Raw genomic sequence first — 70,675 nt, 5'->3', positions numbered from 1 at the left:
AAATCAACATTTCATCAATTCTTTTTTACTCAGTCTTGCTTCAACGGTCTCTTTCAAACACAAGAGGTTGTCATCAACACTGTGGTGGTTTTATCTCCTGATATCCGTCCCACACGCAAGTCCTCGACAGTTGTGTGGTAAAATCTGAATGCCACCAATGAGTGTTCATAATAGCAGAAAACACTTATATCATCTTGAAAACGTCTAGGTTACGAAGGTAACCCTCATTCCCTGAAGGAGGGAACGGAGATGTTACATTGGGAATTTGCCTAGAATCCAATCATCTCTGAGCCTTATTAAAAAGGCCAAATGAAAATTGGCGAGTGGACGTGCGCGCCGGCCACGCCCCCATACATACGGGTATATAAGATGGCAGCGCGCACCACTCAGTCAGGTTTTCGCTGAAGAGCCGATCAAGCCGGCGTCAGCGCGACGCCAGGGGCGTGGCAGGGGAATGTAACGTCTCCGTTCCCTCCTTCAGGGAACGTGGGTTACCTTCGTAACCTAGACGTTCCCCTTAAGTCGAATCAGTTTCTACGTTACAATGGGAACTAACCCATGGAACAGGCCACGACCCTGACGCCGCGTTACACACAAGCCTACGTGCCGACAAGTATACGTGCCAGCAGGCAGGCGTGTAACGCAACCTTCCCAACGTCCTGGGGGCCAATTGTGGGGGACCCCACAGGAATGCCAGCAGCGCTGAAGCATGGTTTGGGGGGCGGAGCACATGAAACTTGTCATGCGGAAATAGAAAAATTCAATATATCCATAATCTCTTAGGGATATACGAGGGAAACAGAGGCCTTCTGGCTGACCTAGGGAAAAAATACAGCCACAACCTGCGGGGCGAAAGAGACCCGGCAAGAGCACAGTCAGAACTACTCCGCATCTAACCCTGACTGCGGGGCATGGAGGACCCAGGGTTCACCAAGAGGCTACATCCTGGGAAAATAGCGCACGGATCCCGCTCACCTGAAGTCCTCTCTATGTTAGGACATGGGAGGAATGGCCTCTACGCGAAGGTTATAAAACCCCGCGAAGGCATTTGGTGTCGCCCAGCCCGCAGCTCTACAAACATTGCTAGTGAGGCGCCATGAGCAAACGCATAGGATGAGGCAACACTCCGTTGTGGAGTGGGCAGGAACACCTAAGGGGCATGGCTGTCCCTGATATAAGTATGACAGGGAGATGGCATCTACCACCCAGTGAGCCAACCTCAGTTTGGAGACAGCATTCCCTTTCTGCTGATCCTCCGAAGCAATAAGGAGCTACTCGGTGCGTCTGAAGTGTTGAGTGCGGTCTACATGTATACGTAGAACACGGACTAGACACAACATCGCAAAGGCTGGGTCTGCCTCCTCCAGGGGCAGAGCTTGCAGGTTCACCACCTGATCGCGGAAAGGCGTCGTGGGAACCTAGGGCACATAGTCGGACCGGGGTCTCAGGATTCACGTGAGAGTCGCCGGGCCCGATTTCTAGACACATGTTGCTGACAGAGAATCTTGTAGATCCTCTACCCTCTTAACGGAGGCCAGGGCAGTCAGGAGCGCTGTCTCAAGAGACAGGAATTTAAGCTCGACTGAGGCCAGTGGCTCAAACGGGGCGTCCCGCAGGCCCTGAAAGGCGACGGAAAGGTCCAAAGAGGGTATGTGGTGCTCACCTAGGGATGCTCCATCTACTGCATCGTGATATGCTGCGATAGCGGCAACATACACTTTGAGAGTCGAAAGGGACAGCCTGCGCTCCAACTTCTCCTGCAGGAAGGAAAGCACTACTGCAATCGTGCATCTCTGTGGATCCTCTCTGCGAGAGGAGCACCAGTCAGCAATAGACCCCATCTCAGTGCGTGAGCCTGCCTGGTAGAGGGGGCTCAGGACTGAGTGATAGTTTCTATCACGGCCTGTGGAAGGCCGGAGAGGTCTATGGTGTCGATCCGTGCCCTTGCAGGGAGGGACTGCCGCGAGGGAACGGTTACTAAGACCTAAGTCCGGGTGGGCCAATCTCGTAGCGCACCATAAGACTTACTCCTCGTCCTCCCTGACTTGCACAGTGTCTGTGCAAGGAGACTCGCTGGGGAACGGCGTACTTTGGCCCCGGAGGTCAGCTGTATGCCAGTGTAACTCTGAAAAAGAGGCAGCTGGCAATGGGAGGAATCAGGAAGGGCGAGCGGATGTGGCTGACACGGCATCCCAACCCGTTGTAGGCCACGGGCTGACTTGTCGGGAATACTGCGGGAAAACGCCAGTCCGGAGTGAGCCGAGATGCTATGCCCATCATGGGACTCGATCGTGCTGAAGCAGTCTCACATGAAACAAGCTTAGCGGCAGAGCGGCTAAAGCTGTCATGTGCCCCAGGAGCCTCTGTGTTTTGAGAGGGACCGCTGTGTTGTGCCTGATTAAACTCTGATTAGGCACTACAGCACTGACTGCGCGCTCTTAGTAGTAAAGCGGGCCGTCTTGTGGACCGAGTCGGGGCTCCCGACCGAGGAGAGAGATCCTCCGTACCTTAACAAAGTTTACTCTTCCCTCGGTTGACCTGAAGGACCAGATGGCAGGGGTGTCGAAGCACCGGGTCCCCGGATTCGCACAACGGAACTTGCAAGTGGGCTGCAAGGCACCAGTCGCTGAGACGGTTGGGAACGCGAATCCCTGTCTTCCGATAGAGGGGACAGGGGAGCTCCCGTGGCCTAAAGAAGCAGGGGAGAAAGGACTGGCCAAATGGATGCACCTCGCACTGAAGTGCTTGACCCCCGAGACAGACCGCCGAAGGGGAGTGTGCCAGGGGAAATCGAGACGCAACAGTGGGTGCCCTTCAGGCAGATGGCTGCAACCCAGCCCTGGAGACGGAAACATACGTGTATGTACTTCGTCGTGAGCGTGTGTGCCGACAGCCTGAGAAGGGACCGGGACAGAGGTCCATCCAGGATGGGTGTTAACCCACCACTCTTCTGGGCACGTAGAAGTAGGGTCTGTAAGGCCCTGACCTCATCCCAGCTGGAGGGACAGGCTGGATCGCGTCCTTCGCCACTAGGAACGCGACCTCTGCAGGCAGGACAGAGGCACGCATGCCCGAAAAATGTAAAGGGTACCTCTGAACCTGGGCGGGCGCCTGGTGGGCTGAAACGCCAAACCGGGCCGTACCGTCCGTATCAATCACCGTAGCGGCATCAAGGGAACGTTGACCGACGTGACCATGGTGGGGCAGTCTAGGGGAAGACAGGGAAGGAGACTGAACCCAGAAGGATATACGTTGTGGAAAAAAGTCTAACTGCACTAAGCAGTGCTTACCTCTTCCCTGGTTCCCCGCTGGCGACAGAGGGCTCCAAGTCTGGTTCCGAGGAGTGTAAGTGCTGCTCAGGAAGGAAACTCGGGGCCGAGGCCCCAGAGGTGTTTTTAGAAAACTAGCTTTTCTTTCTGTGAAAATGTGGGTACCATCGACCGATGGGCCGACGGCAGCATTAAAGTACACAGTGGCTCCCGGCCCTCCACCGGGAGCGGGAACGTGATGTCATCGTCCCCTGAAGAGCAGTCTCTATCACCTCTTGGTTGCCCGCGTCAGGGACGTTTCGCAGTTTTCTTGTGGGTGTTTCGGACCGGTCCCTGTGCCGCGGGCGGCGCCGCTCCCCCACGGCTGGCTCTGCGTTTGCGGACCCTCTCTGCCAACCTGGCTTCGTAGGTCTCCGCAGGGTTCAGAGCCATTGATGTTGCGGCCGCAGGGGGGTGCCCTCGGCGACGTACAGGTGGAGGCGGAGTGACCGGCGGCGGGATGGGAACTTCGCGGCGGGGAAAATGTGTCTGATCGCCTCCATCTGCTTCTGTACTGCCGAGAACTGCTGGGCGAAGTCCTCGACAGTGTCGTCGAATAGGCCACTCTGGGAGATGGGAGCGTCAAGAAAGCGTACTTTGTCGACTTCTGCCATCTGAGCCAGAGTAAGCCATAGGTGTCGCTCCTGGACCACAGCCGTGGACATCACCTGACCAAGGGCCTGCGCTGTGACCTTCGTCGCCCGAAGGGTGCCGCGGGAGCCCTCCCCAGGAACCAATCATCCAGCCGGGAAGGATCGGCCGAAGGCGATGGAGTAACCTCCAGACCGATCCCCCTGGCGGAGGAGGAGCATAGCCGAGAGCTCGGAGTCCACCTCCGAAGGGGCAGCCACCACGGAGGGGCGCTGCGTCGCCGGGATAGCGTCCTCGCTCCCCAACTCTCCCTCTGATGCTGCAACAGACATCTCCTCCTCCTGTGGAGCGCCAAAGGAGACGCCCAGCCCGGGTACCAGGGAGGCGTACTGCTCCGGCCACTCGACGGGGCTATGCTGATGGGCAGAAGACCGCGGGGCTTTTGGGCCGGCGGTACGTTCTGCACCGTGACATGTAAGTCCCCCTCGTGCCTCGCCACGGCGGCCGAAAAACTTATAAGGCTCAGAGATGATTGCATTCTAGGCGAATTCCCAATGTAACGTCAAAGTGATTCGACTGAAGGGGAACCAGTTTGACCTGTTGTGATGAAATGCTCTGAGGGTTGTTTTTCTCGTCTGCTCTCACTCATGTCCTCAGTTGTTTTGATGGACACTGGTATGTGGTGAAGTGGGAAGCATCGAGTGGATCTGAGACAGTCAGAGATCTGGCAAATAAAAACATAAAGTGGTTGTCAAATAACTTCCTCCAGCACAATAATAACAAAACTGAAATAATTAATTAATAGCAGTTTATTGTAGGATTCAGTTTAAGATTTTGTCATTTGTTTTTAAAGGGTTCAGTGATAAAGCCCTATCTTCCATTATAGATCTCATCCTTGCTGTAAATCTACACTTAAACACCTCTCTGTTCTCTGGCATTTTACAGGATTTTTTTTATATTGTTGTATATTATTTATGCTTGTGTCGTAATTTACCTTGTTCAGCATACACTATATTGCTTATATACTTAATGAACTTGTTTGACTACTTTAGTAATTTCCATGAGTACAAATCTCAATGTTTAAGCACATAATGATATTCTAGAGGATTGAGTGTTTCTAATCTTATAGCAACAGTTTGGACATGACCCTCTTCTATTTTAACATGACAATGCCTCTGTGTATAAGGTTCAAAAAGAAAGGATTGATCCAGTCAGTGTGGAAGAACTTGACTGTTCTGCAGAAAGTAAAGTCCTAATCTCTTCTGAACACCTCTGGTGTGACTTTAAATGCAGACCTTGAGCCAAAAAGTTGCTTTATAAAATGCTTTATAAATAAAATGTTCTAGCAGTCGGCATGTAACTCATACTACACAAATTGAGCCAGTCTTTTTTTTTTTTTGTCACGAAACGTTGCAGAATGAATCACAAACTACTAAACAATAGAAATAAAAATACTTTGTTTACCTGATGAATCCTAACCGACACATATTTAAGATTAAATAATGAAGTTATGATTTTTATTTACACAATCACCTTTTAACACGGAAAGCATCGCTGTTCAATCAACAATGACGCACACATATAAATATCTTACATACACATGTTCAAAGCATATAGTCACAAACTTGTAAAACCACTTCTAAGTTTATCAGTGTTTCCTGAGAACAACCTTTCCTTTTAACTGATGAATCAGATTTCAGAGTTCAGATGACTGTCATTCTGGTTCTGCTAGAAGTGAAAGAGATTTCAGATCTGTTGTTCAACACGACAGTTCAGACGAAGCAGAAAGATCTACACATTTAATTTGAGGTGAGTGTTGGTTTTTCATTCATTGTTTGAGTGTCATCTTATGATGTGTCATTGATCAGTTTCTGCTTCTTTAATGCTGTGCTGAAGCTATTTTGATGGTTTTATTGAAGGCTGTTCATGTAGTGATCAAACAGATGATCAAGTGTGTCTCTGTCAGGCAATCACAGAACGCTGCTCATTCTTATATTGTTTGATTCTCAAACAGTTTCTTTTATCGTGAACTTTTCACTCTTCGAGAAAGAAACTTTCAATCAACAGCTTCATGTGTTTGCAGACAGTTTTGTTGAAATACTGTGTCTTTATCAAGCAGCGCCGGCGCTCCGCACACGCAGACCACGCACTGCGCGTAGGGCACCAAGTGCCTGGGGGGGGCACCAAAAAATCTGGGTCGTGAAAAATCATCACGACAGGCTACTAGTATAAATAACAAATAAAATATGTCTAAAGCATGTTGATATACAAAATCAATATAAAGGTAATATAGGCCTAGACCAAATTAGCGGAGAAAAGGTGATCTCCTGTGCGGCCCTCTCTCCAGTCTCCCTCTGGTGCCCCCCTTCCCCACCAGTGATGCGCGGGTTGATCCAAAATGAGCGGGTGCCTGTGGTTACGAGTCATCCAAATACATTTATAATGATATTCGGGTCGCGGTCGGTCGGGTCGTTTGAAATAAAGATGCCACTTTGTAATTCATATTGGACTGGACACAATTTTCTTTGAAATACACAGACCTACACTTTATTGAATAAATGCTGAGGCGGAACAAAATGCCCGATTTCCAACACGTTGAACTGAGCAATACCATTGTACCATTTTATAGGCTACTTTTAAACGCATACAGCTCAGTAATGTCAGTTTTATATATTTTCTGAGAGGGGTGGGATTTTTGTTAGGAAAGTCGGGTTAGAGACGCAGACGCACAATTCGATTAGACTGGATAAACACATGCTGCATCTTAATTCTTAAGAAAATGATATTCCTAATAAATGTCCCAAATATTTTGATTATGTCCAATGCTTCTCTTCCATTTTGGAATTATTAGACACATTTCACTGTCTTTTCAAATGCCTAGGTCTGTTTAATTTCCTAATTATAAAATTTCTAGCACTATTTTTAAACGTTTATTCAAGCAATAATATATAAATTATCTCAAATATATGCTTGTTTAAAACCAGGGATTAAAAACGAATTCAAAGGGTATTTTTCTTTACATTTCCAGAGAGCGAAACGAACGAAATTAAACATTACTTAATAAATTAAAAGCACTATAAATTATTTTAATACAACTATTAATATATATATAAAATAATATTATTTTGTCATATTCGTGATTCCTGAATTTAAATATGAAAACTTCGTTTTGAAGGGCATTCGTTATGTTTGTATAAGAAAATTCGTTAACCTAGCCTATTAAGTGGATTTAATATTCTTGATAATTTTTAGAAAAAGTTAAAAGTTAAGAAAAAGGAATTAGCTTGTAGTCTATACATATATATTTAGGGCTATAGGCTAATCTTTTTCTTAACTTTTATTACACTCTAGATCGAAATAAAATAATTCTTGATCATATTTAACATCGGAGAATCACTGACAGAGTACTTTGAAAATGAAACAATTTAAATCTGTATAAAGCAAAGACAAAATAAATCACAACAAGAACAATCTGTATTTTTCTTGTAATCAAGAACATTTATTTTGACAAAATTAGCTTATTAATGCCGAATGATGTTTGACAGTGAACGCATCTCCACCGCATATAATCGCTGGTGTCAGTCGCAAATATTAAACATGCGGGTCAGGAAGCGGGTGGGGTATAATGGTCCGAGTTGCGGCGGGTTAGTTGAAAACGTCGGTCGGGTTCGGGTTGTTTATACACCCACCCGCACATCACTGTTTGGTGCCAATGTAAAATTATTTATTTGCAGCAGTTATTTTGGAAGTAAAGAGAACCTAACTAAGAAATTCGGAATTGGTGGGGGGGGCTCCACCAAGCATTTGTGCTTAGGGCACCCAAATGGCTAGCGCCGGCCCTGTTATCAAGTGTGCCGCACGAGTCCGAGAAAAAGGAAAGTGAAGTCAAATGTTTTCGACTGCCCCCTGGTGGCACATTTGTTAATTGCTCTTGAATCGCTCTCATTGTATTTTGATGGTTATCTGTGGAATGAATGAACTCTATCATATCCAGCAAAAACGTTTGCCAGGAATCTAGCTAAAGCTATAAATCTGTAATTATTTAGACCATCTGCCTCACCAGCATATCCTTGAAAACTGAAACCAACGAAACAGACACCACTAAATCTGGTAACAAACCATGAATCATAACGCTAGTAAAACAAACAGCTAAAACGTCTGCTAGCCTCCTACTACCATATTTAAGATGGTCTTGAGTATCAATATATCTGCCTTTTCCAATGAACATGACAACGCACAGTAATCTCAGACAACTGATGTTTTAATCAAATGCGCTAACTAGTTTGGAAGAACCAAAGTAGCTAGAGATCAGTTATAAGGAACAGAAGATCTTGCTGTCAAACTGTCAAATCAAAGGGTAGGAAGAACAGATCCATGTATTGCACACTGTTGTTTTTAGTGCAGGTGTACTAACGCAACGCCATTGCCATACAAACCATTGTAGATATTCAGTGAAATAAAAAGGCTCACAGGACACAAATCTGAAAAGAACAATAATCGGATTTGGACTGACAGCCTGAACAATGCCAATATCTGTTGAGGACTCATCAGCCCCATGAAAATCAACATTTCATCAATTCTTTTTTACTCAGTCTTGCTTCAACGGTCTCTTTCAAACACAAGAGGTTGTCATCAACACTGTGGTGGTTTTATCTCCTGAAATCCGTCCCACACGCAAGTCCACGACAGTTGTGTGGTAAAATCTGAATGCCACCAATGAGTGTTCATAATAGCAGAAAACACTCATATCATCTTGAAAACCAGTTTGGATTGGACTGGATTGACTTTATTTACCCCACACTGGGGAAATTCCTTTGAAACAGCAGCAATTTAACAGGATCCATAGGATCAGCAAAAAACAATATGTAACAATATAGACATTATAAAACTCTTTATAAAACTATATTGCACATAATCTGAAATATTGCACAACAGCAAAAACAAGCAATATTCACAGCATGTGTATGTCTCTGCAGTGAAATATTGTAAGTCTTATAGCTGTGGGGAGAAAAGATCACACCAGCTCACAAAGTCAGAGATGACCCCCCTGTATTCCTGCTCATTCTCCCCAGACACACAGCCAATAATGCAGTGAGAACTTCTGCATGTGACAGTGGTAGGAGTTGTACATAAATCAGATACGTACAGGGTGAACAGAAATGTGGAGAGTATCATCCCATGAGGCGCCTCCATGCTGCAGACTTGTTTGACCTGTTGTGATGAAATGCTCTGATTGAAAGGGTTGTTTTTCTCTTCTGCTCTCACTCATGTCCTCAGTTGTTTTGATGGACACTGGTATGTGGTGAAGTGGGAAGCATCGAGTGGATCTGAGACAGTCAGAGATCTGGCAAATAAAAACATAAAAGTAACATAATAATAAAATAATAACAACACTGAAATAATTAATTAATAGCCGTTTATTCTAGAATTCAGTTTAGTCAAGTCAAGTCACCTTTATTTATATAGCGCTTTTAACAATACAGATTGTGTCAAAGCAACTGCACAGTATTTAAACAGCACCATAGCGTGTTAGTTACGCATTATTGTAAATAATCAATTTTCAGTTAAAGGCAGTTCATCAATGAATTCAGTGATTATCATCGTCCAGTTCAGTTCAAATAGTATACGATATCGCTGGAAAGTGTCCCCAACTAAGCAAGCCAGAGTTAAAGTTATTGTCATTTGTTTTTAAAGGGTTCAGTGATAAAGCCCTATCTTCCATTATAGATCTCATACTTGCTGTAAATCTACACTTAAACACCTCCCTGTTCTCTGGCGTTTTACAGGATTTATTTTATATTGTTGTATATTATTTATGCTTGTGTCTTGATTTACCTTGTTCAGCATATTGCTTATATACTTAATGAACTTGTTGGACTACTTTAGTAATTTCCATGAGTACAAATCTCAATGTTTAAGCACATAATGATATTCTAGAGGATTGAGTGTTTCTAATCTTATAGCAACAGTTTGGACATGACCCTCTTCTATTTGAACATGACAATGCCTCTGTGTATAAGGTTCAAAAAGAAAGGATTGATTCAGTCAGTGTGGAAGAACTTGACTGTTCTGCAGAAAGTAAAGTCCTAATCTCTTCTGAACACCTCTGGTGTGACTTTAAATGCAGACCTTGAGCCAAAAAGTTGCTTTATAAAATGCTTTATAAATAAAATTTTCTAGCAGTCAGCATGTCACTCATACTACACAAATTGAGCCAGTCTTTTTTTTTTATTTATTTATTTTTTTTATTTATATTATGTCATGAAACATTGCAGAATGAATCACAAACTACTAAACAATAGAACCTGAATGAATCCTAACCGACACATAGTAAAGATTAAATAATGAAGTTATGAGTTTTATTTATCTCACACAATCACCTTTTAACACGGAAATCATCGCTGTTCAATCAACAGTGACACACACATATAAATATCTTACACACTGTACATGTTCAAAGCATATAGGCACAAACTTGTAAAACTAGTTCTAAGTTCATCAGTGTTTCCTGAGAACAACCTTTCCTTTTAACTGATGAATCAGAGTTCAGATGACTGTCATTCTGGTTCTGCTATAAGTAAAAGAGATTTCAGATCTGTTGTTCAACACGACAGTTCAGACGAAGCAGAAAGATCTACACATTTAATTTGAGGTGAGTGTTGGTTTTTCATTCATTGTTTGAGTGTCATCTTATGATGTGTCATTGATCAGTTTCTGCTTCTTTAATGCTGTGCTGAAGCTATTTTGATGGTTTTATTGAAGGCTGTTCATGTAGTGATCAAACAGATGATCAAGTGTGTCTCTGTCAGTCAATCACAGAACGCTGCTCATTCTTATATTGGTTGATTCTCAAACAGTTTCTTTTATCGTGAACATTTCACGCTTCGAGAAAGAAACTTTCAATCAACAGCTTCATGTGTTTGCAGACAGTTTTGATGAAATACTGTGTCTTTATCAAGTGTGCTGCAAGAGTCCCGAGAAAAAGAAAAGTAAAGCCAAATGTTTTCGGTCGCCCCCTGGTGGCCAGCTGCAGTATAAGTCATAAACCCAGCCCTCTCCATGTAATCTAATCTTGGACATGAGCCAAGATAAATAATCCATTTTTTTTTCTTTTTTTTTCTTTCTTTTTTTTACCTTTATTTAACCAGGTAAACTGTTTGAGAACCACTTCTCATTTACAAACATGACCTGGCCAAGAGGCTACAGGAATCAATAGGGACATACTGTACAACTATACATAGTCAAACACATGACACACATAGAACAAGCAATTGAATTAAAAAAGGTAAACAACAAAGAAAAAAGAAAAAGAATAAAGTGCTTAAATATGTTCATAATTGTCAGCAGGAACAAGAGTCAACTATGTAATTTTGGAGGTTTTGCTTAAAGGAGGCGATTGGGATCAAAGATGTAAGTTTCAGGGTATTTTGTAGTATGTTCCAGTCGTGTACTGCTGCAAAGCGGAAGGCATTACGTCCAAAGATAGTAGAAGTAGGGGGGGGTACTAAATTTAATCAAATTACTTGATCTTGTGTGATAGGCGTTATGAGCAGCATGAAAAAGGGATGACAAATAGAGAGGTGTCTTGCCCAGGATTGTCTTGTACATGAAGAGAAACCAGTGATGGAGCCGCCGGGTATGAAGGGAGGGCCAGCCCACCAGTTTATACAGGTCACAGTGATGAGTGTGAAAGGGTGCATTAGTGGCAAAACGGATGGCTGAATGATAGAGTGTGTCAAGTTTTTTTAGGGCTGTGTTTGGTGCCGTTCTATAGATAATATCGCCATAGTCCAAAATTGGCAGTACTGTCATCTTAACGAGAGTGCATTTGGTAGCATAAGTAAAAGAAGCTTTACTGCGGAAAAGAAAGGCTAGTCTAGCTTTAACTTTTGTCTGAAGGTTATTGATGTGTGTAATAAATGACAGGGATGAATCCAACCAGATACCTAGATATTTATATATTTTTTGACATACTCCAGAGCCATACCGTTCATGCAGGTGATTGAAGTGGAGTCACGGTGACTGGATTTCGGCTAAAAGGATACATTTTGTCTTACTGGTGTTAATACGGAGGTGGAGATTGTCAAAGAACTGCTCTATAGAGGTGAAGCTGAGTTTAAGACTGGAAGCCGCAGAAATGGGAGAGGAACCAACTGAGTACAAAATGGTATCATCTGCATAAAGATGAATCCTGGAGGTGCCAGCAGCTCTGGCTATATCATTGATGTAGATAGAAAAAAGGGTTGGGCCCAGGATGGAGCCTTGAGGCACACCTTTAGAGATATTAAGTGGGTCTGACATAATGTTTTCAACCTTCAATTGCTGGGCACGGTTGGTGAGATAATTGGCAAACCAAGCACAGCTAGAGGAGGACAGACCAATACTGGAAAGCTTATGTAAGAGGATCCTATGATCGACAGAGTCAAAGGCCTTGGCGAGGTCTATAAAGGTGGCAATACAGACCTGTTTGTTGTCTAATGCTGTAATTACCTCATCAAGGACCTTTGTGGTGGCTGTTATGCACCCATGTCCTGTCCGAAAACCAGATTGCATGTCAAATAATATATGATTTTTATCCAGGAAATCATTTAACTGTTTTTGGACATGCTTCTCCAGAACTTTGGCAAGGCATGGTAGAATAGAAATTACACTTATTTTTTTTTCCCCCCAAAGATGAGTTTCATCGTGTGATCGTTAATTTTTTAATTCAGATCTGTGAAATATGAGAATGAAACAGCTGCTTTCTGTAAACTCCAGAGTTTCATTTGACTCTTGGTCTCAAAAAAAGAAACGCATAAATAAAAAGATGACGACATACATAAATGTAGAAACACATACATAAATAAATACTAAAATAAATAAGTACATAACAGCAGCCACAACTACCAGATCAACAAAACACTCCCAGAAGGTTCACAACAAGGATAGAATATGCCTGGGATATGTTGTTCTACAACAGTTAAAAAAAAAAAAAAACTACAATTGTATTAAATCTGAACAGTGCTTGAAGTGGGCCAGTATGCATATAGTCTTTAACCTACCGGTTTCCTTCACGCAGGTGCTTTTTTCAGCACTACAAGAGTAGAGGAATGATAATTAATTAGTGAGTACTAATGCGAATCAATACATTACAACGAGAACACATCATTTGAAACCGGTCAACTCCTTAGTCCAAATGTTCAAAACATTGCTAATGCAGAGAATAGTGACTTACAGTACATACATGCCGGTAAATTATTAGTTTCAATCAGTTTTAGATTATGCAGTGTTTAGTGAATTAAGAAAATTAAATCAATTAAAATATTGTACTAAAATTAAAATTAAAATATTGTACTACATAGCGTTTGTCATTGCCATGTCTGCAGTAAACATGTAAAAACGTTCTCAAAAATAATCATATTTGTTTTGTTAAAACTATTTATGTGCAATTACCCTATATATATAATAATAACAATTTATAAAATAACTTGTCATACAAAAATGGCACACAGGTTACACACATACCATCTTCTTGAGTAAATTGTACCAATGTGAATTGTGACTGGTTGCACAAGTGCTGTAATAATTTAATGCTCGGAATTTTGCTGTAATAAGAGGTGGATATACTGTGAAATTACATAAAATCTGAAAGCATATCAACAGAAAATCTGAAACATCAGGAAAGCATTTTTTTAAGTTTAAACTAAAATATTATTGCAGCCATATAGCCTATGAATAAATAAAAATTCATATTTTAAATAAAGAAAATGTCAAGCCTGGAGAGCTAGTGTCCTGCAGACTTCAGTTCAACACCTGTCTGTAATGATCAAGAAACACAAACACCTTGGCTCAGGGATGGGCGACTTCGGTCCTGGAGGGCCATTGTCCTGAAGTGTTAGCTCCAGCCCTAATCAAACACACCTGCCTCCAGCTTTCTAGTGATGTTGAAGACATCGATTGGCTTTTTCAGGTGTGTTTGATTAGGGTTGGAGCTAAACTCTGCCAACAGCTCTCCAGGAGCAGGGTTGGTGACCCCTGTTATATACACATAAATACATACACACATATTTCCATAATGTGAATGTGATGAAGATCTGATGTTGCAGAACTTCTGAAAGATCTTTTTTATTATATTTGGATGAGTACAGGTCTGTTCTGGCCTCTCTGAGCTTTGCTTTATAATATCGCTGGTCCTCGGTCATTGTACACTTGTTCAGTCGTTCCAACTCTTTGATCTGCTTTTCTTTCTCTTGCTCAGACGCTGTCAGTGTCTCTATTCTCCCCTGCTGTTTCCTCTTCTCTTCAGCAAATCTGGCCTCCAGTTCTCTCTGTAAGTCTCGTAATTTGTTCTCATACAGCTTCTTCAGTTCCTCTGGTTTAGTTTTCAGCATGTTCTCCACATCCTGGTAAGAGTCGCTGGTGTAATATTCAGCTCCATTAGCAGCGACTACAGCGTCTACTTTCAGCAGGAACTCCACAACCTGACTGCGATCCTCCATGTCTTTATTATTGAATATCCTCCTTCACAGCGACTCAGGATTTCTTTCAGAGCCTCGTTGTCTTCAGTGAATTCTTCAATAGGTTTGTCCAGTTGATTCCCATGAGTGAAGAGGAGGACTGTGTGTTTATCTGCTTCTTCTCCAAATATGGCTCTGATCTTCTCCACCGAGAGTCTCTCTTCTTCAGTGAACGTGTCCAGTTTAATGACCAGGATGATGGTGAGAGGTGCAGCTGCCGTCATGTTCATACACTTACTGGTCTTCAGTTTCAGAAGATCCTCCTCTGAAATGTCAGTGTGGGTACCAGCACATGTTGATATACCTGGAAATGAGAAAGCTGATTAAATGACAAAAGAAGCACTTGAATTGAACTCTCACAATCTTTAGCTGTTTTGCGCTATTTTCATGTTCGGGGTCTAAAAACTACATTGTGCTGATGTCAGAGTGTGTGACGTGGAAATGGACTCTAGACAGAGCCAGTGTTGGGGTTTACTTTGCCCATTTATTCATTAAAAGCTCTCCTGTCCCCATGTTGAGAGAAATTGTGAGTGAGATGTTACTTTAGTTCTGAAGAAACAGATACAGTACTGCTCAAAATGAATAAAAACTGTGAAATTCAATGCAAACCTGCAATAACTAAATGTTAAATAATACAAATGTCCATTATGTATGTTAAGTTTGTGAAGGATGGCCACTGTTAGGAAACCTGTTGATCAGTCTGCATAACGGTGATGTAAAATATGTATTTTAGGTATGGAAATGACTGATGTTGAGTTTTGATATTTGGGATATGGTCACTGCGCTACTTTGGGGGATTTTTAACCCCCTCAAACCCAACACCCCCCCCCCCCGTCTACATCCTGCCCCCACTGTCCTCTTAGTTTGAAAACTAAAATATGGTCACCCTACCTGAACAGATGAACAATCTTCTGTAACAAACTGATTGTTATCCTGTTTTCAGGACAGGAACAGGAAGAGCAGCAGCAGCACAGCTCCACTTCTGATTGGTGATCAACACTCTACTGGTAAGACTATAACACTGCTGACCCCTAGTGGTTAGGGCTAGTACTGGAAAATACAAATACATCCTATCTCCACAGTATGGATCAAATCAGTTGAATTAATTGAGTTGCTGAATGTTAAAAACCAATGACTTATCCGTCTTTGCTGGACTGCCTTGTCGACATAAAGTGACTGTCAGATATGACAAAACTGAAATAATTAGTTTGTTCTATGATCCAGGTAAAGGTATTTTCATTTGTTTTAAAACTGTGAGGAGTTAGTTAGAATAGCTTCAGGATCCACTATTTGTCACACAGTAAAGAAAAAAAAAACCCATAAAACATGTTGAAATACATGGCAGCACAGTTTGCCTTTAATGGAAATAATGTTTAAATATCATATTTTTAAAAAGTTGTCAATGACTGGCAGAAGCAGCTGCCAAATAAAGGCTAAATAAAGTGCTTTTGCTTTCGCATAGAAACTAGCAGCTTTTCATTGAATGAATCAACAGCATGAGCTAACCTTCAACATATTTTACACCAAACAATACTTTTGGGTTTAACTTTTTTAGTTTTCCACGGGGAAAAAAAGCCATTTTATAAGAGAAGTCAGTGACTTTTTTGCAATAGGTGTGATTCAGCTTCCAGCACTTCCCAAACGGTGATTGAGTGTCGCACATCTCTGAAATTCAGTGACGTCAAGGCTGTAGTGTGATTGGTTAATAAGGAGTTAGCTGGTACGCTTTCTCCAATAGTAATCAATACAGACCCTCTCATCTCCCCTTAGTAAGACAATCTCTAACAAAGCCTTCTTTCTTGGAGTATACGTTTGGGCGGCGTTATGCAAATATTCCCACAAAGGGTTAGTTGGTTACAGCCTCATTCACTATTCCCTCACTCATTCTTGAGAAGTGGAACACAAAACATTTAGTTTGATCTCAGAACAGTACGTCTGCTGTGCAACTGCCATGGTAACAAGATAACTTCTCAAAACTGTTAAACAATTAATTGTTTAAACATCTGAACAAATCATTTAAAACAATACAATACAATACAAGTGATTGAAAGATAGGTTAGGTTAATTGCTGGACATGTTTTGTCCCATGTCTGAAGAATCAATGTCCTACATGAGTTTACTAATATAGTCCACCTGACAGAGAGAACGAACACAAATGAATTCAGACGCTGATGAACACCTGCTGTTAACAAGCAGATTCACTGAAGAAAAGAGAAACAGCACAAGACAAACACAGCATGTTGAATTAGCAGACCTTTAGCAACTTCTCCTATTCATTGTATTATTTTGTTATTGTTTTGCCTGATTATAGTAAACAAAACCCATATTATTTTTATCTTTAAATATAGTCAATAATATCCACACAGAGACATTTAAGAACTCATATTTACTGCTGCTGTATTTAATTTACTCATTCATTTTCATAGAGTTGCTTATTTATTTCAGTAAAGTGTCTAACAGTGGAGTGATTAAAAAGCTTTTCTTCCTGTCCAACAGCAGCGAGTCGGTGAAGGACGATGGCATCTGTTGAGCAGCATAGTGACACACAAGATGAGCTGGAAGATAAAAAACACAAGGAAGGTAATGAAGAACAGAATATCAGTGATGGTGAAGTTGTCTGTCTTTATGTTGAAATGTAATGAATCTCTCTGTCTGTGTTCCAGTTCAGATGAGCAGCAGTGTTAATATGAATGCTCAGACAGGAGGAACTGTAAATGCTCCTGTACTCAATAAAAACACCATCACAGGCCCAGTGACCATCAACTACAACACTGCAGGACACGGTACTGTGACTGTAACTGAGACACTGCTTATTAGCCCGCAGTGAAATAATGCTGAGGGATTGTAAACCAGTTCTTATAAAAGTTGACCTAAGAATTAGATTCCTCTTCCTCATCAGTTCAGTAATAAATGTTTCTCAGTCCGTCTCAGTCATCAATGGTCTACACAGATGTGTGAAGAACTGTCACATGAACACAATCGTGTCCTAAATCTTCAGTCTTTATTTCTCTCTTACTTGAACCAAGAAAAGCAATAATGCATCACTTGAAAAATAACTTCTCATAAAAATACACAGGAGGCTGTGTGACATTACTTCTATGGTGACTGAAGGAGAATAATAACAGGGAGATGAATCTCACAGTTCATTTATGGTCATATTGTTCTTACGCAGACGTACTACAGTATTTTCATTTGTGTATCTGTGTATTTTGTCACACATTTTTTACTTCTGTCTTTTCTCTCTCTCCGCACAGAGCCACAAAAAAGCTCAGAGACAGCAGAGAAAAACACAGAAGAACAAGGTGCAGTCTTATCAGTCGTATTCAAAACTATGTTGTTTTCATCATTTTTTTTACTGCATAAGACACAGTTGTGACTGTATTACCAATTCTCTTTAAATCAAGTCATTTCAATTGGTGACCTTCTTTTAAAAGCCTCTCGTTCAGCTGTTTCAGTCATGAAAGTGCAGCTTCTGTGTCTCTGAATGAGCAAACATCACATTCTGCAAAACTGTTCTCCAGGCTTAGGACTAAATTTAATAGACAATTAAATCTGACAACTGTCTTATAATTAGTCATTTCTTATGCTCAGATAGCATCAAAAAGCGTATTTTTCAGCCTAGACCGGTTATTGCACAAACACAGTCCTGAGAGCATCTGTCCAGATAGGAATAGTTTTGTTCTAAGAATGTTCCGTAATGTTTTCAGCAGCAAGTCTTATGTTAGTTCCCATTTATTTAGGAGTATTCTCCTGAAAGGTAGAATAACATTCTCAAAACACTATACAAATGTTTCATGATTTATTTATTAGAACATTATCCACTAACATTTTAATAAAGATTTAAGTGGGAATCTTCCTATTGGACATTGGATGTGAACTGCATTACCAGCTTTACTTATTATAAACCAGATTGACTTTATTTCTGTCATACATTTACACAAGTTTTTTACTGAGGTGAACAGAGGTTTAGATGTTGATGTCTGTTTGAAAGTAATAGTTTGGTTTATTCTCACCATTATGTTGATAAGTGTCTTTGGATGTTTGTTATGGCCAAAACAGTAAGACAAAATGTGAACAGATGATTTGGTTTGCTTGCTAATGATTAAACTATCAGCATGTAGCGTTCTAATTATCTGTTCTCATCTAGTCTAATCTGTGGTGCTGCACTTTATTTGTTATAGCAGTTCAGTGTTTCTACAGATAGAGATTCAGCAGAAATCAGATGCATTTCAAGGATAAAAAAAACACTTCTTTGTAACAAACATCAAGAATCAGTGTATGAGTCTAAACATTGGTGACTTGCTTCATTCTGCAATGTATTGTGGGTACAAAAGAACGGCTCTTTTGGCTCTTTTTAAATATTTAGTCAGTTTTAAGAAGCCAGTTTGGGGGCATCTCAGTTTATCCTGGAAATAATCACTGGGAGAAATAATTAGGTGAGATTTGTATCACACACCAATATCTGAGTTTGAATTATTCTGAAATATTGATTATTACCTCATTTGTCATGTGTGGACAATATTCCATAGGGTTGCACAACACCCCTCTGCTTAGACAGTGGCATCACTATTTTGGATTTACCTTTAGTACAAAGTGTGTTGCTGCGTCCCAATTCGCATACTTATAGTATGTCCTTAAAGTATGTACTCTTTTTGTGAGGAAAAAGTACATACTTTTGAGTATGTAGCAGAAAAGTAGGCAAGCTTTGGGACATACTACTTCGTCTGTTGCTTAGTTACCTAAATCCTGTCACTGTTTAAACTGCCCTGTCAGTTAATATCATCTACATTTCGCTTAATTTGATTTCCTACCGTATTAGAGAAAAATGAAGAGGCACATTCTTATACAAGTCTTTTATGCCGAGAACTTTGCTCGTGTTTGCATAATGATGCATTTAAAAGTTAATGACCAAACCTATCATTATAAAAGTTCATAATGTTGCTGCACATGAAATATACCATGGATAACATTATTTAAATATTTTTATTAGGTTACACATTGATTAGTTATCTCAAAAACCCCTTTCTCTACCTGTCCGTTGGTAGCGAGTATCCGCCATGTTTGTAGTTTTTTTAAACAATTTTTATGCGTGTTTGTAGTTCTAATCAGATCCTCGTTCACCGCGCAATGTGTTATGGGCAATATTAGCCGTTAGAGTGTGCATTGATCCGCACTTCGAATTCTTAAGTTAAGTAGTAGACCATCCGGGAATAATTTGTGTGCATCTGTGTGAAACACGCATAGGAAAAAAGAACGACAGAAAGAACGGCTCCCCCCCAGCCGCGACTCGGCTCCCATCGTTCATGTTTATGAGCCGTTCAAAAGAATCGGTTCGTTCGCGAACGTCACAACTCTATTTATAACAAGTGAAGCTGGTAATGCTGTTTTTGGAGTTATTTAATGATGTTGGAGCTTGACATCAAACAAAGGTTAGGTTTTTGCTTTCAAACTAAATTTGACATCTGAGCAATGTACGTCCATATTTTTGGGATTTATTAGAATGTTGGAGGATAATGTTCTAATGTTATCAATAAACATTTGTAGAATGTTTTAGAGAAAGTTATCCTACCTTTTAGCAGAACATTCTGGGAACTAAAATAAAACTTTCAGCTGAAAACATTCCCAGAACATTAAACATTTCTAGCTGGGTCAGGAAGCTGACTGTTTCTATAGCAACCGAAGTTGATAAGTGCACCTGCAGTGACACGATGACTTTACCAATTAACAACTGGCTCTTTTATTCAGAAGCAGGACTATTCCACCAAATTGTGCATTGCACTTTCTCCCATTCAAGTATTAGACGTGCTGCATCTTTGTGTGCTTAAAGTCTGTGGAGTTACTCTTAAAAGTAGTTAAATTACAGTATGTTGAAGAAATACTGAAGAGATCACAATGATGTTAAAGCCTTATCATGTTTATAAAAAAAAGGAAGGAATCTGTTTTTGATTTTTCCCAATGTTTTATTAACTTTATTATCTTTTGTAACAGCAGATTTGAAAAAATTCTTGGAAACTCACAAATCCAACATGAAGGAGAAAGCAGAATGTATTTTTGAGGGCAAGAAGGAAAATGAAGCACAACTCCAGGATGTTTACACAGAGCTCTTCATCACAGAGGGAGATATGAAGGAGGTTAATCAGGAACGTGAGATTCTGAAGATTGATGATGCTTTTCACAAGAACAAACAAACACAGGGCAAACCAATTAAATGCAATGATATATTTAAATTATTAAAGGAAAAAAATAAGAAAAAGATTGTGCTGACCAAAGGAGTCGCTGGCATTGGAAAAACTGTCTCTCTGCACAAGTTCATCCTGGACTGGGCTGAAGGAAAAGCCAATCAGGATATAGACTGTGTGTTCCTGCTTCCATTCAGAGAGATTAACTCAATGACCAATGAAGATTTCAGTCTCCATGAGCTTCTGCAGGAATTCTATCCTGAACTGGAGGACCTGGAGAAAACCAAGTTATATAAGGAATGTAAACTTGCCTTTATATTCGATGGCCTTGATGAGAGTCGCCTGCCTTTGAATTTTAATACTAGAACATCAACAAGGGCCATTGTTGAGAAAAGATCATCTGTTGATGTGCTGTTCACAAATCTGGTCAAAGGGACTCTGCTTCCATCAGCTCTGGTCTGGGTGACATCACGACCAGCAGCAGCCAATCAGATCCCTCCTGAACATGTAGGTTTGATCACTGAGGTGCGAGGATTCACTGACCAACAGAAGGAGCAGTACTTCAGAAAGAAATTCACAGGTAAGACTCTGGCCAACAGAATCGTCAAACACATTAAGACAAACCGTAGTCTCTACATCATGTGCCACATTCCTGTGTTCTGCTGGATCACAGCTACAGTACTTCAGGATATTCTCAAGGACAGTGAGGAGAACATCAGCACAACACTCACTGAAATGTACATCCACTTCCTGCTGATACAGATGAACATAAAGAACCAGAAGTATGATAAACAAGAAAGAGAATATGCAAAGTATTTAGACTCAAATAAAATAATGATTTTAAAGTTAGCCAAGTTAGCGTTTGAACAGCTGAAGAAGGGAAACATTGTGTTCTATGAGGACGATCTGAAAGAATGTGATATTGATGTGAGCAAAGACACTGAGTTGACAGGAATGATCGCTGAGATCTTTAAGAAAGAAAAGGGACTTCATGAGAAGAAGGTCTTTTCCTTTGTGCATCTGAGTGTTCAAGAGTTCCTCGCTGCAGTGCATGTGTTCATCTGTTACCTGAACAAGAACAAGCAGGAGCTTCAGTTCTTCTTTGATAATCCAGAAGAAAATATCACATTGCAGGGGCTAATGCAGAAGGCTGTGGATAAAGCCATGAAGAGTCAGAGAGGGCATCTGGACCTGTTCCTGCGGTTTCTGATGGGCATTACACTAGAATCCAGTCAAAACCTGCTCAAGGGTCTGATCACAAAAGCTGAAGACACCACAGAGAGCATCAGACAAACAACTCAACACATTAAACAAGTGCAAAACAAGAATATCTCAGATGAAGCTTCAGTCAACCTATTCTACTGCTTGCTTGAGCTCAAGGATCGTTCATTATATGAGGAAATCCAGAGTTACATCAGTTCAGATGCACATCCAGGAAGAAAACTCTCATCTTCAATGTGCACAGTGCTGACCTACATACTGCTGATGTCAGAGAAGGTGCTGGATGACTTCAACCCAAAGAGATTCACTTCAGAACAAGAAAATTACATTAAACTTATTCCAGCTGTGAGATGCTGCAGAAAAGCCCTGTAAGCTATTTTTAACTGACTGCTGTTAGATCAAATATTTTATTCTACATCGCAAAACAATTAAATATTCAATTATGGTAACACTTTATAATAACTATCCGTTATTACTAGTTAATAGATCATTACTAAACTGTTAGTTAATGAGTTATACATGACTTGTTAAATAACAGTTAATAGTTTGTTATATATTTATAACTGTGCCTTATAGATAGCCAATAGATAACTTACGAACTGTTAGTTAACAAGTTATAAATGACTTTTTAACTGTATTTTAATGATTTATAACTATACTACCTAATAATTTAGTAATAGATCATGAACAAGCTGTTAGTAAATTACTTACTAAACATGGTTAAGTATCAGTTAATAGTTTATATATGTTATTGGGATGTTATTCTAAAGTTGCAACTATTCTTCATTTATTAACTGTTAGTAAATGAGGAATAGTTGCAACTTTAGAATAACGTCCCAATAACATACATAAGCTAATAACTAACACTTAACTAATATATTAACTCACACTTTACAGATCAGTTGTTCATAGTTTGTTAACCATCTACTAATACCAGTGAAACTTTGTAGAACAGCAAATAGATGGAACAAGTTCAAGCTACAGAAATTTGATGTGATATTTAAAATATAAATTTTTTGTACCTCAACTTTGTTCCACCCATAGGCTTTTCTGTGTACTGTATTTTACCAAAGTAACTCCACGGATGAAATGTTGAACATTGTGTTTAATGTATTGAAACACACATACTGAGCCATCACATGGCAGAACAGCAGTATACAACAGAATACAAACCCATGAGGTTTGGGCACTTTATCCTGATCAAACATCTTTAATAAAAAGATAGCAAACAGTTTTGCTTACCGTCACCATTGTTGTCCATGTGCACAGCATGGTCCACAGGTGTAGCTTTCTTTTCACTGGAAGTACCCACTAGCCGTGTTTCCACTGTCGGGCCAAAAGCTGGCGTGCTAGTGCGTGCCAGAGCCAGTCGCGTTTCCACTGTCACTTCCGGGGCCTGATCGTGCCTCGTCGGTGCTTCCTCAGGGCCAATGGCCCGGGTTTTTCGGCCCGACGAAAACCTTGGGCCAAAGCGGGCCAGCCGGGGCTTGAGGCGTGGTCAAAGTGAAAGGCGGAGCGTGTCTGCGGTAAGATGCGCATTTCGCTGTATTACTAATACAGGGCTCGTGATGACAATATACAACGCCAGTTCGACGGCGTCTGCAGAAACAAAGACGTGATAAAATACATCGTTGCTGGACTTGCAAAGCTAAATATCCAGCGCACCACAGTGCAAGTTCGAGACAAGTTGAAGAAATTGCGGGCGCACGGCGCAGTACAAAGCCATAAAAACGCACAATGGACAAAGCGGTGCCCAGAGAAGAAATTTACATTACGCAGATATTATATGGAAATGCCGTTTTGATGGGCACATTACTTAAATGGTTATCTGATGGGGCACCTTTTGTGTCCTGTGTAAATCAGGTCCTATTCAGTAATCGTTACACTATTAACTGTTGTTACAGACAACTATGTGATGAAAACATTCAAATGCATGTCTGATTAGTATCTACTCGTATATAAATTTGGAAAAATGCAAATAAGATCCTATAAAAATGTGATCTGATGAATAAGTTTATTTACATCGTCCAAAAAACCCCACAGAAACTCACCAACACACCTTGATAAATTGTTAACATACACTGTACCTGTATCTGTACCTAAATAAAAGCATACAAAATTATACTAGAAGTACAACTGTGTAGTTATTTTTTGCAGTTGTGTGTAGATAATATGCAACATTTAGTTGAATGTAATACAAGTTAGACGAAAGACTTGTGTGTCGGTCATAAAAACAAAGCTTCTTTTCAAGTGATTTATTAATTTAATATATTACAAATATTGCTGCTGCATAAACAACTGTTGCAGAGCACTTCTTGCATCAGAACAGACATCACCAACATTACAAGACGTTTCTGCATTCGCTGTATCCGGCTTTCACGTCGCTTTATTGTTCTTTTTCGCCTTGCAGCTAATATAAGCTTTCGCCGTAAACGCTGCTGAGCCTCCGTCTTCGCATCTTGGTTTCGCTGCCTCATCTTCCACCAAGAAAACACCGAAAGGAGCACACAGCCGCTTCGGCTCTCTTCCTTCGATAATCAAACTACGGTGACTTACTTTCAATCTCCCCGCTGAAAGGGGAGAGGTTTCGTGATGTTTGATTCAAAGAGGCGTGTACAGGGCGGGCTTTAAGTTTGCGCAGCGAGGCTACTGGCTCGATAGTGGAAACGCAGCTTACTTTTGGTCTTGGTGCTTGCGACTCGAGGCCATTGGCCCCGCCCGGCACGCTCTTAGCACTGGCTCGCACTGGCCCGACAGTGGAAAAGCGGCTAATGTTGACTTCTTTCTCTTTCTCCAGGCAGTACCTGAATTTATCTCAGTATTTTGCACATCGCTGCTGGTTCACTCAGTATAGAGGGTCCAAGGTGTGATAAAACATGTTCATATCAATAATGCCAATGGCTAGATTTTTATTTATTTGGTTTTCATGTTTAGCACAAAAAAGTGCCCAAACCTCATGGGTTTGTATTCTGTTGTATACTGCTGTTCTGCCATGTGATGGCTCAGTATGTGTGTTTCTAAACATTAAACACAATGTTCAACATTTCATCGGTGGAGTTACTTTGGTAAAATACAGTACACAGAAAAGCCTATGAGTGGAACAAGGTTGAGGTACAACAATTTTATATTTTAAATATCACATCATATTTCTGTAGCTTGAACTTGTTCCATCCATTTTCTGTTCTACAAAGTTTCACTGGTATTAGTAGATGGTTAACAAACTATGAACAACTGATCTGTAAAGTGTGAGTTAATGTATTAGTTAAGTGTTAGTTATTAGCTTATGTATGTTATTGGGACGTTATTCTAAAGTTGCAACTATTCCTCATTTACTAACAGTTAATAAATGAAGAATAGTTGCATCTTTAGAATAACGTCCCAATAACATATATAAACTATTAACTGATACTTAACAAGTCTTTAGTAAGTAATTTACTAACAGCTTGTTCATGATCTATTACTAATTTATTAGGTATAGTTATAAATCATTAAAATACAGTAAACAAATCATTTATAACTCATTAACTAACAGTTTATTAATGATCTATTAACTAGTTATAACGGATAGTTATTATAAAGTGTTACCTAAATGATTATATAAAACATATTATTGTCTTAATAATGAGGTATAACATAAGTCATTGCAAAAACACTGAACATCAGAAAATAATCAAAATCAATCAAACCTTCTGTTCTTGCAGATTTGACGGCTGTGGTCTTGATGAAACATGCTGTGAAACTGTATCTTCAGCTCTCCAATCATCAGACTCCCATCTGACAGAGCTGGACCTGGGCAGCAATCACCTGCAGGATTCAGGAGTGAAGCTGATTTATGATGGACTGAAGAGTTTACACTGTCAGCTGAGCATACTGAGGTTTAACATTCACTAAATCACTAGGTTACAATATGTGGATGAATTGCCAATTCACAACTACAGATAGCCAATTATTCCATGTATATTATAGAATAAATCTATTAGTGATGTTTTTCCAAGGGAACTAGGCAGGGAATGTCTACTCAAAAAAACCTGATGTGAAAACAATCTTTGTTTCCAAGCATCCTGGAAAACCTGGATTTGACACTGCAGTACATTTTACTTGTATTTCTGTCATCGCGATTTCCTTTCCATTAACTTGTTTGCAGAACACCTCGCCACACAAAAATGAACCAAACTCAGCAGCATATACTTGTCATGTATTTGTCTTGTCTTGTTATTGTAAAGTGTTAATAGAAGAGTGTTTGGAAAGAATTTTAATATGTTTCAAACTTCAATCTGCTAAAACTTTACAGTTACAAATTCTGCCTTTACTGTATGATCAAGTATTAAGTATGTTTCAGCAGTTGTGGCCTAATGGTAGAGAGTTAGACTTGTAACTCGAAGAGTGAGGGTTCGAATCTCAGGTATTGTAGGGTGGGGTGAGTAAATCACCAGTGCTCTCTCCACCCTCAATACCAGTCCCTTGAACAAGGCACCAAGCCCTGGGTTTATTAGATATGAATTTTGGGTTTTCATGAGCTGTATGCCAAAATCATCAATATTAAAACAAAATCAGTGCAAAATCACTGAAACTGTAAAATATTAGTAATATGAATTGGAACACATCGAAGCAATTTTAATTTTCAGTTGGTTTTATTAAATGCTTTAGCATATTTTAAGATTAGTAAATATCAATCCAAAATAATAAAGGAGGAATACAAAAACAATTCTTACAATATATACACATTCATACACACTGTCACACTGAAAAATAAACAAATCACATCATAAATTATATACATGAGTTAATTAAGGAATTAAGGAATTAAGGAATAATTGACTCTGGGCTGCTTTAAATTATTAGATGATATATTTCAAGGCATTCATCCAGTTTTGTGTTATTGTGAGTAAGATTAATTTCTAAACTTTTTTTACTGATAATATAATTAGAGTAGCGTTAACAATATTATCATGCGTATGTTTCCAATGTTTGCGTCTGTAAGGGGAGAAAAAGTGGGAAAAAATAGAGTATGTGCTTTCCATACATCATAAAATGCCATTTTGTTGCAAAAATGTATCTGTTGTTTTATCAAGTCAAGTTGTCAACTTTATAGCACTTTATACAATATTGTGTCAAAGCAGCTTTACTACAGGAAAATAGTTTGTTATTGTCCCCTTGCTTTATTGATGAAGTCATTTTCTAGCTAAAGTCTTTTAAAATAATTGAAATAATTTGGTGAAGTGATACGGTCATTTAATGCAGTAAAGATCTGCCTGGAACTACTTTCATCATGTGGTTTTCCTGAAAGAAAATGTTGATTATGCTGTACTTAGGCCAAATATAAAGGCCGGAATACAAACCAGATGAACACATTAATATGGCCGTTTGTTTTGTTTACCACTCAGGCTATATGGCTGTAATATTACAGCTCAGTCCTGTGAGAGTTTGTCATCAGCTCTACAATCCTCAAACTCTGTCCTGAGAGAGCTGGACCTGAGTAACAATGACCTGAAAGATACAGGAATGAAACTGCTTTCTGATGGACTAAAGAGAAACTCTAAGCTGGAGATACTGAGGTTTGAGTTCAAACGCTTTAATTGATTTTTTCCCCCAATTTTAAATTAATCATAAAAATCACATTGCCAAGACTTATATTGTGTGCAATTACTGTTTTTACTCATTCAGACTTTCCATATGTAATCTCACTGCCCAGTCCTGTGAGAGTTTGTCATTAGTTTTACGATCCTCAAACTCTGGTCTGAAAGAGCTGGACCTGAGTAACAATGACCTGAAGGATCATGGAGTGAAACTGCTTTCTGATGGACTGAAGAGAAACTCTAAGCTGGAGATACTGAGGTAAACTGTTTTCCATAAAATAATTAACAACATGCTACCACATTTTGTTTGAGAGTGAAGCATGACACTGAATTCATTAACACCCAAGAAAATGATGTCTCAGAGAGACTCAGTTTGAAGTAAATGCTACTTCAAGTTAAGTCAAGTCACCTTTATTTATATAGTGCTTGTAACAATACAGATTGTGTCAAAGCAACTGCACAGTATTTAAACAGAACAATAGTGTGTAAGAAACTCATTATTGTAGATAATCAATTTTCAGTTAAAGGCAGTTCATCAATGAATTCAGTGATATCATCGTCAGTTCAGTTTAAATAGTATACGATATCGCTGGAAAATGGAAAACTTCACACAAACTCCATTTAATACAAGTTTTATGAGTTTAAATCAACATGGATATACATTTGAAAATATAAAATGCACCAAACATATTTCCAAATCTGTAATGAGAATTGCTATGAATCTATTGAAGTAACAAGAACAAGAAGCTATTACATTTAGATAATAAAATATTAAGACAGACATCCTTATAAGTATTGTAATTTTACTGTGAATGTAAATTTGTAATGCATCTGAACTATTTGCAAACAGTATTTTTATTTTGATATGTCCGCATTCGCTCTTAATTGCCTAATCTGCTGCCTAAAAATGAATCTATGTAAAGTTGAGTAGTTACGTGAGATATTCTACTGGTATCGCTACAGGAACGTCCTGTGAGTGTCATGGCGGACTGCAAAACATTTGTGTGTAATTTTAATTTACTTGTGCGTAATTTAAAACTATTGTATGTAATTATGTTTTTTGCCAGAATTAGATTCCTAAATCTACGGCCGCGACAGGTTGGTGGCAATAGACCGGAAAGATGTGTACTACGTGTCGCAATCCTTTCAAAGTGCAGTTAGTTCCTACGGTTGCCTTCGAGGAATGAGCCTATTTATAACCGGATATCCATTGCGCGGCCAGTGCGTTTTCCCTGCTTCCTGTTTGCCTTGCCTTGCTGCAGAGTGGTCTGTGTTTGTTGCTCCCTGCAGCTTCGGTTTTCTGTTGGATCTTATTGTTAATTCTGCCGTTTTAAATTGATAGATATAGCTTAACTTGATTTCTGATCTTATCCATCAAACTAATCTGACTAATTTGATCGTTCGCATTATTTTATAATCACGACACGAGTGCAGCACGTTAGCATTCCATTAGCCAGTTAACTTTCCACTCGCACTCCATTCACGCTTTTAAACTCTTGTTTACTATCTTTAGCATTGCGTTAGCCGGTTAGCTTGTCATCTGCGTTCAATTCACGTTTTTTCTCTCGTGTTTAATATCGTTAGTACTCCTTTAGCCAGTTCCGTTCCGTTTTTTTTCAGGAATTCGAACAACATCAGTTGGTAAGTTGGAATCTTTCCACAATCACGGTGAGTAATGGCTTCTTCTCCTACAATTGTTGTCTGCACTGCTTGCCACATGTATAGCTTATCTATCTCTACAATCGGACATTGGTACAAACTGCTGGTTTCGTCTGGCCAGAGGAGAACTGGTCCCACGACTGAGCCTGGTTTCTCCCAAGGTTTTTTCTCAATTTCTGTCACCTGTAGAGTTTTGGTTCCTTGCCGCTGTCGCCTCTGGCTTGTTTAGTTGGGGACACTTTCCAGTGATATCGTATACTCTTTGAACTGAACTGACGATGATTTCACTGAATTCATTGATGAACTGCCTTTAACTGAAAATTGATTATCTTCAATAATGCGTTACTTACACCGCGTTCCAAATTATTATGCAAATGATATCTTTCTCTGGTTTTCATAATTAGTAAATGCAAATGACAGTCAGTATAATTTTTAAGTCATCAACCATTAGGGTATAATTCGAATTTTATTGAACAAACCTCCTAATGATAACAGCATTTATTTCAAAAATAAAAAACTGAAAATGCACTGTTCCACATTATTATGCACAACAGAGTTAAAACATTGTATAGGTTGTAAAGAACTGAAAATGGGCATTTGCTGAATTTGCAGCATTAGGTGGTCATATTTACTGAAATCAAAAGCTATTTCAATCAAAAACATCCTAACTTGGCAAGTTACATCTTACCATAGGACCCCTTCTTTGATATCGCTATCACAATTCTTGCATCCATTGAACTTGTGATTTTTTGGAGAGTTTCTGGTTGAATTTGTTTGCAGGATGCCAGAATAGCCTCCCAGAGCTGCTGTTTTGATGTGAACTGCCTCCCACCCTCATAGATCTTTTGCTTGAGGATGCTCCAAAGGTTCTCAATCTGGTTGAGGTCAGGGGAGGATGGTGGCCACACCATGAGTTTCTCATCTTTTATGCAGATAGCAGCCAATGACACAGAGGTATTATTTGCAGCATGAGATGGTGCATTGTCATGCATGAAGATGATTTTGCTACGGAAGGCACAGTTCTTCTTTTTGTACCATGAAAGAAAGTGGTCAGTCAAAAACTCCACATACTTTGCAGAGGTCATTTTAATACCTTTAGGGATCCTAAAGGGGCCAACCAGCTCTCTCCCTATGATTCCGGCCAAAAACGCCACCTCCTTGTTGTGGTCGCAGCCTTGTTGGGACATGTTCTATCCACTACTCCATCCATCTGGACCATCCAAAGATGCACAACACTCATCAGTAAACAAGACTGTTTGAAAATGAGTCTTCATGTATGTCTGGGCCCACTGCAACCGTTTCTGCTTGTGAGCATTGGTTAGGAGTGGCCAAATAGTAGGTTTATGCACAACTGCAAGCCTCTGGAGGATCCTACACCTTGATGTTCGCGGGACTCAAGAGGCACCAGCAGCTTCAAAAACCTGTTTGCTACTTTGTAATGGCATTTTAGTAGCTGCTCTCTTAATCCGATGAATTTGTCTGGCAGAAACCTTCCTCATTCTGCCTTTACCTGCACGAACCGGTCTGTGCTCTGAATCAGCCTCAAATCTCTTCACAGTACAATGATCACGCTTACGTTTTCGTGAAATATCTAATGTTTTCATACCTTGTCCAAAGCATTGCACAATTTGACGCTTTTCGGCAACAGAGAGACCTTTTTCTTTCCTATATTGCTTGAAACCTGTGACCTGCTTAATAATGTGGAACATCCTTCTTAAGTACTTTTCCTTTAATTGGGCTCATTTGGCAAACTATTTATCACAGGTGTCTGAGATTCATTCCAGTGATCCAAAGAGCCATGAGACACAATACCATCCACGAGTTTAATTGAAAAACAAAAAACTGTGTGTTTATGACACTTACATCCAATTTGCATAATAATTTGGAACGCGGTGTACACACTATTGTTCTGTTTAAATACTGTGCCGTTGCTTTGACACAATCTGTATTGTTACAAGCGCTATATAAATAAAGTTGACTTGACTTGACTATGCAAAATCTGCACACCCCATTTCATTGGCCTTTTCTCAAGATATTAGAGGTGTTTGGGTGACTCCTAGTGTGACTCCTAGTGTCATAACAGAGATATTTTTGTGACTTTTGAGAATGTCTGAGCTTTTTAATTTTGTTGCCACGTTTCAAAAACATATTTGCGGAGACTGAGACGGCTGAAAGCACACCCTGTTTATTTTCATTATTTTACAAATGCACGGTGTTTTGTTGATTTGCTGAGCATACACAAATAAAATTCAAATAATAAATTGCACTTAAATATACAATAAAAAAATTAGGTAATCAGGAAAAAATGCAAGTGATTCTCCCAGCGCCATCACTGACCCCAGGAAGTCAACCCTGGGTGTCTAGTTAAAATACATTGTGCTTGTTCCTAAGTACATTTGTACTTTAATGCAATATAACTGTTTCTGATTATGCTACTTTTGTGACTGAAACTACAGAAAATAACAGCTGAAATGACTGTGTCTTAGTGATGTCTGACAGCCAAACTAATGTAACGTGGACCTGTTTCTGTGTGTGTCTGTAGGTTGTCTGGCTGTATGGTGACAAAGGAAGGCTGTGATTGTTTGTCTTCAGTTCTGAGTTCAAACCCCTCACACCTGAGAGAGCTGGATCTGAGCTACAACCACCCAGGAGATTCAGGAAAGAGGCTGCTCTCTGAAAAATGCAAGAATCTGGACAAACTTAAGTATGTTGAGCAGCAACGTTTTTTTAGATTTCAGTGTCTCTATGTACATAGAAGTCTAAAGGTTTCTAGAGGACACAACAATATAACAGATTTAAAGAGCACTAGTCTGAGCCAAATAAACAAAAATATCTTAGATAGTTTCAGTGTAAGATACATTGATCTCCACTGTCCTCTCTCATTAAATGCATATAACACGCATAAAATAAATAAGAAGCAACTATGTTGATTTTATTTAGTTAAATGACAACACACAATCAAACTACTTCTAACTTGTTTTTTAAATTTTGAAAAAAAGGTAAACAACTCTCCCACTGCTTTGTGTCATGTCAAAATGAAACATGAAATAGCTTGAAAACGTGATGACTGTGTCCGTTTTTAGTGATGTAACAGGGACTTGACGACAGCGTTGAAGATCCAAACGCAAACGTTATTAAACAGATCGTTGTCAAAACAGGCAGGGTTAAACACCAGCAAACAGGAACAAACAGGGTTCTCCAAAAAAGTAATCCAATAATACAGGCAAGGGTCAAAATCCAAGTGGGCAGTCCATAGTAACATGCAATAAAACAATGAAACCAGACAAGACCATAACTATGACTATAACTATGGAACAAAACAAAACAGAACATGGCAATGGCAATAGGGAAAAACGCTTGGTAGAGTCTGCAACAGCAAAACAATAATTTGCGATGTCCTGTTTGGCATGGCCTTATATGGCTGCCAAACAGGAAATAACCAAAGAAGCAGAGGGAGCAGTAACAGTCTGTGTAGAGCAAGGGCTCCCTCTGCTGGCCTGGCATTACAGACCTGGATCATGGAACAGAGGTGGGCCTGGACCGTGGAGCAATGGCAGACAGTGGAATAAAGGAGGACCTGGGCCGTGGAGCAATGGCAGACAGTGGAACAGTGGAGGCCCTGAGCCATGGAACAGTGGCAGACCTGGATCATGGAGCACAGGTGGACCTGGCCCATGAAGCAATGGCAGTCAGTGAAACAGTGGAAGCCATGGCGGAGCAGGCACAGCAGGAAGCGTTGGCATTGCAGGCAGAGCAGGAGGCCATGGCGGATCAGGGAGCGTCGGCTCTGCGTGGCTTGCCTATAATCCAACAAAACTCACTGGGGAACTTGTGGGCTGGAAGGGCTGGATTTGTCCATGGCCAAATTTTAACCCCAGTCCAGCCCTGCACTCCAGCAAGGATATAGCCAGTGTTAGGGTCATTACTCAAAAAAGATTACTTCTTATTTCTCTACTACTTGCTTATTTATCAAACGGGTGCTTTCTCTTCATCCTCTGCAAATGAAGCTATAGTAGGTAGTTTGATAGAAAGTCGTTTGAATAAATAAACGTTTGCGATTGACAACGCGATTGACAATGTTGCGATAACAATACTTATAGGCAGCAACTAATGATCATATCGTCCGCTCCAAGAAACACATGTTAATGCTCAGTAGTACACATTTATGGTTCTTTAATGTATTTGCATTGTAATAAAATGCGTTTATTTTCAATGGGCAAATATGCAGCCAAAACAGGTAGCCTAGTGCATTCCAAATTTTTCAACATTAACATTTTAATATAACATAGTCACTATGGCCTTTAGAAATGTTTTTTGGGGAGGTGGGGTAATGCACAATATGCCCCTGTGGAGCGGCCTAAGCTTTTGTCCTCAATGGCATTTTTTTCCTTACATTACTTTTACTTTTTTACTTTAAGTAGTTTTGAAACCAGTACTTTAATACTTTTACTTGAGTAAAAAGCTTGAGTTGATACTTCAACTTCTACAAAAGTCTTTTTAAATCTTAGTATCTATACTTCTACTTGAGTAATGAATGTGAATACTTTTGACACCACTGAATCCGATAGATAAGACCCCAGCATCCACCTGAGCAAATATCATAATTACATCATCAGGCAGCATTACAGCTTGTTAATTCATGTTCATGCAATGATGAGATGGACATAGTTAGCCAATGCATGCCATTTTACTTTCTCATGTAGATTAAGTTATCAGGGTTATAGTGCACAAACTCCTGGGTGGACTGACTTGAATAAACAAATAAGCAGAATATAAATGTTCTTTCTTCATTTCCTGAACTATCTCAAAAGTTTGTTTTATAGCAAAAACAGACAACTCCACATCTTATGTTTCAGAGTTAAACAAAAACACGTGTTTAATCTTCATAATCTCCTCAGATGACAATGTAGACGACTAACAATCGTTTGTTGTGATCATGGGCTGTATGTTCTTTTTTGTTTTGTTTTTTAAGACCGTATGGTTGTGATAACACGCAATACAGAGATCAGCTTTTCCCTCACCATTGTAACATGCTGCTTTAGCAAGGTTCTGTGAAAAACATTTCAGCTTATTTTCCTTTTGCATGTTGCTAAGCTCTAGAATATTGCTAGAATTTTTAATTCATGGTTTAACATGTTGTTTTATCTTGATTATATTGTTTTTATAATCATTGGAAGCCAAGATCATAACTGAATTAATAATAATATGACTCTGTGTGTGTTTTATAGTGTGGATCATGGAGGAGAATCCAGAATTACAGCAGGACTACACAAATGTATGTACTCTCTCTCTCTCTCTCTCTCTCTCTCTCTCTCTCTCTCTCTCTCTCTCTCTCTCTCTCTCACACACACACACACACACACACACACACACACACACACACACACTCTCACTCTGCTTCAGAAGGACTGTAGTGACTGATCAAACCAGTAGTAAAACAGGTGGTATATGAGCTGAGAAATCAAATTTCCTTGACCTTTTGACATAAGAGGTCACTGTACTTTTAAGAAATGAAACGTTCTCAAAACACAGAGTCTAAAAGCAGCTTATATTGAAGGCAAGCTGCTAAAACGAGCTGCTTTATCTTTAATAAAGTTCCTGACCGCATCTGTAAGAATCTGGTGGTTTGTTCGCTTCATTTTATCACATATTTGTTTTAAACAAGACAAAGTTTGATGCAGGATTTTCAGAGAGAGTGAAACTAAAAGACGATGCTGTGTGACTAAATTGATCAGACAGTAATGGTGCATGATGTGACTGGGACTTAAAAGTCGTTTAATGGCATCAAAATAGCATCATTTTTTTCTATAGGCATACTTTATAGTGCCTTCATAATTATTAATACCTTTTTTGATTTGCTGTAGGAAATATAGTATGTACATTAGTGTGATACACATGTGGAACCAGTTTCATAATCGATGTTTAGACAGCGGCAGACTGAGACATGGACGAGTAAAACTAGAGCAGAGAATAGATTGTGTATTGCAGTTGAGCAATTTCAGCAAGAATGATTTTATTACATTTGTTGTAATGACGATAGGTAATGAGGAAATGAGGTTAGAGGTCAGGGTCAGCCGATATGTGCTGACGATTTTTTTTGCCTGATTTTTAGGGCCGATATCTTGAAGTTCTTCCCTTTATTTGCATGCTAAAATGTCACACTAATAATAAGTGGATTCACATCATTTCTAAACTTAACTTCATGAACAATGAACACAAAGAACCATCTTTCGGATCTTGGTTTTGTGCACTGCACAGTATTATAATAAAAGATTTAACCAAAGTTAACCAAACAAATCGAACTGACCAAGTATTAAAGGTCCCACTTCACATTAGGTGACCTTAACATGTACTTACATTTAATTTAATAATTTGGTAAAGTGTACTTATTGTGTACATACATGTTTTTACATTGTATTTATATATTTTTTAAAAACCTATATGTAATTACATTTGTAATTAATTTCTGTATTTACCACTGTTGAACCAACCCTTACACCCTAAACCACCCTCAAACCTATCCATACCCCCAAACCTGCCCCTAACCTTACCCATATCCCACCTTAATAGAAGCAAAAGTGTTTTGCAATGCAATATGACCACATTAAGTACATTGTTCTTTAAGCACATAATCATTAAGGCCACCTAATATAACGTGTGACCGTATTAAATATATAAAACAGATAATATAAGTAAGGGATATTCAACGGTTTTCCGTGCGTTAAAGGATTTTAAATGCACGACGTGGAGGCTAATAACCGCCTGACGGGAAGTGCATTTTAAATCCTTTAACGCACGGCAAGCCGTTGATTATCCCGCTTATTCCATGGTTATAGACAAATTAAAACTAGGATTGATATTTGCAGCGCAAAATTTGACTGAATGGATAAAAAAGACGGTTATTTTCGTCAGTTATGACACGCAGCTCTAGCATTCTGTCCGCTTCAAATCAGACACAGAGATTAAATAGTCCGGTAAAATCACATTTATTTGAATGAAATTTAGCATTTGTTTCAGTAGATTATCGATCGACCAAGAGAGAGTGTGAAGACAAGAGAGATGACAGTTGTGTGTGTGCGTAACGTTACCTGTCTGAATGCTGTGTTTCTCTCTCTACAAACAACAATTCATTCAAAAACAGCAGCTTTACCGCCCCGTTGATGAGGAATATAATGTAGCGATCTAGTATCTAGGCTATTTTAATAAGGATCGCAGGCAAACGCTGACAAGAAGTTTATGTATGTGCGCAGCACAATACGACCTCCGACCTCTCTCTCTCTCTCTCTCTCTCTCTCTCAATCTCACTCTCTCTCTCTCTCTCTCTCTCTGTGCTTTTGCGTGCATCAATTAAAGCAGCGCATTAATATAGAACGGTGATTAAACTGACTTGGAACTACCTGTGCATTAAACGGTTTTACTGCACACCTGTCAGCCAATCAGAATCCAGTATCCAGACATTCCATGGAATAAAAACTGTTAATCGTTTACATAAAAGTTTAAGAGATTGAGATTAAAGTTTTAGATTAATCTGAAACTTTAATGTTTTAAAAAAAATTTTGAATACAGAATTTTTAAATGATTTATATAACTGAGAGGACCTGCCAGCAGATGGCGGCAAGACACTTAATTACTGAATCATATCATTCATTTGATTCGTTCGAACAGCTGATTCATTCCTGAATAAAGCAAATGACTCTCTTTATGAATGGGAAATTGAATCATTTCACTTGATTCGTTTAAAAACGCACGTTCATTCATAAACGAAACACCGCTGTGTTTAAATGGAGATTTATTTATTTTATTTTATTTATTTATTTTTTAAAACGGGAAAAGATTAAGGACAATCGGGCCTGGCTCAGTATAAAACTGATTTTCATTCTCTGGTTAGGGTTTGAACATGTTCTTGATAAGTAAGATGTGAGTCAAGATAGACTCCCAAATACTTATATGCTGATACAATTGAAAGCGTTTGATTAGAAAAAGTAATAGAATTGGAAATGGATAACTGTCTCCTAGATGAATAAAAATACATGCATTGTGTTTTCTTGACATTAAGTGTTAAATGATTATCTTGCAGCCAGTTATGTAAATGCTGCAGATCTGTGTTAAGTTTGTAATTAATTGTGTCGATATTAGAACCAGAAAGAAAAATAACAGTGTCATCAGCATATAGCAAAGAACTAGAAAAATTCAGAGCACAAGGAAGATCATTAATATACATAAGGAAAAGTAAAGGAGCTAAAATACTGCCCTGTGGAACTCAGGAACTCATAGAACACACTCGTGGCTGTGATGTTACTGTGCCGATTCTTACAATCTGACATCTGCCACTTAAATACCATGTAAACATTTCTATTGCGGAAGATGACAAATGAAGAGAAAGAAGTCTGTTTAACAGAATTTAATGATTGACTGTTTCCAAAGCTTTCTGAAGATCTGTGTATTCAACTCCAGTAATCTGACCCTTGTTTAGAGATGTACGTATTTGCTCAGTGAGAAGCAGCAAAGCCGACATAGTTGACCGCAAGGATCGAAAGCCATGCTGGCAATCACTGAGCAGGCTATTATTTTCAAGGTGGTTAATTAGTTGATTATATAATATTTTTTCAAGCAACTTGGAAATGGTTGGGAGAATTGCAATTGGACGGTAGTTGGAAATATTAATTGGATCATCAGATTTAAACATCGGGGTGATCTGGGCCGTTTTCCACACGGCAGGAAATACTGATTGTCTAATACACAAATTAACTAAATGAGTCATGTTTAAATTATTGATATCACAAGCATGAGAAGCATTCAGAGAACACAAAATATTAGTTATTTCATTGTGTACGATTTCAGAAAAAGAGAATTGCTGAGATAATGTTGGTTCTGATGTGAGAGACAGAGGAATAGTAAATCTAGAGGATAATTCTTGTACAGATGCAATAAAACACTCATTAAAAGAATTAGCAATTTTATCATGATCAGTAAGAAGAATACCATTTATAGACATTTGTAAATTATAATTATTTTTAATTTTATTTTCACCAGTTATTGATTTCAATGTTGGCCATAATGTTCTTGGGTTGGAAACTGTTCGGCTAATTTGATTTTCATAATAAGACTGTTTTGCTTTGTATAATTCAAAATTACACTTATTTCTAAACTGTATGAAAGTAAGCTTAGCTTCAGATGTTTTTAATAATCTGTATGCTTTCAAGGAAGAGGCCTTCTTTTTTTAGGAGCTGTAAAATATCAGGACTTACCCAAGGTACTGTATTCTGTCTAGTATTTATAAAACGGTTAGTTCCATTCCTCAATTCTGATTGGTCAGCAGCTGTGTGGTATTCATGATAGGGCACTGCTATGACCGCTTCACTCAACGGTTTTGTGTATCATTGAACCCCCTTAGCAACCACCCTTAGCAACGTAAACACAGCTGCAGCAGTTAGGGACTACTTTTCACAGCGGAAGGCAGTTAATGATTTTACTTTATGAAAACGTACAACTTAATATATATATATATATATATAATGAATACATATTTTTGATATTAATATTTTTATTGTGTGGTAACCGTTTTATAAAAGCAATAAGGTACTTGAGGCCGTGCTGTATAGTGAATAAATCACGGCTGAAGGAGTTGCTCCGCTTCGCGTCGTGACTAACAACTTATTGCTTAAGTATTTTACAGGTAGTTGTATATTTGTTAAGTATTGACATTTTGGCTGTTTAAAACATTTCCTAATGTCATATATGAGTGAATGATCTGAAACTGCTGTGTTTATCACTCCTGAAACGCCATACTTGGTTGATTAGTGAAAATAAGGTCCAAAATAGAACTTTGTGTTTTTCCAAATCTGGTGGGATCTTTAATTAATTGATGGAGACCATATTTTATGGCCGTTGTTTTCAGAAGTTTAGATGAGTTATCAATCCAGTTTAAATTGATGTCGCCAAGAATAACAAGCTCATTAGTTTTAACCGATTTCATTAAGTCCGAAAACTGCAATAAATATGCAGTTGGACTGACATTTGGAGGCTTGTATGTGACAATAATAGTAACTGAAAATTGATTTGTAAAATGAATAACCAATTGAAGTGACTCTGATACTGTTGATAGTTTTACTATAGAATGTGCATATTTTTTATTTACATAAAGAGCAACCAGTTCTATCAGTCCTGTCTTTGCGATATAATGAATAGTTTTCAATCGCAAGAAATGAATCTGATATAACAGGAGTCAGCCATGATCCAGATATTGCCATAACATGAGCCTTTGCACAGCGGCTCAGTTGTGACTTGTTTCAGAATACTTTTGATGACAAGAAAGAGCAAAATCTTACTTTTGACGACGAAATAAAGCAAAATCAGGCAATAGTGTAATCTGCCTGCCACCCACCCGCACCTGATTCTCTGATTCATCAAACCGCACACGATCGTCCTCTTACAATTATTCTAATTCTTAGTTTTGCATGATGATATGATGAATGGATGGATGGTTCATTTTAACAGCTGATCTTCACATCGCTGCACACTTATATAGACTTAATCACTCCTGCTTTTAAGACAGATCCATGCTGAAAAAAATAACATTTACTGACATCTGGACATCTGGAAAAATAGCAAATATCGGCCCGATATATCGGTCGACCTCTATTGCTAAACATTTGGTGCATCCCTCTTTGTGGGCAGTAACACGTCAAAGTCGAATTAAAGATGTCAGTCAAATTCAAAGCTAGTCAAATGTGAGAGAAGTAAGTCTAATAGAAATATAAGACTTTCTAGGTGCACCCAGTGTCAGAGTAAAAGATAGAGATGGAGAGAAAGAAGTATTAAGATGTATGAAGTCTCCGATCTGCTTGGAGAATGTGCTTTAACTCTTTGATGAAAGAACAAAACACTAAATATTATTGTGTTTAAAATGTAAGCAACTTCTTGATTATAACTACTGGTTTATTGAACTAAAATATAAACGAATAAAATATATAACGGCTGAAACTATCCGTTCACTTACTGGATTACATTGACTATGAAAATAAGAACACAGCAGTGTTAAGGAGACCACAGTGACGATATCAAAGATGACGATGTCCATAACACTGGGAGTGTTTTCTCAATCGATAGCGTGTTCTTACATGAATTCATTAGTCAAGTTCATCACTCATATTCTTAAAAGAGCCAACAACAACTTTAAAGAAGTACTTCACTTTCAGAACAAACATTTACAGATAATGTACTCACCCCCTTGTCATCCAAGATGTTCATGTCTTTCTTTCTTCAGTCGTAAAGAAAGTATGTTTTAAGTTAAACATATCAGGATTTCTCTCCATATAGTGGACTTCTATGGTGCCCTGAGTTTGAACTTCCAAAATGCAGCTTCAAAGGACTCTAAACGATCCCAGATGAGGAAGAAGAATCTGATCTAGTAAAACGATTTTACAATTTATATACTTTTAGTAAGAAAGACATGAACATCTCGTGTAAATGATCTGTAAGCGTTTGTTCTGACTCCAGGTCTGGTGCTCCACTGCTCTGCACATTATGTATGTCTCCTTCTTTAACACACCTGATTCAGATGATCATCATTAGGAAAGAGATCATTAACTGAACTGAGCGCATCTGTTGAAGCACACAAACTGTAGAACAGTGTTCATCAGGACTGCTGATATTGTCCCAACAAACCATACATCAATGGAAAGCTTATTTATTCAGCTTTCAAGCGATGAATAAAGTTGAAAAGTTTCCCCTTATGACTGGTTTTGTGGTCCATGGTCACATGTTTTGTGTTGTAAAAAGGAAATGAGTAAATGAAAAGTACACATTTACATTAACTTTGCATTGATGGAAGCAGAAGTCCAAACATATAAATCATTTCTGTGTTTTAGGACTCATTCATGCAGCACTGTTTTCAGGATCACAAATATTGACGCATTACATTATCAGTGCTGCAGATTCATGTTATAGGTTATAAATACTGAAATATCTTTATCTGTGTTGATGAATTGCTCTTGAAGCCCTGGTTTATCCATTTTAGAAGCACTGTTAGCACATGATTTCAGAGAGTTATATTCAATTTAATAACAGTACATATTAAACTAAATTGTAGAGTCAGTATGAATGAATGAATGAATGAATGAATGAATGAATGAATGAATGCCGACAGATTGCCGCTGAATGAAGACACTTTGAATGAATGAGTCTTCTGATCTGATCCACCAATTCAAATAATCTCGATCTCATCAAACACTCACAGTCTCCTCCACTCACTAAAGCAATAAAACACTTCAGACATATATTTAAAGTGGGAATAAGTGAGGATGGATTGGATTATGCACAGCAGAAATACAGCTCACTCCTGTGACGTCAACTTCTAACTCGCTCCTCTCACACACGTATATATACAAACACAACCACATATATCTATATCTATATATATGTGTGTGTTTATATATCTATGCTCTCACTACTCTGGGCTCACGTCACCCGCTCTATTGTTTCTATGGCGCATCTAATGACGTACTTACGGTATGGGTGCTGCAAGCGGTCAAAATGGATGTAAAGGTTTGTCAGAATGGCGTTTTCTTTATGCTTTAGCTGATATTTTTAGTAGATTATTAGCTGTTCACGAATATTACTGCATAAAATATAATTTAACCCTTAAAAGACCATAAAGCAACACTTATTGTTATCATTCTGAATAAATATATAATTTATTTCAGGTGATTGTTTTATTTCGCGTTCTCTCTGTGTTGTTTCTGAAACTACCGTAATCACTGTAATATGCGCGCACACTTAAAATCAATCGCGGCTGGCTTGACTGTGTTTTTCTGAACCGCGGCTGGCTTTTCCGCAGTGATTATTTGCATGAGACGCTGCATTTAATTTTTTTTATAAAAAATACGGGACAAAAACCTTCCCGTATTGATTCATAACGGGACGCGCAATTTCATTCTCAAATACGGGACGATTCCATAACTCTCATATCAGTACAAGCGAATAGAGACCTGACTTGTCAGCAACTTGAGCATCTACAAACCATCACACAGGAATGAACACAGATCTCGGGGTATTATCTTTCACAGGTAAGACTGAACACTTGTTTCTATTTGTTTTTGGCTCATTTTTAACGTTTGTTGACAGCTTAATTTACCACCAGTGACAGACTATTAACTGCTAGCAATATCGCTAACCTTAGTTAGCTGTGAAAGCTGAGGCATTATATGAAATCATGAAGTTTAATTTCATTCTTATTAGGTTTGAATGTATATTGTAACGTTAGTTTATATCATAAACAAAATTGTTTTATGAGCACAATATACTTAAAGAGTAAAGTGAGCACTTTGTTACTATGCTCATTTACAAAAAGGCTATCATTACTAGAGCATAAGGATTTGATAGTTTATCATAAAACTGTGGACTGATTATTATTTTCCCCTTTTTATCCAATGGCAAACATGAGAACACAAGCCTGAAGGAAAGCTGAAGAAAGCCTGTCAGTGGACTGTTCTCTGCATTTCCAACAGACTAAACCTCCTCAGACTAATATTGTATTTGTTCAAGTTAATGTTTCTGTCATTTTCTGTCCAATATTTAAATATGACCAGTTTCTTCAGTCAACCACAATACTATAGACCGCATTATACATTATTGACACAGGCTGTTTAATGCTGATCTTATTAAGTGTGTAGCCTACTCTTGTAGTGAAGAACAACTACATACTAATGACTGTATATGGGTTGGTTACACTTTTTCATTGTATGTCCTTTCGACAGTCGTAAATTACCCGTCATAATCTATTATTACCCCTCATTTGAATTTTCATATTATAATTTAATTATATTATAATAATTTACTTGCTTTTATTTTTGTTCAAATTTTCATTTTTAATAATGAACCTACAATAGCATACTGTATAGGTTTTTGTGTGTGTGTGTGTGTATATATATATATATATATATATATATATATATATATATATATATATATATATATAGGAAAAATAAGATCCACATCTCCATTCTGTTCAATAGTTTTCACCCCCGGCTCTTAATGCATGTTTTCTCCTTCTGGAGCATCAGTGAGTGTTTGAATCTTCTGTAATAGTTGCATATGAGTCCCTCAGTTGTCCTCAGTGTGAAAAGATGCATCTCTAAATCATACAGTCATTGTTGGAAAGGGTTCAAATACACACAAATGCTGGAAAAGCTAAGAATTAGTGGGACCTGAAGGATGTTTCTGAAGAACAGCAGACAGTTGAAGTGTTCAGGACAAACAAGAGACTCATGAACAACTATCACTAAACACACAAACACATCTGTGGATCATTCAGAGAACAACACAGGATTAACAATCAAGGGGGTGGAAACTTTTGAACGGGATATTTTTATAAATCCAGCTTTTGTTTTCTCTTGTGGACTAGATATAAACGTCTTTAATGTCAAATATCGTATTCAGGTCAGTACTAAATAAACAATAACATGCATGTTGTATGATTTCTGTTATTTTGGTCAAATAATTAACATTTTGCAGATTTTATGTTTTATTTTTTTGTATTTTCAGTGTCTTATTTTTTTTACACAAATATTGTTAAACTACTTTTCACTATAGTATAATTTACTTTATAATTTACTATTCATTTATTTTCATATTGTATGTTCTGTATATATTTCATATTCTACTTGGTATTACTCATGTATTGTCATTCATTTCATGTATTTATTATGGTATTATAGATATGTTTGCTATTATAAATCTATTAAATTACTGTTATTGTTCTGTTGTGCTTGCTATGTTGTTATATTATTCCCTTTACTACAGCATGAACTACACACACCTTGTAATATTACAAATATCTCTATATTTTTACTGTGCACTGTATCAATGCACAATATTTCACCGCTGTAACTAAGCTTTACTGGTGCATTGGGTAGTTAATAATGAGTTAGTAATGAAGCGACACATTAACAAATCATCAAATTACAGACCAAATTCAATGTTATTTGTCACACACACAGTCATACACAGTATCATATAAAGGGAAATGCTTATTCGACTGCTAATAACCCATACATTTTATGAGGAAGTGTTAGTATAGAATGAGAAATAAGATCATTAAACAAATTAGAAAATAATAAGATTAACTTTAGTTGTAAACAGAAATTTGCATTATGTACAAATATACAATAAAAAAATAACCGTAAAATATTAGAAAAAGGAATAGACTATAATAAATATAAAAAATGAAATGTGCAATTATGGGCAAGACAATGTGCAGATGAATAAATATTAAACATTAAACATGCAGTAAGAGTGTCCTCCTTGTTCATTTACAGCACCAGTACAACTAACAATTGACATAATTTCACAAATATGGACTCAAAAGAAACTCCAAACATAATGTTGCCTCTAAAGACACACAGAAGGTCAAATATTTTATGTCCAGAAGCTCAAAACCATGCTGTTATTTAATGTGCCTAACTTTCCACACAAAAGAAATGCAGATGCAGATGCAAACATAACTTTGATTTGGTTTACAAAAGCAGACGACATTAATTAAATTAAAATGTCATTACCGAAACAAACCTTACGCACCGAGCGAGTGCCTAGAGTGCGCCACTAATGAGTGTCCCTCCAGAAACAACCTTACATACTGTAGTTCCGTTTATTTGAAACGGTTTAATTATTGATCATTGAAAGTATTAGCTATTGGTCTATTTTCTGAATTTGGTTTAATATATCTGTCTAATTAATGGCACTAATACTTTCAATGAGCAATAATTTAATAATGTCAAATAAAGGGGACTACAGAATGTAAGGTTTGTTTCAAGTGGGACACTAATTAGTGGCGTACTCTAGGCACTCGCTCAGCGCGTAAGGTTTGTTGTTTCGCTAATGTCCATTTGTTATCTGCTTTTGTAAACCGGATTAAAGGCATGTTTGCATCTGCGTTTTTTATTATTATTTATTTATACACGTTAATTAAACGTTTTTAAGTTTCTGGAATCTAAATATTTGACCTTCTGTGTGTCTTTAGAAGTAACATTATGTTTGGACTTTCTTTTGAGTCCATATTTGTGAAATTATGTCAATGGAAAATAAAGTGACTAAAAAACACAGTTTGTTGTACTGCTGGTATAAATGAACAGGGACACTCTTACAGCATGTTTAATGTTATGTAATTTGATGATTTGTTCATGTGTTTTTTAGTCACTTTATTTTTCATAATTTCACATATATGGACTCAAAAGAAAGTCCAAACAAATGTTCTTAGTGGGTTTTGTGTTTTTATTTTTAATAATTCTGTGTATAAATCAATAGGGTGAGTTTAAAGGGAAAGAGGAGAACATAAAACAGACAAGATCAGTCATTAGTGTATTTAGTATTTTCTACACTTGATGAAGAGGATCAACCTTTGACACCCAATAATGTTTAAGACAAAGCTGAAGATGTCAAATGCTCAAATTATGATAGTATTAAATAAATTAATTTCAAAGTCAGAGTATTTCTAGTTCTTTCCTAAAGATGTAGTTTAGCCATAAATGTTAATTAATGCATTAACTATCAAACATGTACTAACATTTAGTTAAGGCTGCCGTTATTCATCCATGAATCCGTCTGACTCCAGTTGTAGTGAAGGATAGCCCTTTGTTAGTTCATAATTAGTTAATTCCTGGAATAATCATTAGTAGCTGATGAATTAAGTGTTCATTTAGGCATTAGTACATGATTATTCATCTACCCTTATTGTAAAGTGTTAGCCACATTTCTTTTAAAGGGGTCCTATTATGCTCCTTTACAAAGTCTTTCATTTGTTTTTGAGTCACTTGAACATGCTCTCATGCTTAGTTGTTGGAAAAACGCATTATTTTCCACATAATTTACATCATTACAATAGCTTTCTCCTCAGGCTGGCACAAACGAGAGTGGACTTTGAGATTTGTCACTTTGTGGATGTTTTTTATGCTCAAACATACACACCACACACTGGCTAAAGTTCAGAAAGTGAAAAAGCAGAATAGCACCCCTTTAAGATCATTCACAAACTCTATCCTATCAAACATTTTCTCAGCAAATTTAAGAAGGATATTGATGTCAATTGCTCTTTATATTTGGAAACTGTATTCCACATCTTTTGGCACTGTAGTCGTGTTAAAAAGTTATGGTTATGATACATTTGTGTTTATCAAAAAAAAAAGATAGTCTCTAATTTTAATTTGCATTTTGAAAATGTTGTTTTTGGATATTTTGATCATGATAATATGAATAATGAAGCATTCGTTATTAATCTATTCATATTACTAATTAAGTTTCACACGTTCATAAATGCAAATCGGTAACACTTTATAATAATGGGCCGTTGTTAACAAGTCACTATGCAGGAAGTAATTGGTAGTTCTACATTAACACTTAATACTATTAACTCATATAGAAGCAAGATTAACTGAGCAGTAGGTCAGTGATCATTTTGGACAAAGATAGTCCCTTATTAGGTATTTGATCATTACTAAAGAAAAGAATTGTGAACTGTGACCAATTCATAAAGAATAACTCATTAATAATCACAACAGTCACATTTATAAAATCAACAATTAGGTTCTTTGTGCAAAACTAATTTATGAAAACCATCATCACCGGCTGAAATTGTGACTCTGACCAAAATATGAATGGATGTGTTCTCTGTTCATTTCAAACTAACAATAATATCATTTATTTAATTAGGATGTAATGCCAGCAATGATTGGATTATTTCACTATTATGAGCTGCATTCATTCCTGATTCTGATGTGTTTTATCTCCATCAGATTCCCATCGGCTCACTCTGGATCTGAACACAGTGAATAAACTCCTCCGTCTGTCTGAGAACAACAGAGTGATTACTGTCACTGACACAGTTCATCATTATCCTGATCATCCAGACAGATTTGATCGTGTGCCTCAGGTGTTGTGTAGAGAGAGTGTGTGTGGACGCTGTTACTGGGAGATTGAGTGGAGTGGACGATATGTGGATATATCAGTGTCATATAAGAGCATCAGCAGGAAGGGACGAGGTGATGAGTGTGTGTTTGGATGTAATGATCAGTCCTGGAGTTTGATCTGCTCTTCCTCCAGTTACTCATTCAGACACAATAACATACTGACTAATCTCCCTGTGGAGCCCATCATCATCAGGAGAACAGGAGTGAGAGATGTCTATAGAGTAGGAGTGTATGTGGATCACGGAGCAGGAAGTCTGTCCTTCTACAGCGTCTCTGACACAATGAGCCTCATCCACACAGAACACACCACATTCACTCAGACGCTCTATCCTGGGTTTAGGGTTGGTTATGGATCATCAGTTTCACTGTGTTGATGAATGAGAACAGACTGATGAGAGAATCTACCCATAATGCTTTGAGCTGATGATCAGCGAGTGACAGATAGAGTCATGACATTAATATGATCATCAGTCAGAATAAATCTAATAATCCTCATCTAGACAGTAGATCAGTGTGTGATGATGATCTGTGTTTCTCAATAATATCAGTCTCTCATCAATCATCTGCATTATGATCAACATCAGCCTGATATCCGATCTCTCATTTCCTCTATTGTTTGGAATAAAACACAATCGCTGAACTTATACGGACAGGAAGTGAACGTCAGTAGAAGGATCCATTGCAGCGGTCCACTAGCTTCATGCTATCGCTACGCAGAATATCATATTAAACTAAACATGCATTAGAGCTAAAATACCAAACCTGGATCACAACAACATTTACAGCTTTATTAAGAATATTTGTATATGACTTCTGTTAACGACTAAACCATAACTGGTTTGTTACTGAAAGGATTTGTCTATGTTTTGTTTGTACTCTAATCCTGTTTGTTATTATTGCCCAAATAAATAAATGGATGACAACACAGAATAACACACATGATCAAAAACAGACTGTCTTTTATTTATTTGTTCACAAGATCTGCTCTCTAGGATCATAAACGCTGAACTAATACCAGCATATACAATTAAATTAAGGACATGCGTCAGAAAACTGGGAATGTTGGACAACAAATATATAACAGGGATATAACAGCTTGAACTATAGCCAAAACTAGTTTAACAATATTTGTGTAAAAGAAATTTAATTATTTTACCAAAATAACAGAAATCACACAACATGCATGTTATTGTTTATTTAGTACTGACCTGAATACGATATTTGACATTAAAGACGTTTATATCTAGTCCACAAGAGAAAACAAAAGCTGGATTTATAAAAATATCCCGTTCAAAAGTTTCCACCCCCTTGATTGTTAATCCTGTGTTGTTCTCTGAATGATCCACAGATGTGTTTGTGTGTTTAGTGATAGTTGTTCATGAGTCTCTTGTTTGTCCTGAACACTTCAACTGTCTGCTGTTCTTCAGAAACATCCTTCAGGTCCCACTAATTATTTGCTTTTCCAGCATTTGTGTGTATTTGAACCCTTTCCAACAATGACTGTATGATTTAGAGATGCATCTTTTCACACTGAGGACAACTGAGGGACTCATATGCAACTATTACAGAAGATTCAAACACTCACTGATGCTCCAGAAGAAGAAAACATGCATTAAGAGCCGGGGGTGAAAACTATTGAACAGAATGGAGATGTGGATCTTATTTTGCCTATATATATATATAATTTATAAAAAATAAAAGCAATTAAATGTATAATTATAATATGATTCAAATTCAAATGGCGGATAATAATAGATTATGACGTAATTTTTACGACCCTGTCCGTCAAAATGACATACAATGAAAAAGTGTAACCAACCCATATACAGTCATTAGTATGTAGTTGTTCTTCACTACAAGAGTAGGCTACACACTTAATAAGATCAGCATTAAACAGCCTGTGTCAATAATGTATAATGCGGTCTATAGTATTGTGGTTGACTGAAGAAACTGGTCATATTTAAATATTGGACAGAAAATGACAGAAACATTAACTTGAACAAATACAATATTAGTCTGAGGAGGTTTAGTCTGTTGGAAATGCAGAGAACAGTCCACTGACAGGCTTTCTTCAGCTTTCCTTCAGGCTTGTGTTCTCATGTTTGCCATTGGATAAAAAGGGGAAAATAATAATCAGTCCACAGTTTTATGATAAACTATCAAATCCTTATGATCTAGTAATGATAGCCTTTTTGTAAATGAGCATAATAACAAAGTGCTCACTTTACTCATTAAGTATATTGTGCTCATAAAACAATTTTGTCTATGATATAAACTACAATATATGATGATTTTTCAATGATTTCATATAATGCCTCAGCTTCCACAGCTAACTAAGGTTAGCGATATTGCTAGCAGTTAATAGTCTGTCACTGGTGGTAAATTAAGCTGTCAACAAATGTTAAAAATGAGCCAAAAACAAATAGAAACAAGTGTTCAGTCTTACCTGTGAAAGATAATACCCCGAGATGTGTGTTCATTCCTGTGTGATGGTTTGTAGATGCTCAAGTTGCTGACAAGTCAGGTCTCTATTCGCTTGTACTGATATGAGAGTTATGGAATCGTCCCGTATTTGAGAATGAAATTGCGCGTCCCGTTTTGAATCAATACGGGAAGGTTCAGAAAAACACAGTCAAGCCAGCCGCGATTGATTTTAAGTGTGCGCGCATATTACAGTGATTACGGTAGTTTCAGAAACAACACAGAGAGAACGCGAAATAAAACAATCACCTGAAATAAATGATATATTTATTCAGAATGATAACAATAAGTGTTGCTTTGTGGTCTTTTAAGGGTTAAATTATATTTTATGCAGTAATATTCGTGAACAGCTAATAATCTACTAAAAATATCAGCTAAAGCATAAAGAAAACGCCATTCTGACAAACCTTTACATCCATTTTGACCGCTTGCAGCACCCATACCGTAAGTACATCATTAGATGCGCCATAGAAACAATAGAGCGGGTGACGTGAGCCCAGAGTAGTGAGAGCATAGATATATAAACACACACACACACACACACACACACACACACACACACACACACACACACACACACACATATATATATATAGATAGATAGATAGATGTGTGTGTGTGTGTGTGTGTGTGTGTGTGTGTGGACTTCTGCTTCCATCAATGCAAAGTTAATGTAAATGTGTACTTTTCATTTATTCATGTCCTTTTTACAACACAAAACATGTGACCATGGACCACAAAACCAGTCTTAAGGGTAAACTTTTCAACTTTATTCATCGCTTGAAAGCTGAATAAATAAGCTTTCCATTGATGTACGGTTTGTTGGGACAATATCAGCAGTCCTGGTGAACACTGTTCTACAGTTTGTGTGCTTCAACAGATGCGCTCAGTTCAGTTAATGATCTCTTTCCTAATGATGATCATCTGAATCAGGTGTGTTAAAGAAGGAGACATACATAATGTGCAGAGCAGTGGAGCACCAGACCTGGAGTCAGAACAAACGTTTACAGATCATTTACACGAGATGTTCATGTCTTTCTTACTTCTATGGTGCCCCGAGTTTGAACTTCCCAAATGCAGTTAAAATGCTGCTTCAAAAGGAGACGAGGAAGAAGAGTCTTATGTAGAGTAAAACGATCAGTTATTTTCTGACAACATTTACAATTTATATGTTTTTTTTATCTCAAATGTTAAAAAGTATATAAACTGTAATTTTTTTTAGAAATGAACCCATCGTTTTACTAGATCAGACTCTTCTTCCTCATCTGGGATCGTTTAGAGTCCTTTGAAGCTGCATTTTGGAAAGTTCAAACTCAGGGCATCATAGAAGTCCACTATATGGAGAGAAATCCTGATATGTTTAACTTAAAACATAATCTCTTTACGACTGAAGAAAGAAAGACATGAACATCTTGGATGACAAGGGGGTGAGTACATTATCTGTAAATGTTTGTTCTGAAAGTGAAGTACTTCTTTAAAGTTGTTGTTGGCTCTTTTAAGAATATGAGTGATGAACTTGACTAATGAATTCATGTAAGAACACGCTATCGATTGAGAAAACACTCCCAGTGTTATGGACATCGTCATCTTTGATATCGTCACTGTGGTCTCCTTAACACTGCTGTGTTCTTATTTTCATAGTCAATGTAATCCAGTAAGTGAACGGATAGTTTCAGCCGTTATATAACATTCAAATACCATCTTATGCTTGGTGTTTCCTTTTTAATTTTAAGAAAGCTTGAAGTGCAGTTCATTATTTGTCAATGTGTGTTTTATTTATAACATGATATAGGTCAATAACATGCTAACCAAAATACCAAAATGTCTCACGATGACAAATCTTCTATTGGTTTTAGTTCAATAAACCAGTAGTTATAATCAAGAAGTTGCTTACATTGTAAACACAATAATATTTAGTGTTTTGTTCTTTCATCAAAGAGTTCAAGCACATTCTCCAAGCAGCTCTCAGCGGTGTTTTACTACTAAATGTTCAGCGTTTTGAGCGAATCAGTTGAAATAACGCAATAACTCACTCATTAAGTGACTCACCTACTGGTAGTTTGCTAGTATGTCTAAAAATATGCACACCCAACATTTCTTATTTGTATATTCATAAATGTATTTAAAACATTCATCTCATAACATCATTTATTGCAGTGTAAGTATTTAATCTAATTGGTAACAGACCAATAGAATTTATCGATAAATTAATCATTTAAGATGAAAGATGATGCATACGTTTCAAACGTTTCAAAAATAGGCCTTTATAGAGGTAAATATAGAAATGAAGATTTAAGAATGTAAAAGCTGATGAAACACTGATGAAAATATTGCTTCACAATAGATTGTTTACACCAAAAATTTGATTGATGTGGTATTTTAAAGGGATATTTTGTGGAATATTATCGGCTAATATGAAAAGTTCACTGAATATTGTAGTAATATAATTTTCTACAGCGATGACATGTTTTCTTTTTAGATTAAACGTATTAAATATTACATATAGGTGTCACGTATTGGTCGTCTTGTCATCATTAACTCTTGCACTACACATCATGGACTTCATTCCCCACAAGCCACTGCACTAATCACTGCATTCACCTGCTCCTTGTTTCTCACTGCACTGATTATCGCTCACAGCTGCACCTCATCACACTGACTGCATTTAAGCTTCTCACACACACAGCCACTCTGCGAAGTCTAATTGTTCCTCATGGTCGTAATTCTGAGCGTTTCTTCCCGTGTTTGTTTTCCCGTGTGTTTGATTCCTGGACTCCTTCCCGTGTTTGATTCTTGCTGCCAGCCCCGACCTTTCTGCCTGTTTTTTGACGACGATTTCTGCCTGCCCCTTTGTGTTTGTTTGTTTGAATAAAATGCTGCAAATGGATCCGCACGTCTCTGACCTTCCTTGTGACAATAGGTGTGTAATGTGTCGTGTTGTAGTATTTCAGCGCGAATCAGACAATTTTGGAGACTCGATCAGAAGTTAAAACACTTCTACATCTACACACTCAAATTCCACAAGAGGCCCGTCATAAATCTAACGTTTGATAGCCTGGCGCCAGACCGCCAGCCTGAAGCAAACCTAACTAACTAAGAACTCGCAAAATTAACACAAAGACACTTCTTCATAATCAAATCCTTCAAATAAGGAATGTCAAATTTGGAGCAAGTAACCAAGATTAATGGTCAAAGAGATGCACATCTTGGACATCACTAGTAGAGACTGTGCTTGCTGCACTCCCCCACGCACAGGAAACTGACATTCTTTCTACGACCTCTTTGTTCCTCACAGAACACAGTATGGCACAGGAAACTGCCTATTGATGTACATATGACACTAAAATGATGCTAAAAGGACTCATGAGCAACTCGTCATTTCTATGTATAACTTCCTATCATATATGTAACCCACACATTTGTCTGTTATGTTTGAATACCCTTATTGTGTAAGTCTGATTTGATAACTATTGAATAGTTTGATGGTTTATATTGGTGTTTGATATGCATGAATTTGAAATAAGATTCTTGAAATGTTTCTATAAGTCAATTCTTTGTAAAATGTATTTTAGTAATGTTATCGAAATCATGTCCAAAGTTAACTTTGCCAAGAGCTGGAAAGTTGGGACCCAAGGGACTGATAAGATAACATTGTGATTTATGGTTGGTAGGAGGAACCAGCCGCCCACCGGAGTTCAGCCAATGTTCTAATTGGGCAAGACATCATTTTGGGATGTGTCCAAAAGCTGAGTTTAAAACCCCAGGACACCCTCTCTTTTACTCTCTTATCTCTCTTTACACTCTTAGCTCTCTTATGTCGCGCCGCCGCGTCTCGACGCTGCCTGGGCTGGCCTGCATGCCAGATGCTCCTCTAAAGGAAACATGAGGAGATCATTACCCTGCTGTCTTTTACTTTAATTCTTTTTATTTCTTTCCGTTGAGAGTTTCATTCCAGTTAAGTTTGTGCAAGCCGCGACTGACCCAAACGTCGCGGACCTGAACTTTAATAGCGCTCCGCTCTCATATCCAGCCAACGCCCAAGCCTTCACAAAGGACCACATACCAACCAATCAGCAACCTCCGGAAAGCCCCTTTCTGAAGCGACGCAACCAAAGGAATTCCCAAAGGCAACGCGCAAGTAACCTCCAGAATTTTACTGAACTTATCTTTTCTAATAAAAATATGATTTTAATGGATAAACCTAACACATACAAACTAATCTAACATAAACACACGCATTCACACAGGTTGCAGAAAGATAAAGTGAGGAAAGAATGAGTTTAAAGGAATGAACATATGAAGTCCCAAGTTAGCATTATGTGTAATTGCTTAAACCTGAACAACCATCAATCACTTAATTAACCCTCGTATTGAGTCTCTCAAAGAGGTTATTAAACTTTATATCAAAATGCACCAGTATCTTGTGTTTCGTGCTTACAAGTTAATGCCTTAAACTGCTGATTTTGCTACTGTGCTAATATATAGTGTTTTCACTATATTCTGGATAGTAATATCCATTGCAGAGTTTCTGTTAGACGGCTTGTGAATGAATCGCGGGTCGACTCTGGAACAGCCGTAAAACAGCGATTCTGTTCAAATTTCCTATTGAATCATATTCGATTCCCTTTGAGCTAAATTATAAATATATGTAGTTATCCCTGCTACAGTGTTTTTCCATTAGAGGTCTTACATTTCAAAAATACTGGTCTGACACAGCCATAGTACGCTGTGTGGAGATCCAGCAGGAGGAGGAGTACAGGGATCTGGTTGACTACTTCTTTCTCTCCATCTCTATCTTTTACTCTGACACTGGGTGCACCTAGAAACTCTTATATTTCTATTACTTCTCTCACATTTGACTAGCTTTGACTTAATTTGACTGACATCTTTAATTCGACTTTGACGTGTTTCTGTCCACAAAGAGGGATGCACCAAACGTTTAGCAATAGAGGTCGACCGATATATCGGGCCGATATTTGCTATTTTTTAATATATCGCCATCGGCCGATTTCCGTGTTTAGTAGCGCCGATTTAAAGTCAGGCACGTCTGCGGGCAGCCCCGTGTTATTGGTGCTGTGGAGCGCTACTGTGAAGGACCCCAAGCCAAAAGTTTTGTAAGATTCAATAACAGTTCTGAGAGATAAAGGTAAGGCTTAAATTCTAATATTTCAAAGTCCCATGGCCATATACAGTATGTACTATATATTACTAGTAAACTATGAAGTGTTGCCTTCAGTTAGTGAAAGAAAATCATAGAAACGTCGGTAACTGGTATAATGCTACTGCTAGTTAAAGGTTTGCTTACTTGCAGTTAAGTTTAAAGACTGTAGTCTGAAACGATCAGCAGCTTGTTTGCTAACATATTAGCCCCAATGTTATAAGTTCTGTTTTATTTTTCCTGTATCCGAGTCGGAGAATTTGACTGTGTGCGTGGAGAACGCGGCGGCTCTCACAAACAATGCAGTGTTGTAGGGCTGCACGATTTGGGAAAAATGTCACATTGCGATTATTAAGGTCAAAATTGCGATTTACGATTGCGATACGATAAACAAGTGGTATGACTCAACTTGCTTGTTATCAAGGAAAATGCACACACAGATTACTAATAATGCTGAAATTTGTATTTCTCAACTGAGATACAGTATACAGTGCAATCTGGCAACAACTAGAAATGAACAATGTTTTCAGATTAAAACTAAATTGTACAAAATTAAATAACAGTAACATCTTTACATTACTGAATTAAATTACATTAAATTAACTTTAAAATAAAATTAAAAAGTCAAAAGTACAGAAAAATAAAACAAATACCCATTTTTTATATTTTTACATTTTGTCCCAAAACAGGGACATTTAAGCAGGATGTAACATATACTTTGTATATTTCTTTTGAAAAGAAAACTGGATATAGGAGTGTGGTTTCTCAATAAAACTTAAACCTCTGTAACTGCTGTTATTTTAAATGACCAACTGGTACATTAAAATTCTCTTTCTAAAACATTCTATTTAGCAATTGAGAGGTTCTTTGCCAAAAAAACAAGCATGTCAACCTTGTCTGGTTTCAGACAGGAGCGATGATCTGTTACAACATTACCACTAGTGCTAAAAGCTCTCTCTGATGCAGAGCTTGTTGCTTGTATGCACAGATATTTCTGTGCTAGTTTGCATAGCCTAGGGAAGTTTATTTTGTGACTGTTCCACCATTTTAGTGGATCTTCTTCATGGTCTACACATGGCATGTAAATGTAAGCATTGAGTTCAGCAGCTACTGCTTCTCTAAACTGCACCATGGGATCAAATGATGCTGCTGATGTTGTGCTTGTGGTTTTCTTAAAGAAACTGGCCAGGGTTTTTTTCTTGGCCTTAGCAGCAGGTGGATTTTCTGCATCCAGTTCCGGGTTATTCTCCATCGCTGCAGTGCTTTGGGCTACAGGCTGCTGCTGGTGAATGTCCTAAAATTAAAAATATTGCATTTTATAAATCTTTTACAAGCTGTTCTTACCAGTTAAAAAACACTGTGATAATATTACTCACAATCAACTCAGTGATGACTTGTTCCTTTAAGGTCTGGGTCTCCTGCTCAGAGATGTATTGTGTTCGAAACCTTGGGTCTAGGAAAGAGGACATGTTGAGCAGTTCCTGTGTGACACTGTCTTCATATTTCTTGTTGAGGTAGGCCAGAATTTTTGATTTCAGTGATTTGGTCAGGTTAGTGTCCTCTTCCTCTTCAGCCAGCACTGAGGTGTTCAGAAGATGCAGAGTAGGTTTTACACAAGATATGCTCACATAACGTTCACCCGACAGGGCATCCGTGAAGTCCTGGAGTGGGCTGAGTGCCTTGTTCACAGATTCCAGGATCTCCAGATCCTGCCATGAGGGCAGTAGGTGTCGTACTTTGCGGTCTGCAGATAGAACCTTGGACAAGGCATTTTGCTGCTCCAGGACTCTTGCTATCATCTTCTGAGTGGAACCCCATCGTGTTGAGCAGTCTGTCACCATGGCATGCTCTGGAAGGTTGAGTTCTCTTTGGGCTTCCTTCAAGGCCACTCTCTTCTTCCAGCTATGGGAGAAGTGGCCCACAATCTTTCTGCAAATCCCAGTAGCCCTGGTAATGCATTGTGCATGATCTTTCAGAGCATTTTCTGTAAATGATAAAAGACAAACTTACTAAAGTGACAAAGCAAAACATTTAATATTCACAGATTCACACTCTGACAACATGCTCAGTTCCATATTGATACTAGCATAAAGCAGTAACAAAATTACGACAAACACCCAGTTATCGATATTCTTATCAAATCACTCACCATTTTTAATCTAATGATGAAGAAAAATCATGTGCTAATAATCATGAAAATAATTTAAATGGGACATTTCTAGTGTTCTTTGTGAAACACCGATTTCTACACTGTATTTCCATTTTTTCTTAAATAAATCTGTTAATAGCTGTCCTCTCTAACGTACAGTTAAGTAGCTTTAAATATGAAAAGATTAAATTAATTTAATTTAATTTAATTTTAACTTACCGATGGCCAAATGAAGTCTATGCCCGAAGCACTGGAACCTAGTCCAGTGATTAAGCGCCACCGCTTTGACGATGTTCGCGCCGTTGTCTGTTGTGACAGCGACCAAACCATCCTCACAGAGGTCCCATGCAGCCAGTGCCTCTCTCAAACCCGCGGCTATGTTCTCTCCCATGTGATCGTCAGGGAAATACGATGTTTGCAGGCAACGGCTTTTCAGTTCAAACTCATCGTCGACAAAGTGCACGGTCAGACTAATATATGGCTCGGTCGTCCTGCTTGACCAAAGGTCCGTAGTGGTTGAAAAGAATTTCACTGCAGTTATTTCAAGTTGAACCTCGCTACGGGACTTAGTGTAAAGCTCAGGTATTGCGACTTGAGAGAAGTAGTTTCGTGAGGGCAACTGGTATCTCTTGTCCAGTGTGCGAATCATTTTCTGAAATCCTGCTTTGCTAACAGTGTATATGGGCATCATGTCTTTTGCCAAGCAGTGCGTGATTGAGTCAGTGATTTCTTTATATCTTTGCGACGTCTTTTCATATGGCGTGAGACTCGCAAACACATCTGTAATAATGTGTTGTTTTGTTCTGCTCACACTGGGTCGGTCTCTTTACTACTCTTGGCTTTTACCGCCATGCATTCATCATACTTTTCTCTGTGTTGCTTCAGGTGCTGATATAAATTTGTCGTGTTGCCACGTGATGTAGCAACATTAGTTTTGCATATTTTGCACAGTACCTCTTTCTGCTCAGTGTCCGATATCCTGAAGCCAAAATATCGCCAAATAACAGAGGTAGCATTTTTTCTGGGCACAAGTTCAGTGTCGGTCTGTTCTGTATCCATTTTCTCCCTTCTCCACACTGCGCTGCGGAAAGTCACGTGACCACAAGCACACGCGCTACACAAGACTAGCTGGTTATTTTTTATTTTTGGCATAAAAAATGACCATACATCTCTTAGAATGAATGTCTTGTTACGTCCACGAATGCATTTGTTTATTTAATATAATCGCAACATTTGCTGTAATGTAATCGCATAGGCTGACATCGCGATTGCGATTGCGATATGATTAATCGTGCAGCACTACAGTGTTGTGATACTCCGCCTGACTCAGAGACACTGATGCACAGAGGGTGGTTATATCCGCGGGTCTGGTAATAATACATTTAGTTTATAACTATGTTCACGTCCAGATGTCAGTAAACGTTATTTTTTTCAGCATGGATCTGGCTTAAAAGCACGAGTGATTAAGTCTATAGGTGCGTTCCGATCGACAGGGTCCCTACGCAGTGTCCTGGAACGTCATCAAAGCAAATCAACGGCAGGGTCACGCAGATTATGATTTAACATAAATATTGTAATTTATTTTACTTTCAAATTTAAATACATATAAAATACATATAAACGTATGTATCTAAAAAAATATAGTCCAAATGTATATGTTTAGACCGTTAACACATTAACAGATTTTTGTGGTCTTATCTCACGCACTTTTTTTTCCCCACACACAGCCTATATTTAACTATCCTGTGATAACATTAAATAAAACATGACAGAGCTTCACCCCACCAGTTTTACTTTCATTCATAAAATACAATATGCAAATGTAACATGAATCGCCATAACCATTCATAAACACTCTAATTTGTATAATAATAAAAACATTTATTGCAACCGCTTCATTTCAGAGCCTTAAAAAAAACTTTAACGGCTCTGCTCCATCATTACCTCTAACTGGTGACGCGGTGCACAATGACAGTTGGGTAGTTTTCCCCGTCCACTTCCTGTGAAGTGAAGTACCGATGTTCCCTTATTCCCTATGCCGTTCACAGTGCCCTTCAAACTGAACATGTTCGCTCCCTTCGGTTTGGAATCTCACTTAAGATGGCGGAATACCCTGTGAAGTCCACTTCACAGTACACTTACAGTCGAATGGAACGCACCTTCTATAAGTGTGCAGCGATGTGAAGATCAGCTGTTAAAATGAACCATCCATTCATTCATCATATCATCATGCAAAACTAAGAATTAGAATAATTGTAAGAGGACGATCGTGTGCGGTTTGATGAATCAGAGAATCAGGTGCGGGTGGGTGGCAGGCAGATTACACTATTGCCTGATTTTGCTTTATTTCGTCGTCAAAAGTAAGATTTTGCTCTTTCTTGACATCAAAAGTAGTCTGAGACAAGTCACAACTGAGCCGCTGTGCATCTCCATTTAAACACAGCGGTGTTTCGTTTATGAATGAACGTGCGTTTTTTTTAAACGAATCTAGTGAAATGATTCAATTTCCCATTCATAAAGAGAGTCATTTGCTTTATTCAGGAATGAATCAGCTGTTCGAACGAATCAAATGAATGATATGATTCAGTAATTAAGTGTCTTGCCGCCATCTGCTGGCAGGTCCTCTCAGTTATATAAAGCATTTAAAAATTCTGTATTCAAAATTTTATTTAAAACATTAAAGTTTCAGATTAATCTAAAACTTTAATCTCAATCTCTTAAACTTTTATGTAAACGATTAACAGTTTTTATTCCATGGAATGTCTGGATACTGGATTCTGATTGGCTGGCAGGTGTGCAGTAAAACCGTTTAATGCACAGGTAGTTCCAAGTCAGTTTAATCACCGTTCTATATTAATGCGCTGCTTTAATTGATGCACGCAAAAGCACAGAGAGAGAGAGAGAGAGAGAGAGAGAGAGAGATATATACACATACATAAACTTCTTGTCAGCGTTTGCCTGCGATTAAAATATCCTAGATACTAGATCGCTACATTATATTCCTCATCAACGGGGCGGTAAAGCTGCTGTTTTTGAATGAATCGTTGTTTGTAGAGAGAGACACACAGCATGCAGGCAGGTAACGTTACGCACACACACAACTGTCATCTCTCCTGTCTTCACACTCTCTCTTGGTCGATCGATAATCTACTGAAACAAATGCTATTTTTCATTCAAATAAATGTGATTTTACCGGACTATTTAATCTCTGTGTCTGATTTGAAGCGGCCAGAATGCTAGAGCTGCGTGTCATAACTGACGAAAATAACCCTCTTTTTTATCCATTCAGTCAAATTTTACGCTGCAAATATCAATCCTAGTTTTAATTTGTCTATAACCATGGAATAAGCGGGATAATCAACGGCTTGCCGTGCGTTAAAGGATTTAAAATGCACTTCGCGTCAGGCGGTTATTAGCCTCCACGTCGTGCATTTAAAATCCTTTAACGCACGGAAAACCGTTGATTATCCCTTACTTATATTATCTGTTTTATATATTTAATACGGTCACACGTTATATTAGGTGGCCTTAATGATTATGTGCTTAAAGAACAATGTACTTAATGTGCTCATATTGCATTGCAAAACACTTTTGCTTCTATTAAGGTGGGATATGGGTAAGGTTAGGGGCAGGTTTGGGGGTATGGATAGGTTTGAGGGTGGGTTAGGGTGTAAGGGTTGGTTCAACAGTGGTAAATACAGAAATTAATTACAAATGTAATTGCATATAGGTTTTTAAAAATATAGAAATACAATGTTAAAACATGTATGTACACAATAAGTACACTGTACCAAATTATTAAATTAATTGTAAGTACATAGTTGTTAAGGTCACCTAATGTGAAGTGGATACTTGGTCAGTTCGATTTGTTTGGTTAACTTTGGTTAAATCTTTTATTATAATACTGTGCAGTGCACAAAATCAAGATCCGAAAGATGGTTCATTGTGTTCATTGTTCTTGATGTTAAGTTTAGAAATGATGGGCATCCACTTATTATTAGTGTGACATTTTAGCATGCAAATAAAGGGAAGAACTTCAAGATATCGGCCCTAAAAATCGGCCAAAAAAAACCAGGAGCACATATCGGCTGACCCTGACCTCTAACCTCATTACCTGATGCTATTTTGATGCCATTTAATGACTTTTAAGTCCCAGTCACATCATGCACCATTACTGTCTGATCAATTTAGTCAAACAGCATCGTCTTTTAGTTTCACTCTCTCTGAAAATCCTGCATCAAACTGTGTCTTGTTTAAAACAAATATGTGATAAAATGAAGCGAACAAACCACCAGATTCTTACAGATGCGGTCAGAAACTTTATTAAAGATAAAGCAGCTCGTTTTAACAGCTTGCCTTCAATATAAGCTGCTTTTAGATTCTGTGTTTTGAGAACGTTTCATTTCTTAAAAGTACAGTGACCTCTTATGTCAAAAGGTCAAGGAAATTTGATTTCTCAGCTCATATACCACCTGTTTTACTACTGGTTTGATCAGTCACTACAGTCCTTCTGAAGCAGAGTCAAAAGTGAGAGTGAGAGAGTGAGTGTGTGTGTGTGTGTGTGTGTGTGTGTGTGAGAGCGAGAGAGAGAGAGAGAGAGAGAGAGAGAGAGAGAGAGAGAGAGAGTACATACATTTGTGTAGTCCTGCTGTAATTCTGGATTCTCCTCCATGATCCACACTATAAAACACACACAGAGTCATATTATTATTAATTCAGTTATGATCTTGGCTTCCAATGATTATAAAAACAATATAATCAAGATAAAACAACATGTTAAACCATGAATTAAAAATTCTAGCAATATTCTAGAGTTTAGCAACATGCAAAAGGAAAATAAGCTGAAATGTTTTTCACCGAACCTTGCTAAAGCAGCATGTTTCAATGGTGAGGGAAAAGCTGATCTCTGTATTGCGTGTTATCACAACCATACGGTCTTAAAAAACAAAACAAAAAAGAACATACAGCCCATGGTCACAACAAACGATTGTTAGTCGTCTACATTGTCATCTGAGGAGATTATGAAGATTTTAACACGTGTTTTTGTTTAACTCTGAAACATAAGATGTGGAGTTGTCTGTTTTTGCTATGAAACAAACTTTTGAGATAGTTCAGGAAATGAAGAAAGAACATTTATATTCTGCTTATTTGTTTATTCAAGTCAGTCCACCCAGGAGTTTGTGCACTGTAACCCTGATAACTTAATCTACATGAGAAAGTAAAATGGCATGCATTGGCTAACTTTGTCCATCTCATCATTGCATGAACATGAATTAACAAGCTGTAATGCTGCCTGATGATGTAATTATGATATTTGCTCAGGTGGATGCTGGGGTCTTATCTATCGGATTCAGTGGTGTCAAAAGTATTCACATTCATTACTCAAGTAGAAGTATAGATACTAAGATTTAAAAAGTGTTTTGGATTTGGATAATAAGGTTGCTATTTACCTGTTTCAAAGTTATGTTATTTGCTTATTTTAAGTTGATGCCATATGCTTAGAGATAAGGATGCTTGCAATTGCAAAATTTGTTGTGTTAAGGATGAGTAAGAAACAATTGTGTAAGACATGCTTATGAGTTATTACTGTGTAATCAACCACAAAGGTTAACAAGAGGGTACACAGGGGTGAAGAGAGCATGTTGCAACCCCAAGCAGAGCTGAAGCTGATGAAGACCTTGAAGAGGAAACGGATGAGTGCTAGACGCAGACAACAACGTAAGAGACAAAGGAAGGACCACCGTCTCATTAAGAATGACTTGCAGAGACTGGTACGCCTACAGCAGGAAGATTGGAACATACAGGACATTGAGGAATTGATGACTAATATGATGATTAATTGATGTGTAATGGGAATTACCCAAAAAGTTGTATAAAAGGTCTGAGGAGTAAACCACTCTTCAGATGCTGACTGCATTAAGCGTAAGAGGATACCTGATACCCTAACGAGGGACGCTTAACAGCATCTCCAATATTGCTGTTGAAAAGTTTGATTATATAACAAATAGCTTAGCTGATTTTTTATTTTATTTTTGCATTTAACTGCTTTGTATTGTAACCAATAAATAATAATTTTATTGTTACAAGTGCCTCTCGTGAGATTTTACTTATAACTATTATATAAACCTTAACCACGAACAACCACAAGGGGAGTCTTCTACGTCATTCCTGAAGGACTGCAACCTGCGGGCGGGTGAGTAACTTTTGGTTTTGGCTAGATTTGACTGTCCTTACCCTACCTGAATAATCATAGGGTTACAGGTGATAAACGCACCATTATTGAACATGGCGCCCAACGCTATTTGAGGTTTGAGTTATAAGTTGAAAATCTAGATACCACATTGAAGAGCTGCCAGTAAGACCCAAAAGTGACCAATCCAGTGAGGGTTTGGTTTTACTAATCCAGAGGGTATTAGTGTATTCCAGTCTAGAGAAAGGACTGAAGGGCCAAGAAACGGGATCGCTACCCGTGAGACCTAGAGGGGTCTAGAAGGGCTATAGAGTTGATAAACCTGCAGTAGAAGGAAATTTTACTATGACAGGGAAGAAAGCCCAGAAAAAATCCAGCAGTTCCTTAATACAGGCATATACCTGGGGAGACCACAGGGTAAAAGCCTGGGAGAAAAAAGCCTTAAGGGCAGAAACCTCAGTCCAGGAAACAGAGCCAGGTCAGATACTTTTATGGTTACCAAGTAGGGATGGACTGCAGAGAGGTGACTTTCAAGAGTCAGAAGTCGGCCTAGCAGTTATACAATGGGCCCTAGAAATAGCAAGCCACTATGAGCAGGAAGTGGTTATACAGTGTAAAACCTCAGAGGCAGAGGGGATTATGAGCACTGTGCGTAAGAAACATATGGGCAAAATTAAACTGTATACTATGAATGGCAAAGGCCTGAAAAAGTCTCAGGGTGAGACTCCGAATATTGAAAAGGTTAAAATATACAAAGAGGCAATGACAGACTTTCACAATGCACATGAGTTCCTGCTTACTTTACCACCAGTAGATGATGACAGAGATAGTGTTGTCACAATAGCTGACCCACACCCACCTCGGTCAGCTATTACAGAAATACAGATACAACGGATAATGATCCGGATGTATGAAGGATGGATAGAAAATTCCTCAGGAGGTATGGTGGTTATACAAGGGAATGCACAAATGGTAAAGGGATCAGGAGCAGCAGGTGCAGTTTTTGGATGTTTAGGGGAAGAGGCCCGTAAAGAAATAGAGAATATGAGGTTTAGATTAGGTCCTCAACAAGCTGGAACATTAAGAGTTACTAGAGGTTCTCCAAAATGGGAGAGTATAGCACATACTGTAATGACTGACTGTAATACACAGACATGCAGTAAAGAACAAACTGTAGAAGAGAGCAGATTGTTAATAAGAAACATAATTAGAGAAGCTGTCAGTAGAGGTAACAGAGAAATACATATGACCCAAATGAGTCTAGTGATAGAGGGTCTTATAGCTGGAATAATAGAACTCTCTCAAGAAAACTATTTAACTATAAATCTCATTGTTACAGAAAGAGATCAAGAGGAAATAATACATATTATTAAAACACAAAAAGAGAGGTACGAGGAAAGGTTAAGAATATTAGAACATATGAGTACCTCACAACCTACTGCACCATGGAGTGAGGAAGTTAGGCCTAAAATAACAGGGTACCACTCCCAGGGGTCAGAGGACTGGCTATCAGAGTCAGATGAACAAGAAAATAAGGAAGAAACAGACAGTGAGAGTAGTGACTCATCAGAAGATGATCTTAGAGAAGTGAGATTGCGAAACAAGAGAGCAGGCACGTTAGAGCTGAAAAAAGTATTGCACCAAGTAAAAAATGATTGGCCTGAAGTTAACATTAAGGGTATAAAATACAGAAATCCTAGCAGCAGAGAAAGAGGCAGACACTTAGAAAAAAAGTGGGATCAAAAGGTAATTAGAGGACGCAGTCTAACGTATGGTCAAATGAGATCAGCAAGTAGATCCCCCTCAGCCAGAAATATAGCAGGAGCAGAAGGCTGGTCAAAGTCTGGTAAGCAAGCTATATTTCAGGAAGGATATTCTTATATGAGAAAAACAATTAGAGAAATGGAAAAAATAATAAAGGCACTTAAATTAGAAAACAAAGAGCTGCAAATGGCATTAGAAGGGTCTGAAAATGAATTTGAACAAGAAAAAGACTCAGGTTCAGATGAATTTGAGGAATGGGTAGAAGAACCCAGAGAGCAGACCAGGAGAGTTAGGATTAGATCATCCACACCAGTTGCAGTGCACAGGACATCTCTTAGACATCACACGTTTGATAACTTACGAGAATCCAGAGACGAACAGGTTGATTTACAGTCTAAATTATTACAGTTAAATTTAACAGAAGCAGTGTGCCAGCAAGTGGGCAGCAGAAAACAGGGTGAGGACATTAGTCTTTACGCAACCCGAATTATCTATAATCTAATCCGCTAACTAGTTTGGAAGAACCAAAGCACTACCATATTTAAGATGGTTTTGAGTATCACTATATCTGCCTTTTCCAATGAACATGACAACGCACAGTAATCTCAGACAACTGATGTTTTAATTAAATGCGCTAACTAGTTTGGAAGAACCAAAGTAGCTAGAGATCAGTTATGAGGATCAGAAGATCTTGCTGTCAAACTGTCAAATCAAAGGGTAGGAAGAACAGATCCATGTATTGCACACTGTTATTTTTAGTGCAGGCGTACTAACGCAACGCCATTGCCATACAAACCATTGTAGATATTCAGTGAAATAAAAAGGCTCACAGGACACTTATGTAGCGCCTCTCTATAATGTTTCACTATAATGAGAGGTGGCTATCCTGAGTTCTTTAAATTTCTTTCCAATCAAATAGGGGAGTTTCACTAATAAAGGTATCAGTATTAAACTTGTGTGAGTGTAATTATTATCACAGTGTATGAAATACTCTTTCGCCTCTAAATCACTATTAAAGCAGTACTATTTACACTTTAAACAGAAATGCAATGTCTTTCAAATACTTTTATCTTATAATTAGTTTCACATTTAACTCAAAAATCACCCCTTTTCCTTCATCAACTTAAAATATAAGTCAATAACCACAACTGTTTTATAAAAATGACAGATTTAGTTAGAAAAAAGTGTGTCAGAAAGTAAAAAGGTATGAATAAACTCACTTGTCAGATCACAAAGACATTTAACTTCACATTCAAACAATAGGGCCCAAGAAAATAAAATAGCCGGCAAAACTCTATTTTAAAATTGAAAATACCCTTCAAATGTTCAAATGATGCAGGCCTGAATGTAGCTTGAGTGCGTTGTAGCCTTAAACAAAATGGCTGCTTCACACCACAGGCCAAACAAAAAAATGGTACCTTTTATACTCAAGTCATATGTAAGCTCACACGGACAGAATAAAGGCGTCAGTACCAGGAACCAGGATGAAGAGAGTTGAAGAGAAGAACGATGTTGACGAGGAAAGTCACCTGGCCGACGATACAGCAAAGTCCTTAACTCGGTAACACTATCCGGCTCCGTCGGGGTCTTTGATGAACGTCACTCTCACCGTTCCACACAGGCTTAATTACTCAAGATCGCTGGCCGCTAGCTTGATAACAAAATTCATGCAAAACACTAAGCACTACCTTCAGTCTTCGCGTGCGGAGTATGCCACTCGCACTGACTGAAATATCGCCATTAAAGTAAATAAAAGAGTTCTTGTTGAACACTTTCACTAAAACAGGTGCATTAGCACATTAACATTAACCACAATTGTCTTCTCTCCGTCTACACACACTCACGTCTTAGTGATGTCCGGTTCGCGAACGAATCGTTCTATTTAACCGGATCTTCTTAGTGAACCGGTTGAACCAGTTCACCAAATCGAACTGAATCGTTTGAAACGGTTCGCGGCTCTGGTAAGCACTAATCCACAAATTACTTAAAGGTTTTTACTTTTTAACATGCCCCACACTCCCTCTGATTCAAAATAAATCAATTTCCCGAGTTATTCAGTTACTCAAACAGTTTTTGAACGGCTGTGAAAAGAGAGCTGATGATGCGCATGAGCAGCTGCCAGAGCGGTTGTCGTTCTCGAGTCATGAATCGGTTGCAGCGGTTGTCGGATCATCAGTACACTGAACGAGAATCGCTTTCTTTCGGATCACCAGTACACTGAACGAGAATCGCTTTCTTTCGGATCACCAGTACACTGAACGAGAATCGCTTTCTTTCGGATCACCAGTACACTGAACGAGAGCCGGTTTCTTTCGGACACGTCCGATTTGAGAATCGATGAGCTGATACTGTGCGCATGCGTGTCATTTTTCAAGGATGAAATGAAGCACGTTAGTCAAGTTGGTCTATTTTGTTAAACGTTTTGTTAAAAGTTTACTTAAGGATTCTGTTAGGTTATTGGCTAAAAGGGTTTTTATGATCTTGGTCAGGGAAGTGCCGTGGTACCATAATAAATTAGATGTTTGATTAAAAGAAAACGTGATTTATGAATTAGCTGCACTCTAATAAAAGATTATGATGACATGCAAAAATTGTGTTTGTATTAAATAAACAATGTTTTAATGAAACTATACACAACTATAATTTGAACCATGTTCAAACAAAAATTATTATTAAAAAAATTATTTAACTTTTAAACATGGTGGTATAATGATAAAATTGACGTAATCAAACTACTGCACAAGCAAACCAAGCGGCACGTTTCAGTCACTCTCTGTGTGAGTTCCCGAAATCTCATTCTCGACTGAAGAAGGTGTTGCAGCGGTTGTCGGATCATCAGTACACTGAACGAGAACCGGTTTCTTTCGGATCACCAGTACACTGAACGAGAACCGGTAACTTTCGGACGCGTCCGATTCGAGAGTCGATGAGCTGATACTGTGCGCATGCGTGACTCGTGCAGCTGCCAAACAAACGCTCCTGCTATGACTGACTCCATGATCTGAACCGAACTAACGTTAGTTCTTTTTTTACCACTGTATCTGTGCTAATGCTATGAGCGTTAACTGAGGACTTGAATGAGGGGATCTGGTGAAACGTATGTTTATAACAAATAAATCTTTATGGATTGTGCATGTGCATAGTAAGCGGATCGTGTTTATGATTAGAATTAATTTATCTTATAATTTATTAAATCAAGACTTGTAAAACGTATATGATTACTGCATGTAACTGTATATGGGTGCGGGCGGGATGATAGTAATTACGTTAACGACGTCATTACGTCATAGCGTAAAAGAACTGGTGAACCGGTTTTTTGAACCGGTTCTTTGAAACGAACTGTCCGAAAGAACCGGTTCGCGGAAAAGAACCGAACTTCCCATCACTATCACGTCTCTCTCGCGTCTCTCCCTCCTCCCTTGTCCTTTAACCTCAAACGTGATAGGCTCATTACAAAACTTTCAGAAATAAAATAAATTCACAAAACATTTCTGTAACTCTTTCTTTCTATTCTTACCGGCATCATTAAAGCATATTCACGAATATTATTAACCAAAAAATATTTTACCTTTTAAATGTAAAACATGAACATAACACATTATGCATTTTTCTTATTGAACAAAATCACAACTTCATTGCTGGTCAAGGATTCTAAATTTTTTAACCTCAAATTCTATTTATTAAACTAGGAATTTATTAATCCCAACTTAGATAACTTTTACTAATGATAATGATTTCAACAGGGTTACACTTATCTGAAAAGAACAATAATCGGATTTGGACTGACAGCCTGAACAATGCCAACATCTGTTGAGGACTCATCAGCCCCATGAAAATCAACATTTCATCAATTCTTTTTACTCAGTCTTGCTTCAACTGTCTTTTTCAAACACAAGAGGTTGTCATCAACACTGTGGTGGTTTTATCTCCTGAAATCCGTCCCACACGCAAGTCCTCGACAGTTGTGTGGTCAAATCTGAATGCCACCAATGAGTGTTCATACTAGCAGAAAACACTTATATCATCTTGAAAACCAGTTTGGATTGGACTGGATTGACTTTATTTACCCCACACTGGGGAAATTCCTTTGAAACAGCAGCAATTTAACAGGATCCATAGGATCAGCAAAAAACAATATGTAACAATATAGACATTATAAAACTCTTTCTAAAACTATATTGCACATAATCTGAAATATTGCTCAACAGCAAAAACAAGCAATATTCACAGCATGTGTATGTCTCTGCAGTGAAATATTGTAAGTCTTATAGCTGTGGGGAGAAAAGATCGACGGTAGCACTCCTTCTCACACCAGCTCACAAAGTCAGAGATGACCCCCCTGTATTCCTGCTCATTCTCCCCAGACAAACAGCCAATAATGCAGTGAGAACTTCTGCAGGTGACAGTGGTAGGAGTCAGATACGTACAGGGTGAACAGAAATGGGGAGAGTATTGTCCCTTGAGGCGCCCCCGTGTTGCAGACTTGTTTGACCTGTTGTGATGAAACGCTCTGAGGGTTGTTTTTCTCTTCTGCTCTCACACATGTCCTCCCTTGTTTTGATGAACACTGGTATGTGGTGAAGTGGGAAGCATCGAGTGGATCTGAGACAGTCAGAGATCTGGCAAATAAAAAGAAGTGGTTGTCAAATAATTTCCTCCAGCAAAATAATAACAACACTGAAATAATTAATTAATAGCCGTTTATTCTAGAATTCAGTTTAGTCAAGTCAAGTCACCTTTATTTATATAGTGCTTTTAACAATACAGATTGTGTCAAAGCAACTGCACAGTATTTAAACAGCACCATAGCGTGTTAGTTACGCATTATTGTAAATAATCAATTTTCAGTTAAAGGCAGTTCATCAATGAATTCAGTGATTATCATCGTCAGTTCAGTTCAAATAGTATACGATATCGCTGGAAAGTGTCCCCAACTAAGCAAGCCAGAGTTAAAGTTATTGTCATTTGTTTTTAAAGGGTTCAGTGATAAAGCCCTATATCTTACATTATAGATCTCATCCTTGCTGTAAATCTACACTTAAACACCTCCCTGTTCTCTGGCGTCTTACTGTATTTATTTTATATTGTTGTATATTATTTATGCTTGTGTCTTGATTTACCTTGTTCAGCTTACACTATATTGCTTATATACTTGTTTGAACTTGTTTGACTACTTTAGTAATTTCCATGAGTACAAATCTCAATGTTTAAGCACATAATGATATTCTAGAGGATTGAGTGTTTCTAATCTTATAGCAACAGTTTGGACATGACCCTCTTCTATTTGAACATGACAATGCCTCTGTGTATAAGGTTCAAAAGAAAAGGATTGATTCAGTCAGTGTGGAAGAACTTGACTGTTCTGCAGAAAGTAAAGTCCTAATCTCTTCTGAACACCTCTGGTGTGACTTTAAATGCAGACCTTGAGCCAAAAAGTTGCTTTATAAAATGCTTTATAAATAAAATGTTCTAGCAGTCAGCATGTCACTCATACTACACAAATTGAGCCAGTCTTTTTTTTATTTATTTATTTTTTTTTTTTTTGTCATGAAACATTGCAGAATGAATCACAAACTACTAAACAATAGAACCTGAATGAATCCTAACCGACACATAGTAAAGATTAAATAATGAAGTTATGATTTTTATTTTTCTCACACAATCACCTTTTAACACGGAAAGCATCGCTGTTCAATCAACAGTGACACACATGTATAAATATCTTACATACACATGTTCAAAGCATATAGGCACAAACTTGTAAAACCACTTCTAAGTTCAGCAGCGTTTCCTGAGAACAACCTTTCCTTTTAACTGACGAATCAGATTTCAGAGTTCAGATGACTCATTCTGGTTCTGCTAGAAGTGAAAGAGATTTCAGATCTGTTGTTCAACACGACAGTTCAGAGGAAGCAGAAAGATCTACACATTTAATTTGAGGTG

General features: G+C 38.1%; 2 protein-coding genes across 2 annotated transcripts; one reads left to right on the top strand and one right to left on the bottom strand.

Annotated features, from left to right (window-relative positions):
* Positions 1–16,911: 16,911 nt before the first annotated feature.
* On the top strand, positions 16,912–47,927 carry LOC141320103 (NACHT, LRR and PYD domains-containing protein 12-like). The gene is made up of 10 exons (XM_073833289.1): positions 16,912–16,975; positions 17,059–17,178; positions 17,650–17,697; positions 20,387–22,163; positions 25,497–25,670; positions 27,180–27,350; positions 27,460–27,630; positions 31,573–31,734; positions 34,259–34,305; positions 46,817–47,927. The coding sequence occupies exons 1-10, from the start codon at positions 16,912–16,914 to the stop codon at positions 47,362–47,364; spliced, it is 3,282 nt and encodes a 1,093-aa protein (XP_073689390.1). The 3' UTR covers positions 47,365–47,927.
* A 7,546-nt stretch (positions 47,928–55,473) lies between these two features.
* LOC141320087 (E3 SUMO-protein ligase ZBED1-like) lies at positions 55,474–57,466 on the bottom strand. Its single transcript, XM_073833288.1, has 3 exons — positions 56,998–57,466; positions 56,006–56,613; positions 55,474–55,923 (listed from the first exon to the last, which is right to left on the bottom strand). The coding sequence occupies exons 1-3, from the start codon at positions 57,464–57,466 to the stop codon at positions 55,474–55,476; spliced, it is 1,527 nt and encodes a 508-aa protein (XP_073689389.1).
* Positions 57,467–70,675: the final 13,209 nt, after the last annotated feature.

The sequence above is a fragment of the Garra rufa genome, chromosome 1 (genome assembly GCF_049309525.1).
Source record: "Garra rufa chromosome 1, GarRuf1.0, whole genome shotgun sequence".
Taxonomy (NCBI): domain Eukaryota; kingdom Metazoa; phylum Chordata; class Actinopteri; order Cypriniformes; family Cyprinidae; genus Garra; species Garra rufa.
The sequence above is the reverse complement of the archived record's forward strand: the minus strand, read 5'-3'. Positions and strand labels throughout refer to the sequence as shown.

Excerpts from the sequence above, each read along its gene's own strand:
- LOC141320103 (XM_073833289.1), top strand. The coding sequence starts at position 16,912 with ATGGCATCTGTTGAGCAGCATAGTGACACACAAGATGAGCTGGAAGAT. Across the intron at positions 17,698-20,386 it reads GAAAAACACAGAAGAACAAG|ATTTGAAAAAATTCTTGGAA; the intron begins GTGCAGTCTTAT and ends TTGTAACAGCAG. Across the intron at positions 25,671-27,179 it reads TGTCAGCTGAGCATACTGAG|GCTATATGGCTGTAATATTA; the intron begins GTTTAACATTCA and ends TTTACCACTCAG.
- LOC141320087 (XM_073833288.1), bottom strand. The coding sequence starts at position 57,466 with ATGCCCATATACACTGTTAGCAAAGCAGGATTTCAGAAAATGATTCGC. Across the intron at positions 56,614-56,997 it reads TAGACTTCATTTGGCCATCG|AAAATGCTCTGAAAGATCAT; the intron begins GTAAGTTAAAAT and ends TATCATTTACAG. Across the intron at positions 55,924-56,005 it reads AAGTCATCACTGAGTTGATT|GACATTCACCAGCAGCAGCC; the intron begins GTGAGTAATATT and ends TTTTAATTTTAG.